Source organism: Helianthus annuus, chromosome 8 (assembly GCF_002127325.2).
Source record: "Helianthus annuus cultivar XRQ/B chromosome 8, HanXRQr2.0-SUNRISE, whole genome shotgun sequence".
Taxonomy (NCBI): domain Eukaryota; kingdom Viridiplantae; phylum Streptophyta; class Magnoliopsida; order Asterales; family Asteraceae; genus Helianthus; species Helianthus annuus.
In genome coordinates, this window is record NC_035440.2 from 37,574,926 (window position 1) to 37,647,014 (window position 72,089).

Consider the following 72,089-nt stretch of genomic DNA (forward strand, 5'->3'; position numbering starts at 1 on the left):
AATCTACTCAACCCGTACAATACACGAGGTTCTAAAAGATATAACTTTTTATTATTTAATATATAAAATTATATTTATTCAACCAATGTAATAAACGAGATTTTTAAATATATATTGTTTTATTATTTGGTATATAAAATTGCATTTATTCAACCCATGTAATAAACGAGATTTTAAAAGATATATTTTTTATTATTTGGTATATAAAATTGCATTTATTCAACCCGTGTAATACACGGGTTCTAACCTAGTAACATACTAAAACAACACATGTAAATTATATTATCACTTTTCTTTGTAGAGAATTATATCAGTACATTAAAAATAAAAGATGGATCCAAAAAAAGAAATGATTGTTTCTTAGGTCATCTGTAGTCTTAATGCCCCCTTTATGAGTTTATGGGCATTATGCGACACGTGTCGTACCACGTCACACAGGGGTTTTATGGGCGTTATATCACTAGAGCTCGTAGTCATAAAACCCCTACCTCATCATTATTTAATTAATTAATAACCCCTTCAATTATACATACACTAGTTTAAGTTCCTGTGTAATACACGGGTGGCTAAACAAAAAAAAAGTTATACTTTAATACGTAAATACTTTATTACATCCTGATGATATTGAGCTATAAGAGAGTAACTAAGTGCTTCTCTTTGACATCCTAAAGTTATGTATATTGATCCTAAACATAATTTTTCCATAGATATAAAATAAATAATGATCCAACCTCGAATTAGTGTTGAAAGCCTTTCACATTACATAAGCAATGATTCCCCTAAGAGTAGAAACAAAAAGGCCCCAACATTGTATCTAGTTGAAATATCCAATGATCGGAGTTGTGTTTGCGTGTCAACCCAACCTGACTCATCCCATACCATAAAAAATCAAGGAAGCCTATTTACAAAGAAAACCTCAAATTAGGCATGCAACTAAAGTAATTAATTCAATCTTTTGTTTTTCTAAACGGGGACGGCACCCCGTCAAAACTTTATTAATAAAATTAAAAAATAATAGTTACACCTAAAGAGCGTTGGGTCTTCCGAGACATACCCCAAGAACACCAACCTCAAAAACGCCTAAGGCCTTACAGAACGGGTTTTAACAAACCCCTACCCCAACCACTCTAACAAATAACAACTACTACTTCTAACTCTACTCGCGACCACACACAACCCAAGTATTACAAACATAAAACCTATTCAAAATCCAAACAAAAAATAAACGAAAACAACCAAAATCAAGACTAAATACAGTTCAAATAAAAAACATCAATCTTCAAAACTCTATCGGCTTTCATACGCATCAGCAACAAACTTCAAGCTTCTATCCATCATTCAAGTCAAACCCAAGTCTAATAACCTGCATTTACCACCAAACCCAGCAATACCTATCAGCAAATAAACATTCAATGTGAGTTTAATCCCAACTCCACAAATTTCATGCCAAAAACTAAAAAACTGGTTGAAACTTTAAGTGATTTCAACTTACCTCCATGAAAAGCGATGAATATGAGAGCTCGTTAACTCCCCTAAACAACCACCAATATGTGTAGCTCCATAAAATTACCTACAAAACGTGTAATGCTAACTGATGTTAGCATCTTTAATTGACAAAAAGCAAGAAAATTAAATTATAGCAAATAATCACTGTAAAAGATCACAAAGGGTCCGAGAATTCATGCTAACTAATGTTAGCATCTTTAATTGACCAAAAGAAAGAAAATTAAAACATAGCAAATAACCATTGTAAAAGATCCACCTTAGAGGATATCTTTCATTTTTTTTGTTAGTATTGTATTGCATTATGGCATAACTTTGTTATAACTAAATACAAAACTTGGAAATATTCTACAAAATGAATATTTTGATTTACCTCGAAATCTCCCAAAGTATAATCTACCTTCAGATTATGGAGGATGGTTGTTCCTTGATTATTTGCATTCTTTAGCATGTCCTCCTAAGGCTAAATAAGGAAAAGATCAAAAGGAAGATTAAAAAACTGAGTCGAAACTATACTATTAATGTTTTAATGCAACCAAAAATATAATTTGTCAATGCAATTGATTAACCACCGCTCTTCAAAGAGATCGGCTTGACGTATAATCAAATAAACGCGGCTAGAGAGTCGGACCAAACCTGATATAGTTATGTCATGTATGGTCATCCGCCTTCATTGGCGGCTCCGCTGCCAAAAAACGCCCAACACAAGGATCATAACAACAAATTGAAAAATATAAATTTCATAAAGTAAACCCACCATATCACTTAGCACTTGCCTATGAATTGACAACGTACCATTAAATCATTAATATCTGATCAAGTTTGCTGGCAATAAAAAAAATAGAGATAAGTTTATCAAATCATTCAAGTAACAAAAATGATTATTCTACGGCTACTCAGCTAGGTGTACTCTTATAGAGACTTTCAAATGGTTTCCTATTCGGTTAAAGGTTTTACCTGAAACCGTTAAACTAATTAGACATACAACGTAACTTAAGTCAACACTTTTGTAGGTAAACAGGTTAAAAATCTCACATCTAAAATGTACATCACAAAGACGTGCCACTCCTAACTCCAAAAGAGTTATTGAGTGTAAGTCTTCAGCCTGAAACAAAGAACACATGATAAATGTAAAGCATATAACCTGGATGTAAAGGTCGGTCACTCACCACCAACTAAGCGGTCAAAGACGTGCCACTCCTTTCAAATTCCAACTCGACATTTTGCCCCACGCTATCATCAAGTAAAGTCTCCAACTTCAGAAGCTAACTCGTCATTCTACTCCAAAGCACAATGCTTTACAATGATGAATGAGAGTGTAAGGTTCTTGGCTTCAAGTATATCATGTTACACCTTCATAAGTGAGATAAGAAAAATAACCACTCGACCCGCTTAAAAATCACATGCTTGGCCACCTCAGCACTCCTCTCAACAGATTCATTATCCTCGCTATATATTGAAGCCCATCCATGACCAACACCTTTGAATATCTTCACAAAGCTCTCAATCTAGCTTTTGTCAAAAACTATTTTATTCACTGAACTTTAAAACCCTAACCCTAAACAGAGAAAAATATAACCCTTCCTATCTTTTACCATAAATCATGGGACTTACTTCTTGATTTTCTAATTAAGGTTCCATGTTTGACTTCTTCTTGTGAGTGTAAGACCATGTGTAGTGGTGAACAAACATAATGCCCCTACCATGGGGCATTATCCGACACGTGGCATCCTAGTCAGCCTTGGGGCATTATAGCAAAAGTGGCGTAGTGGGGCATTATGCCAATAACCCCCATTAAATCATTAAAAAAAAAACCAAAGGTGATTGGCTGGTCAAATTATGAGAGGACATGCAAAAGGTGGGTTGGCCACATGCAATAGCAATCCAGCGTTATAATTAAAACGCCAATCAACTTTTTTTTCAAAAAAAAACCAAAATAACGCCCCATGTAATGGAGGGGTGGGCGTTTTCGAGCGTTATTTTTGAAAATTTTTTAAACAAAACGCCCCACTACACATGGTCTAACTGGTCAAGCTTGCCTTCTAATATGGCAGTTGGAACCTTAATTTCTGAAACAAAAGTTAAAGTTACAAAGTGACATTTTCAACCTATATAATTATGAATGGGTTGACAAAGTTTATGTTTAATCTCTAGCGAGTCAAACCAAATGATATATTTGTAAAAAAAAAAAAAAAACTATATCAAAATGGGTCAACGGGCAGAACAGCTCAGACCAAGTATACAATTCGCCCATTTGACCACATCTAGGAGAAACAAACCTTTAACATCGTTGTCTTTCAAGGGACCATAACAAAAGCCTTAATGTCATTATTTTTGCTAGTTTAATAGCCATCATCCCAATAATTACATATAAATTAGTTTTAAGTCTACTAAAAAAATCAAAATGTTAGAATTTTTTAAGACACTTATTCTACCAATAATAATGAGAACTTTTGCATAAAGTTCTAAGGATATTTACAATTTAATCAGCACTTAGCGGATACTTTTTTTCTTTTAAATGGCCAATTTCATCTTAAATTCGGTAATGGTTATTTAAAATATTATATAAAACCATAAAAAGAGTGATGATACTCACTATTGTTTGCTGAAATGCAAGGCATCATGCTTCATACAACTTGCATCAAGTTCATCACAAGGCTATTGGGCATCCACTTTATAATATCCCACAATACTTTCCATATCTTAACAATAGTGAAACTGTCAATTCAAATATATGCGTTGTTTTCATTTTTTTTTCAAAACTAATTTGTTTTTATCCTCCAAACTCATATAATATAAATAGGAAAACTTATTATCATAAACTATGAACTTTACCATGATGTTTATGTTACTAAAACAATTCCTATATGCAACAAATTTAGCCAAAAAAAACATTGCAATAGGTTTCATATTACAATAGTAATGCAATCCATATTTTTTTTGTTCTTAAACAGCAAAAAAATTTGAGGACACATAATGGATTGAGTTTTTGTTTATCTTAATAAATCAAGATTCAATGGTTGTTTCAGTCATCGAAATAGATAAGGTACCTGCACTAATTAGAGCGGAATCATTGCATCGAACGTCGGGCGTTGTTTACCAAGCAAACATGCTTGTGACCATGTTAATTTCAATGAACCTTGTATACCAAAGGATCAATTAGGTTCAGATAATAAAATACAATGTAAAAATGTTTATTCCATTCAAAGGTATAGTAAAATCATTTCATTTGGATCCATGGAATTATATTAAAGGAATGATTCATTCGATCAACGAATAGAAAACAAATTGAAATAAAAGCTCAAAAAGTTTACTGAGATATTTACCTAAACAATAATTGAAATCAATAAAAAAATAAGATCACCAATAAAACACCAAAATTATGTTTCCATATCTTATCAAATCACCAAATAGGGTTTATTTTTTTAAAACCTAAATGATGAACATATGTATGAATGAATGATAAATTAAAATCACGCAAAATCTCAAACACGATAAATTACTTCAGAAGAAATAAACGACAAATATTACGGATATATATGATCGAGAACATCAATAATGATCCGAGAGGATCGAGTTGAAAAATACCTGGTTAAGAAGCAGGTTCAAAGCAACCAGAATGCACTGCATTGAAAAAATTAGTAAAAAAAATAGACCAAAAAAACTTTAAAATGAAAATTTAAACATAATTAATGTCTTTTAAAACATCTGGTGGGCAAACTCTACGTACTAAAGTTTAAGAACTAACAAAAAACCAAGCAGAATCAAACTATTAATATCCAAATCCCTTTTTAGTCAGAATCAGTAAAAATTAGAACAAATAAGCCTAAAATGTCAACTTTAACATAACTGATGACTTTTGACACATACCTGGTGCTCCTGATGGGCAAATTCCTCAAGCTATAATTGAAGAACTTACAAAGAAACATAACGTAATCAAACTATCAAGCCTCACTACCTTTTCAAGTCAGAAATAAGTAAAAACAATAGATCAAATAAGCTTCAAAATGCCAACTTTAACATAACTGAAGACCTGGTGGGCAGACTCTTCATACTAAAATTAAAGAACTAACAAACAAAACTAAACATAATTAAACTATCAAGTTAATTCAAAATACATAAAACACAACCCAATAGCAATAGTATAAGGGTTTTCTTACACTCGAACGAAATAAACCTTGTAATAGACGAAAAAAAATTGAAATAAGAATCAAACCTAACCAAACCTGATGTTCATGAAGGTCCCCATTCAAAAGGTCAATGTGGACCATGAAAAACCCATCTGCTCTGCAACTTTTTTCTTCCCCAAGGTGGCATCTACATCCATGACAATTGCAATAGCAGCTTGCTGTAATAATATAGCATTAGTAAATTAGAGAATGACGGTAAACCAACAAAATAAGAACTTTTCAAATGTCAATGCAAAGTTTGAAGCCTTCATAATCATACATAATCTATACTACTTTATAATATGTTATAACGACTTCTTGTTGTCCAATTCTGTGAGCTCTGCACATTGCCTAACAAAAGTCATGAAATTAGTATGTAGTGACTATAAATGGAGATAAATATCATACACTCCCAAACCTGCAGATCATTCTGAGGATTCCAATCTGATTAAAAAATGATGACAATATCTGGTGTGCAAGATTGATACCTAAACCACCAGCTACAGTGGAAAGAAGAAAACAAAAATCACCAAACAAACATCATAACACACAAAAATCCACAATATATAATTATCATTTATAAACTCGACTACAACTGTACCTTTGGATCATTACCTGTTGACAAATTTCTTATGAAGAATACTAAAACTCAGTCACACTTGTTAGCGGATCAGTGAGGCATTACATCAAAGTATCAAACATGATGTATCTAGTTATAACCAATCATGTGTGACTCACAACAATTACCAAATACAAAAATTAACTGGTACCATGAATAATGGATATGGTGGTTACCTTAATAGTCAGGCGAGACGCGTTAGAAAGACATACTCTGTTGCTGATGCATTCTGCATATGCACAAACTGTCTGCAAGTGTACATGTTATATAATTATATTAGTAGAAAAAAAGGCAATTGGAAAACATAAGAATCATAAAACAAAGAGAATTTTAACAACTGCTCCACTTGATCATATGTAGCATTTCATCAAACACCTAGAAGACATCACATCAAATACAAAAATTAAAAAATAAACATATAATCTCATATTTTGTGTATCTTGAATTAGAAATTAACAAATAAATTATCAAATTGAACAAAAATATCCAATCAGAATTTCCCTTTCCTACAGATAATCCATAATCGTACAAAAATATCCAATCGTTCTTGTCTCCTGAAACCATACAAATTGAACAAAAAAAATTGGTAGGTGCTTAAATCAACAAAAATCAAAATCCTAACCCTAGTTTTTGCAATCAAATAAGAAGCAAGAGAGATGAACTCACGGGACTAATCCAACCCGCTCCTGAGGAATCCGTATTTATGCTTGAATCAACAAAAAAAATACAATTTGTATTTTCTTCAACAAAAATTAGTGTGTCTGATGAAAAATTTTACATCAGAAACCCTAAAATTAGTGTTTCTGATAAACATACCTGTTGAAATCAACTGTATATGGTACGATCAAAGAGTTTGAAACACCGATTGAAAGAAATGATCGATGATTGTAAGTCTGTAACGCCGGTTGAAAGAAACCATGACTCAAAAACAGATGAATAACAAACCACTTTTAGATAGAATGAAGAAAAGGAACCAATCTATCTTTAATAGATTAAGAATGGAAACGCTTCCATATTTTCGCAAAAGATCTTCCGGTAATTGATGAATTATTCAACTTTCCATATATAATTCAAGAAGCTTTTGAAAGAAGAATGAAGGAATTGATTGAGAATTGAGAGGAGAGGAAAATGCCGCCCAAATTCCTAATTCTCTGGCTAAAGAGAATAGCCACATCAAAGTCAAATAGTCAACCACTATTTTGCTTTAGTATAAGAGATAGATATGTATGTATATATATGTGTGAGTGGGGGGAGTTTGAAGATCCATAGAGCCGCGAAAGAGATAACGCCACCCACCAAACAAAGCCCCGTAGCGCCGCCCGTCGTGGTGTTCGGGGCGCTATGGGGCGCTATCCTTCAAAAAAATGCACAAATCACGCCCCACTATAGGAGACCTTAGGCTAAAGGGTGTGGGGGTCAAGGTTGGGACATGATACGCCACCTAAGAACATGAATAGAAGGCTACATCATCGCCTTGCTTGATCCACCATAGTTTGCATGGGTTAAACCATGGTCCTCCTTTCCATTTTTCAAGAAATCAATTTCTTTTTCTTTGACAAAGATAAATTAAAATAAATAAGAGGCTAGTGGTTTGGGTCATGACCACATTCTTAGGATAGTGATTTTGGATGGTGGATTAGAAGTGGGTGACATGACACTGACGTGAAGGGTCATGGTGGTCATGAGGGTCATCACCACACCCTATAGCCTTAGCATAGTTATATGGAATTTAATGCAATGTATATTATTTAGCTTATTATTTCAGTCTTTCTCTATAATTGGTTGGATCTCTATAAGACCGCCCGTAATGGGGCGTTTTTTTTTTTAAATTTCGCCAAACATGCCGGAAAACGTCCGGCCTCCGCCCCCTTGGGCGTTATTGGGCGGTATTCGCGAAAAAAGGGCCACCGGCGTTTTTTAAAAAACGCCTAAATTTTGCTTTAGGGGACAAGTTGAACGTTGGGCAACGGTAACTTTTTTTTATTTTTTTAAATCCAATATAATACACTGTAAAATACCCACTAGTTCATACACTTTTTTATAAAAAAAAACTCTCACACACATCAAACTTTGTCTCTACTACTTCTACAATTTTTAAAAATATGAACCCATTCCGACCCCCATTTGGTGTCCCTTGAAGACCCGTGAACCCGAACACAACCCAACCGCAACAACCCTTTAACCTTCAAGACATGGACCCGAACATGTTATCGTACGCGGCTTTCTTGAGTGGCGCTACTCCATTCGTGCAACCCACTTTCTGCTTTGGTCAAGCAGGCGGCTCGCAACCTTCACAAGTTGGTTCGGGCGTGGGTCGATGTTTCGGAGGACCCCGTTTTTTTTTTTTTTTTTTTAATTTCTAGTAGTGTTATTTTTTTTAATGAAGTAATTTTAGTTTTAAATTTAAAAAAATAAATAATTGTGTAATAATTGCATGAGCGTTATTGGGCATTATTCCCACTACGACATTTTTGCAATAACGCCCAATAATGTCCTCATACTGACTGGACTGCCACATGGCAGAAAACGCCCCATGATAGAGACATTATTTGACTAAACATGGTATAATTGGTTGGATGTTAGATGAATTTTTTTTAGATGATTCCGACAATTTTTAGAAAAAATACACTTTATACAACAACTTATGACGGTGAATTTTGAAATATCTTAAACTTTATGATGGTAAATCATGTTAAAAAAAAAGATTTTATAAACTTGAAAACAAAAACTCAAAAAAACTCCAAATTTATGCCGACATCAAATTCCTCCCTTCATTGTCTCCTTTTTGCGTTCGTTTCTTTCCCATTCATGTGTAATCCATTCGTGTGCACTCCTCCCTCCATTAATAACCTGCAAACACACACTCACTGTGTGTGAGAGAAAGAGAATTTCATCATCTTCATCTTCAACAATCCAAACTTCAAAACCATACAATTGCCATGGAACTCATCCCTCTCTCTCTCCTCCTCTCACTTTCTCTCTCTACAATCCTTTTCCTCCTCTTCCGCACCTCCACTGCCCGGCGGCGGAACATCCGTTCGCCGCCGGGCAGCATCGGGCTCCCGCTGATCGGCGAAACATTTCAACTCATCTCCGCGTACAAGACGGAGAACCCGGAGCCGTTCATTGACACACGCGTTGTGAAATACGGGACCGTTTTCACGACGCATGTGTTCGGGGAACGGACGGTGTTCTCCGCAGACGCGGAGACGAATCGGTTTATTTTGCAAAATGAAGGACGGTTGTTCGAGTCGAGTTATCCCGGTTCGATTGCGAATTTGGTTGGAAAACATTCGTTGTTGCTTATGAGAGGGAGTTTGCATAGAAGAATGCATTCGTTGACGATGAGTTTTGCTAATTCTACTATTATTAAGGATCATTTGTTGGTGGATATTGACCGGTTGGTTCGCCGGAATTTGGATAAGTGGACCGGTCGAATTCTTTTGATGGAGGAGGCTAAAAAGGTAATAAAGCAACAGATAGGGTGTGCATGGGTGGGTTTGGGTGGTTTTGAGTAAGTGGCTGAATCATAACTTCTTTGTTGGGGCTTTCTTTTCTGCTGGATACAAGTAGAGGGTTCAAATCATGTGTCTCATGGGTTAGCGGACTCTCTTGACCCCCTCTTGTTCTGCCATACTCAAACCAAACCAAAATTCGAAATTTTAGTTTTTGAGTTTACAAGTTTTATGGGGTTAGGGGGGGGGGGGAGGAGGAGGTTTCTGGCCTAGCTTTTATTTTTTGGCTTATTCTTATATTTTAAAGTAGCTTATAACTTATTTTTTATTATTTGAGAAACTCTTTTAAGTGTTTGGATTAGCTTATAGTTTATTTTGTATCATTTGCACAAATAAGCTTCTTCAAATAAGCTAAAAAAATCATATTCAAATAAGCTTCTTCAGATTAGCTTATATTTGCTAATAAGCATAAGCTTAAAAAGCTAAACCAAACACCAAGTTAACCTTAGTTTTTCTGGTTTTTGGTTGAGTTCGGTTTTTCGGTTGTATCATTTTGGTTTGAAATTTTTTAGGAAAAAAATGGCCCGAATTATTAAATTTGGGCGTAACTTTTTTTTATTAATAATTAAAAGACCGTCATACATTTTGCCTAAAATAAATAATCATACATTAGTCTTCAAAGGGATATTCATGTGGTTAATTGGCATACTACATAAATAAAATACTAGGTTAGACTAAATTTTAACATTGCATAAAAGAACTATTTTTGGTTACAAATTTTTTACATTGCATAAAGAGAAACTATTTTTGATATGAAATCTGACCCATAAATAGAAATTTCTAAGTTGAAAGTTTTCAAATTTACAGAGTTTTGCTATCACTCCGTAAATTCCTTCCAACCAGTAAGGTTACGAGTTAATATATGGGTTTGGGTGGGAGGTCTTAGATTCAGTCTCATAGAAGACAGAGGACTAAAAAAATTTACTGTAAAAAAAGTTACGAGTTAATGCATGTTATGGTATATTTATCTATAAAGGAATTGTGTTAAAAAATAATAATGAAACATTAATACGTTGACGTTTTATGGCATTCGGCCTAAAATAAATAATGATACATTAATACGTTGACGTTTAGGTTGTTGAGAATCTGAGTTACTACTTAAGGGTGTCCGGGGCGTACTCGGTAACCCCCTTCGGTGAGCGCCTTCCCCGATCGGGAACACCGCCGCCAACGTTGCGGGGACCCGAATCGGTGAGGGAGAACGGTGGTGGTTCAACGAGAGCGGTGAGGGAGAAAGGTGGTGGGCCCCATATTTCCAGCCAATCAAACCATTTTCTTTGTTTTTTTTTTTTTTTTTTTTTGAATAAAAAAATAAGGGGAGTTAAGAGGGGAGTGGCGCCATCAAATGGGGGTGTTAGGGGAGTTTAAGAGGGGAGTTGACGTGGCACACGGGGATTGGTTTGGCGTAAGAGAGTGCACTCACCTATTAGGTGTGCACCCCCTTCACCCTAACTCGGTCTTGAATAGCTGAGTTGACAAGTAGTCCGAGTTAGGAACAAAGGTACATTTTGATTGTGACATTGTCAGAGCTAATTTTCATGTGGGCTCTTTAGTCCAAAAGAATTATATTTATATATAAACTAATAATAATATATAAATATATTCCAAAGTGAAGATAAGGATTTAATTTTGTATATTGTTAATGTTTGTAACATCAATCAATGGCGTAGCTTTGTAGGGGCGGGAGGGGGCGGCCGACCCCCCGAACTTTTCGCTCGTTAGTGGAGAGTATCTAGTTTTCGTATAAATTTTTTTGGGTATATACGTTTTTGACCCCTCGGTTTTATAGAAATTTTTTGTATATACGTTTTCGACCCCACGGTCGGAAATCTCAAGCTTCGCCACTGACATCAATCAAGTATTATTTAAATGGTAACATAAGATGATGTGTTGTGTTTGGTCATGTGCCCAATCCCAATCTAGTTCCAACTACTTGATGTAAAGTAATGCAAGTGGGAATCATTGTGTTTATTCTATATTGCATGTGTAAATTCAAAAAAGTGGACAAAGTGGGAATAATCAAAGAAACATGTAATTATGTTTTAAATCAATCAATTATGAATCAAAATGTTTTTTTTTCTTTTGTATAGATAACATTTGAGTTAACGTTGAAGCAACTACTAAGCATTGAGCCGTGCGAGTGGTCGGAAAATCTAAGGAAAGAATACATGCTTGTTATTGAAGGCTTCTTTTGCATTCCTCTACCCTTTTTTTCTCTTACTTATCGGCGTGCGATTCAGGTACTCATTGTTTCATTTATGTTCAATTTAGTACAAAAATATGTCGTTATTCAACGAATGTGTTATGATATTGGGTGTTTTTGAAGGCACGGAAAAGGGTGACAGAGGCGTTGCACTTGGTGGTTAGAGAGCGGCGGGTGGAAAGGGAAAAGGGGGTGAAGAAGAACGACATGTTGGCGGCATTGTTTGATAGTGATTGTGATGATGACGAGATCGTGGATTTGTTGGTGTCTCTTTTGGTTGCGGGTTATGACACCACATCAACCACCATGACTCTTGCCGTTAAATTCCTCACAGACACACCTTCGGCTCTTGCTGAGCTTAAGGTTCGTATTCTATCCTATTTTATAATATACATGTTTAACTTGAACATAATAAATATGATTTTATTTTATTTATTAAAGTATTAATTGTTATATGTTCATTCACTTATGCTATAAGAGAGAAAATGCTTGTTCCTACATTGACCTATCGGGTACGTCTCGTTTGTTGGTTTAGGTGAATCTTTGTTGTTTCGGGCTCAGGTCATGCTATGAATATAAAAGAAACCGTTAAAAAGGGGTTAGGGGTTAGAGGTGGAGCACCAGTCGACGAAAGTTAGTAGGCTCCAGCAACCTTAGATAGGGCCTTTAGGAACATTTTCTGGTGATCGGCGACTAAAGGCATTAGGGTTCTGTTAGTCAGGGTCCATTGGAGGCCAATATGTTAATAGTTGGGACTGCCAATGGTGATTTTTGTAGTTGGGACTGGTGACGGTCAATTAACAATAATTGAGATTATTTAAATTCATTATTCCTTTATTAAAAGGGAGAAATAGGGGCAACTGTGAAGCCCAATATGTCAAATCCAAGCCGGCCCTGGCCCAGTTACCTCAACACTTTCTAATGTTCAAACAAATGGTCTGTCGACAGTCAAAGTCATACCAATAGTAACCATGACATCTGAACATTGGTCATAAGTTCTAAACTCATCATTAAGTATATGATTAACAAACTCAAAGGCCATTAACGATTTTGTTTGGTTTGTCATTGGTAGATAAATAGATACAAGAATTCCTTTTGACACCTAACGTGCAATATGTGACACAAAGTGTTCAGTCGATGCTCTATTCATCAAACACTTATTTCTGGATCTTATATGTATAGGAAGAACATGAAGAAATTAGAAAGAAAAAGGGCGCGTCGTTGGCTCTTGAATGGGATGATTACAAGTCTATGCCTTTCACACAATGCGTAAGTCGTTTTAATATATATTTTTTTTCTTTCTAAAAACATGTTTTGACAACAACATTAATTTACATTTTCTGATCTTTAAAATCTAATGGTTATATTTACATATAATGTAAAACAAATTTGTTAGGAATAAAAAATAAAAGAAAATGATATAAATAATATATGATCTTATTTTTTGCTGTTCTCGCAGGTTGTTAACGAGACACTGAGACTCTCTAACATAATTAGCGGTGTCTTTAGGAGAGCAATCACCGACGTCAAGATAAAAGGTACGGTTTGGATTTGTTGTATGCATTAAGTGTTCGGTTACCTGAAATTCAATCATTGATTTTTATTTGTTTTTATTTTTGTTTTAAGTAGATTATACAATTCCAAAAGGATCAAAAGTGTTTGCCTCGCTTCGAGCCGTTCATCTTGGTCAAGAAAATTTCGAGGATGCTCGTGTTTTTGACCCTTGGAGATGGCAGGTTTCAATTTCTCTGTGTTTATTCAAAAACATTAAATGTTTCATCTTATCTTGTTGTAAATGAATTTTCGGTTTTGTATGATTATGTAAACTAGAAAATATCGGATCCAGCAAACTTTATGCCTTTTGGGGGCGGACCAAGGCGATGCCCAGGCCACGAGCTAGCTAGGGTCGCTCTATCTGTTTTCCTTCATCATCTCATCACTCGTTTCAGGTAACTTAAGTACATAAAAAGTATTCATTATACAGGGTCACATTTAATATTTATTAAATTTTAAGTAGAAAACTGTGAGAACTGCATAATCATTTGTATGTAGTCCTGATCATACATAACATAAGAGAAAAAGGTGTGGATTAAACGATTTATCCAAATTACATAACCTTAACATGTACTTGTATTTATGTAATTTTCACAGTTCTCTACACATTATTAGTCTGGATCTTTTCTGTTTATGAATTGAACTATTAAAGCAACACTTAAAGTTGAATTTTTGTTTCAGTTGGATACCCGCAGAAGATGATAAGTTGGTATTTTTCCCGACGACAAGGACACAAAAGCGGTACCCTATCATCGTGCAAAATCGTAATGTAGTAGGGTAATGAAAAGAGTAAATACCCAAAAAAAAGAGAGAAGAAAAAAAAAAAGAACGGGTTATAATTTTGAAGATTAAAATGTGGCATACGTTTAGGGCGAGATAATTTGCAAGATTATATCAATAATCTTTTCTATTCTCGTGGATTAACATTTATGTATATTCTATACCTTAAAAAATAATACCGATTAATTAAAAATACATTGTTTCAAAATTAAAAAGGAAAAAAAGAAAACAAGAGGAGCCGATAAGCGCTACTAAATGCTCCAGTGAAGCCATGCAAGATGTCATAATAGACTGTTTTAATAAAAGTTGTTGAAGCAAGTCTTTTTTCTACCCTTTTACTGGCTATGTTAATTTTTATGGCTGACTAGTGGCAACGGCGGGTGGGTAGAACCGGTGGTGGTGACGGTGATGATATCAGTGTAGGTAAAGGTGGTGATGAAGGTGACGTCAAGAAGGTTGGGTCGTGGTGTGGTAGCGGCGGTTGGTACATGGTTGGGTGGCGATGGATGGTGTTAAGCTATTTAGACTCGTTCTAACTTCTAAGTTACTAAGTTTTGTACGAGGAGCCTGTTCTAACTAATTGTATCGAGTAATCTAAATCAATCAATTATTTTTTTATTATTTTCAATCCATTATTCTTTTTATTATTAATTTTCTTTTTAGAAAATCACTTTAAATTTATTTAATATTCATGAGCTTGCAAAGACGAGGGGTTAATGCAGAATTTTCAAATTCAGAGACCAAATTTTCTGGTTATATTTTAACTACTTTGTATGATTTTATATTGTGTCTCATTTTAGCCATTGGACATATTTAAATTGTATCCCAGATGACTAAGTATAACAATTTTTAAATATTATGCATTTCCATATTATAAATTTGCAACAAGTTGTTGCTTTATATTGTTGTAATATATGTATAAGGGGTTTTTCAAAAAAAAAAGTTGCATTTTTCACTTTTAACCCAAAAGGTTTTATGTTTTACATTTTAACCCCTTTTACTTTTTTACTTTTAACCCAAAGTTTTTCATCTTTTACAATTTAACCCCAACACTTTTATATTTTCAACTTCGATCCCCCATATTTTTCATCTTTCGCAAGTTTTTCGTTTTACGTTTCTTTTTATATTTTGCGAGTCAACACGTCGCAACGTGCGTGTGGGGTTCAACGTTTTTTCCCGTTTGACATGCCAATCGCAGTGCGTCTATTTTTCTCCGTTTGACAAGTTCGTCGTAACGCGCGGGTCCTAAAATTTAAAGGCTTTTAGAATGTTTTCGTGATTATTTTATGAATGTTTTGTAAATTTTGTTTGGATCCAAGTAATTTTATATCTTAAAAAACCTCATGAAAATCTACAACGAGCACGGCAAAACGAGTCGGATCAAATATAATATGTTTTCGTGATTATTTTATGAATGTTTTGTAAATTTTGTTGGATCCAAGTGGAGTCAAATTGTGGTTTCTTTTTTCCTTTTTTAAAAGCTCTAATTAATCTCTTTTCATTATACCTGTCAACTTTTGCGTTATACCCGTTACGTTTTCTATGTATGACTCGGGTCATATATAATACGTTATGATTTTACTCTATAATTTGATTTACTTTATGTTTTGATCCAATCGTAATGTTTATATAGGTTACATTGAGTTTAATCAAATACGTCAAAATGCGTGTTTTCATATGGTTAACGCATCACATAACGTTTGGACTAATCCATTCGATGTTTGCGAAGAATCCGCGCCGCAACGCGCGCGGGTCTTAACGCTAGTGTATATATCAATAACAACAAAGGTAGCAATGATCTATTGGCCTAGTTTACTATAAGTTGCAACATTAAGTTAGACTATTGACAGATATTAAGTCAGAACGTTTTAAAATATGAATAACGAATTTTAATAATCCTAACTATTAGCCGTTGCTCAACAACGGTTCCAATTTTAAAAGTAACCAATGGTGGTCTCACCTTTTCATATATTGTAAACTAATAGACCTTTACCAATAGAATCTTAATTTCTTTTTGTCCCCTTATCATTTTCGGTTTAATAAATGTCTATTAGTTTACAATATACGAAAAGGTGAGACCACCACTGGTTATTTTTTAAGTTGGGACCGTTGCTGACCAACGGCTAATAGTTAGGATTATTAAAATCCATTATTCGTTTAAAATATTAGCTTTTCCATAGAGCCAATAATTGTGTAATGTTCAAATAGTAATTTGAGTAGATTACAACCGGTGTCTTTTACGTTTGCATCAAATTACAACCGGTGTTCTTTAACTAAAGAAATTACAAGTTCTGTCCTTTATGTTACCGGTTTTTAACACATTTTGTCCTTTAGACCTAACCAAAAAACTAACTAGGTTATGGCTAAAAGACATAACATGCTAAAATATGGTAACATAAAGGACAGAGCCTGTAATTTCTTTAGTTAAAGGACCTCAGGTGTAATTTGATACGAACGTAAAGAAACCGGTTGTAATTTACTCTACTAATAAAGAATTATAGGAACACAAAATCCAAATTTTTGTCACAACCATGAAGTAAAACCTTTTTTAATTGGGTTATTTAATTTTATCACCCCTAACTATTGGCTATTGGCCGCTGTCACCTCTAACTATCACTTTGACATCCATCACCCTCAACTTAACACTTAGCGTGTTCTATCACCACATCGTAACTGATCACTAACTTTTGATGATGTTACTATACTTTTGCGGGTGTTATAGGGATCTTACGAAGGTTTTAGGGATCTTAGGACACCCCAAATGTATAGTAACATGATCAAAAGTTAGTAATCAGTTAACAACATGGTGACAGAACACATTAAGTGTTAAGTTGGGGGTGACGGGTGTCAAAGTGATAGTTGGGGGTGACAGCGGCCAATAACCAATAGTTAGGAATGATAAAATCCAATAACCCTTTTTAATTTAAAGAGAGGAATTGGGTAATAGGACATATTTAAATTGTATCCCAGATGACTAAGTATAACAATTTTTAAATATTATGCATTTATTATAAGTTGCAACATTAAGTTAGACTATTGACAGATATTAAGTCAGAACGTTTTAAAATATGAATAACGAATTTAATAATCCTAACTATTAGTCGTTGCTCAACAACGGTTCCAATTTTAAAAGTAACCAATGGTGGTCTCACCTTTTCATATATTGTAAACTAATAGACCTTTACCAATAGAATCTCAATTTCTTTTTGTCCCCTTATCATTTTCGGTTTAATAAATGTCTATTGGTTTACAATATACGAAAAGGTGAGACCACCACTGGTTATTTTTTAAGTTGGGACCGTTGCTGACCAACGGCTAATAGTTAGGATTATTAAAATCCATTATTCGTTTAAAATATTAGCTTTTCCATTGAGCCAATAATTGTGTAATGTTCAAATAGTAATTTGAGTAGATTACAACCGGTGTCTTTTACGTTTGCATCAAATTACAACCGGTGTTCTTTAACTAAAGAAATTACAAGTTCTGTCCTTTATGTTACCGGTTTTTAACACATTTTGTCCTTTAGACCTAACCAAAAAACTAACTAGGTTATGGCTAAAAGACATAACATGCTAAAATATGGTAATATAAAGGACAGAGCCTGTAATTTCTTTAGTTAAAGGACCTCAGGTGTAATTTGATACGAACGTAAAGAAACCGGTTGTAATTTACTCTACTAATAAAGAATTATAGGAACACAAAATCCAAATTTTTGTCACAACCATGAAGTAAAACCTTTTTTAATTGGGTTATTTAATTTTATCACCCCTAACTATTGGCTATTGGCCGCTGCCACCTCTAACTATCACTTTGACATCCATCACCCCCAACTTAACACTTAGCGTGTTCTATCACCACATCGTAACTGATCACTAACTTTTGATGATGTTACTATACTTTGCGGGTGTTATAGGGATCTTACGAAGGTTTTAGGGATCTTAGGACACCCCAAATGTATAGTAACATGATCAAAAGTTAGTAATCAGTTAACAACATGGTGACAGAACACATTAAGTGTTAAGTTGGGGGTGACGGGTGTCAAAGTGATAGTTGGGGGTGACAGCGGCCAATAACCAATAGTTAGGAATGATAAAATCCAATAACCCTTTTTAATTTAAAGAGAGGAATTGGGTAATAGGACATATTTAAATTGTATCCCAGATGACTAAGTATAACAATTTTTAAATATTATGCATTTATTATAAGTTGCAACATTAAGTTAGACTATTGACAGATATTAAGTCAGAACGTTTTAAAATATGAATAACGAATTTAATAATCCTAACTATTAGTCGTTGCTCAACAACGGTTCCAATTTTAAAAGTAACCAATGGTGGTCTCACCTTTTCATATATTGTAAACTAATAGACCTTTACCAATAGAATCTCAATTTCTTTTTGTCCCCTTATCATTTTCGGTTTAATAAATGTCTATTGGTTTACAATATACGAAAAGGTGAGACCACCACTGGTTATTTTTTAAGTTGGGACCGTTGCTGACCAACGGCTAATAGTTAGGATTATTAAAATCCATTATTCGTTTAAAATATTAGCTTTTCCATTGAGCCAATAACTGTGTAATGTTCAAATAGTAATTTGAGTAGATTACAACCGGTGTCTTTTACGTTTGCATCAAATTACAACCGGTGTTCTTTAACTAAAGAAATTACAAGTTCTGTCCTTTATGTTACCGGTTTTTAACACATTTTGTCCTTTAGACCTAACCAAAAAACTAACTAGGTTATGGCTAAAAGACATAACATGCTAAAATATGGTAATATAAAGGACAGAGCCTGTAATTTCTTTAGTTAAAGGACCTCAGGTGTAATTTGATACGAACGTAAAGAAACCGGTTGTAATTTACTCTACTAATAAAGAATTATAGGAACACAAAATCCAAATTTTTGTCACAACCATGAAGTAAAACCTTTTTTAATTGGGTTATTTAATTTTATCACCCCTAACTATTGGCTATTGGCCGCTGCCACCTCTAACTATCACTTTGACATCCATCACCCCCAACTTAACACTTAGCGTGTTCTATCACCACATCGTAACTGATCACTAACTTTTGATGATGTTACTATACTTTGCGGGTGTTATAGGGATCTTACGAAGGTTTTAGGGATCTTAGGACACCCCAAATGTATAGTAACATGATCAAAAGTTAGTAATCAGTTAACAACATGGTGACAGAACACATTAAGTGTTAAGTTGGGGGTGACGGGTGTCAAAGTGATAGTTGGGGGTGACAGCGGCCAATAACCAATAGTTAGGAATGATAAAATCCAATAACCCTTTTTAATTTAAAGAGAGGAATTGGGTAATAGGACATATTTAAATTGTATCCCAGATGACTAAGTATAACAATTTTTAAATATTATGCATTTATTATAAGTTGCAACATTAAGTTAGACTATTGACAGATATTAAGTCAGAACGTTTTAAAATATGAATAACGAATTTAATAATCCTAACTATTAGTCGTTGCTCAACAACGGTTCCAATTTTAAAAGTAACCAATGGTGGTCTCACCTTTTCATATATTGTAAACTAATAGACCTTTACCAATAGAATCTCAATTTCTTTTTGTCCCCTTATCATTTTCGGTTTAATAAATGTCTATTGGTTTACAATATACGAAAAGGTGAGACCACCACTGGTTATTTTTTAAGTTGGGACCGTTGCTGACCAACGGCTAATAGTTAGGATTATTAAAATCCATTATTCGTTTAAAATATTAGCTTTTCCATAGAGCCAATAACTGTGTAATGTTCAAATAGTAATTTGAGTAGATTACAACCGGTGTCTTTTACATTTGCATCAAATTACAACCGGTGTTCTTTAACTAAAGAAATTACAGGCTCTATCCTTTATGTTACTGGTTTTTAACACATTTTGTCCTTTAGACCTAACCAAAAAACTAACTAGGTTATGGCTAAAAGACATAACATGCTAAAATCTGGTAACATAAAGGACAGAGCCTGTAATTTCTTTAGTTAAAGGACCTCAAGTGTAATTTGATACGAACGTAAAGAAACCCGTTGTAATTTACTCTACTAATAAAGAATTATAGGAACACAAAATCCAAATTTTTGTCACAACCATGAAGTTAGTCACCGGTTTGGGGCTACGTTTTATGGTCTCCCATTAATTACAAAAGATTCACTGATATTTGGGACTTCAAAATGATAAAGCCAAGGCTAGTGATCCCGATTATGTTAAATATACAAAGAGAACAAAAAAGTTACTATTCTTACACAACCTTTAAAAAGTTACGAGTTTCATCAAAATTTCAAATCACATTTAATTGAACATATTCCATGTGCATAATTGCATGAAACAAACATAAAAACTAAAAAAATGCCAAAATTAAAACCCGCAACATTTGTATCGTTGCCGGTACAAATGTTAAGGGTTTTGATTTAGCTTCAAAGGCTGGGGATTTGCTTTGGGTTTGGTAAATCTAGGATGAGGGTCACAATTAAGGGTGTACAAATCAGTTTTTAACTGAACTGGGTTTTTTCATCAAAAACAAAAACCGTTTTTTTTAAACCGGTTTTAAAAATCAAGCATACTAATCGGTCTACAAACCGCTGGTTCGGTTCGGGTTGAAACCGGTTTTTAAAAGTACCGGTAAAAAAAACCGATTTTGGGTTTTTTTCCCGATTTTGGTCCTAAAACCGGTTTTTTTACATCTCTAGTCAAAATGAAGCAGGAGTATATCAATAAGCATAAAGTTTGAATTTTGTCAATAGAATTAACTCAACTGAGTTCTCATGTCAAATCAAAATCAACAAAACATGTATATGTTGATTCCACAATCACTTAATATGTTTAATCGGGATCTTTTTGACTGATGAAGTAATAAACTAAAAACACAATGGAAAGTAAAACCAAAAACACAATCGATGACAACAGATAAAATACACCATTACACTCTCTCAAAAAACCTCAACTTTTTATATAACTCTTTAACACTCTCTCACAAAAATCTCTAACTTTCACCTTATTACAATGCCAGTTATTATATGGATCCTAGAAGAAGACATCATGTTATGCGAATCGTGGGTCGCGGTGGTGAACAACCAAGGGCCTCCGTTACACAGGTCTTTGTTTTGGGAACGAGTTTATCAAGAATTTTGTACGCGCCGAGATGAGGCTATCCGATCAAAGGATGCAATTTATTCACGTTTTCGGATGATTCATCTTGATTGTACGAGATTTGAAGGGATTCACAACGGCGTGGACAATGACGATGGTGAACTAAATGAATTCGACATCATCCAAGTCGCTCCCGTCGAGTTCCCCAACGTGTAAGGGCATGACTTTAATTTTTTTATGTTATGTAATGTCTTTAATTTTTAGTATACCTGGGTGGGTCGGGTTGCGGGTTAAAACGGGTCCGGGTCGGAATGGGTCATCTCCGTCTACGTTTGGTTTCCTCAACGAAGAACCATCAGCCATTATCTGCCTTTTTCCTTTGGTTTTCTGGTTGATTTTGAGAAAGAGAGAGAGAGGGAGAGAGAGAGAGACAGGGGAGGGTGAGAGTTTTGAATTGATTCATGCGCTCAGGTTTCAAGTACTGCGCTCAAGTTTCAAGTACTGGAGTGAAAGATTTGTTGGAATTTGTGGATCAACAGAAATAACTGAATACAACCGGTCAAATCACGCACTATATAAAGTGTAAACTTATCGTGTGTTGTAGTTTGGAAAGATGACCGAATAGAGATCTGAATCAAGATTTACGTCTGATGTCCAAGTTTGATCACATTTTGACTGAAATAACTGAGAACCTGATCCTTGTTTTGCTTCAAGGATTTACGTCTGATGTCCAAGTTTGATCACATTTGACTTTGTTCTTCGTTTTTTGGATCGTTCTAATAGATTAAAGAGAATAAACCATTTTTTACCCTAAGAATACGGCCCGTATACTATTATACGGCCCGTACACACCATGTGAAAACAATTTACCCGATCATTTTTTACCCTTTAAATACGGGCCGTATACTATTATACAGCCGTATACAACATGTGAAAAAAAAAATAACCGATCGTATACAATGTATACGATGATTGTATACGGGCCGTATAATATTATACGGCCCGTATACTATGGGTAAAAATTGGTAAAAAATGGTTTATTCTCTTTAATCTATTAGAACGATCCCTGTAATCATCAACCGGCTTTGGCTTTGAATGCGTATAGAACACTCGTAATCCTCAACCGGCTTTGAAACCGGACGGAATCTACGAATAAACAGTTGGAATTTGTGGATTTCGGTTGGTTCAGAAACTTAACAAGAGAAGCAACTAACACAAAGTATCTCGATATGGTTGGTGTAAAAGCTCACATTTTACTACGTTGACCATGTTTTTTGACAAATCATCAGCTTCCTGAATCTGAATCTGAAAGTTAACTAGACCCCTCAAGTTGTCTTTCATAACAACTAAGCGTCTGGAGAAGAGTATGTTGAAATAGGAGAGTTGATGCAATTTTCCAAGCATTTTATCGTGTGTTGTAATTTTAATGAAGCAACGAAGATTGAATATGCAAACCGCATCCGTCTTCTGTTATGATTCGAAACATTCCGAATAACTAGCAGAAGAACCCGACACGTCTTCTGCTAGTTACTCTTTTCTTCGATTTCAACGAGGTAACTTTCCTTATCTCCCGAACCGGTGATTTCTTATCCATACTATTCTTCATAGCCATATTCCCACTCACAAGTTGCTGATCTTTGGGTGGTGATTTACTCCCGAACAAACCATGCCCACCTTGACCAGAATAGATAAGCGTATCACTCGATCCACTTACATTCGAATAACGCTGAGAATCCACAACGCTTATGGCCAGATTCTTTCCTTCAATCTTGGGAAAACCAATGCCTGCTTGTTTTATTATCACGAAAGTACTGAATAACCGAGATAACAACTCCGATATTTATCACCAACTCATCTTTAGTAGTGTTTGTTTGAGAACCTGATTCAGATACACAACGGTCTCTTTGCTTCGTCCACTAGAACTATTTGTGTATGCATTCTTTTGGTAGTTAACAACGCTAATTAGAAAAAAAAAATCTGTAAAATTAATCATATCGATTGCTATAACAGGATGGATGTGACACACACAGATAGATAAGCTGTCACAGTTGTCAAGACTGTTTGTCGGGTTTCCAATGCTCACACAGGGTGATAAACAACGCTGATACGAACACATGTGTTTCGAAATAGGCTTTGTTCTTGGTTTAATGAAGTTACACGTAACATCTAGTTATATTCAGATTTAAACAATGCACGCCTCAACTGAGATAACGGACATCCATCAAGCTTAAAAAGAAAACTTGTGTTTCCCATAGTCGCAAAAGATTGCGGTTTGTATTTCGCATAGCCACCATTTCCGTAGTAAAAAACCGTTGCGGTTTGTATTTCGCATAGCCACCGTTTCCGTAGTAAAAAACGGTTGTGGTTTGCACATTCAATCTTCAATACTTCATTAAAATACCACTAGTAGAAGAACCCGACACGTCTTCATGTTACGGAGAATGTTCTAGAAATTGAAGGAAAAGGAAAAGATTTGTTGAAATCGAATTTGACAACTATGACAGCATATTAAAAGTAGCAATCACCTCCAATCATTTCCTGGTCAAATCACACACTATAAAGTTTAAAGTTATCGTGTGTTGTAGTTTGGAAAGATGACCGAAAAGAGATTTGAATAACAAACTGTGGAGAACTTGTTTGTGTCGGGTTCTTCTGCTAGTTACTCGATCAACAGACTGATCGGTAACGTTACTCTACTTATGTGCCGATTTAAGCGGCGTGTTCCGATCAATGTTGTTAAAGGTGATGAAGAGTTTAGAAACCCTAGAATGATGGTGTTTTTACAGGAAAAAACGTGATACTTGAAAAAACATCCTTATATACGGCCCATATACATTTGGTAACATCAAAAAGACAAAAACGTCCCAAAATAAATCCATTGAGCCGTATACGTTTTACAAGTCGTATAAACATGTATACGGCTCGTATAACTATATACGGGCCGTATATAGTAAAATCAAAAAAACATTCTCTGCGCATTTTCCTATTAAAAAACATTCTATACGAGCCGTATATTTGTATGTGGCCCGTATACTCTAGGAGATGTGAAAATAAGATATAGGAGGTGTGGGAACAAGGAGAGCCTTCTTTTAAGGCCAATATCCTTATTTTTTCAATTTCTTTTAACACTACACACCCAAACCCTAATTTTTAAACAAGTTTCAGCTGCCACACGTTTTTCTATCCAAAATCGTAGCCTGCAACCCAAGCATTCAAACAGCCATAAACCTGTGGTTGTGCAACGGCGTGTAGTTTTGTGGCGGCGGCGATGGATGGTGGTGGCTATGGTGGGTGGTGGCATTGGTTGACGATAGTTGTCGTGGCGGTGAATGTTGGTGCTGGTTACGGTGCCGGTGGTGGTGAGAGCTACTTACATGGTCGGATAATGGTGGCGTCAAGGTAGATTTTTCAATTAAGAGGAATAGTGCTTGACAATCCATTTTGACCCTATCCCTAGTTTTATCCCTAGTTTTAACTTCACCCATTCTGACTCATTCCTGGCTATACATCAACCTATTCTGACCCGTTTTAAAAATCTATCAGTTTCATTCCAACCCATTCTAACCCTTATCTCAAAATTTCCCCATCCAGATTGACCTAGGAGGTCATCTTAAAAGACCTATGTAGACCAAAAATTAGGCATCTGGGTTAGTTTTGCGAGGCCTAATTTTTAAGTTATGTAATGTCATTAATTTTAAGTTAATGATTAATTATTATTAATTTATTTTTATTTAAATTTAATAAATTTTATATTTTATATAATTTTTAAATATAAATTAATAATAAAAAAATGTGTCACGTGTCGGATAACGTCACATTTTCACACAGGCTCATTCTATACGCACCCCCCTATTACTTTCTACACCCCCCCTTGTGAGAGGAAAACTGTCGGTCCCACGCAGGCCCCACCTGTAAGTATGTGAGAGGAGGGGGGGGGGGTGTAGAAAGTAATAGGGGGGGGTGTGTATAGTAGCACCCTTTCACACATTCTTTTTCCACCACGCCACTTTTCTGACGTCGTTGACTTGACTTTCCACATGTGAGATAACGCTCAAGCTTCAAGTCCTTAATTTTGTCATTTATTTCTGATATTTTCATTTTACAATTTACCTTATTTTACAAGTTACAAAAGCATTTGAAAAAAAAAAAAAATTAGAATAGACAAACAAAAAGACGAAAACCCTACCTTGCAAATTACAGAGCATTCTGAAATTTTCATGGGTGTTCACGGTTGAAGCTTTCGTAACTCATCAATGACCTCGGTTAAAACAATACCCAAAACTATACATACAAATTCTTGCACCCAAAATAATCTTCTTTCTTGCTATTCACGTTTCATTGTTGCCTGTTAGCACCCACCCACCATGCGATCCATTTGGGGTTCAAAATTGAAGCTGGCCTTTGCTGCCACCGCCGTTGGCGGCGGCGTTGGTGCCGCTAAAATTGCAAACTCCGACGACCCTGCCACCGCCCTCAAGCTCTGTACCACCGTCCCTGTTCGCCTCTTTCGCCTCTCGGTCACCGCTGCTGCTATTGCTTTTGGTACATTTACTTCATTTATCTTCATGTTTTTGTTTTGGAGTTAATATTTTTTTTCTATTCAAGTTGTGTGCTTGATTGAGATTTGCTGAATCTTTATTTATTTATAAGGGTCTAAGATAATTGATCAAGATTATGTTGAGTTTTTAAGATAAGATTACTGCATGTTTCTTGATTTTTAAGACATCTTGAGTTTTTAATTTGACTAATCAAGATGTCTGAATAGCACTTTTAAATTGAATAATTTCGTTTGTATACGAAATTAGTAGTCAGATAAATTAGAGTTTGTTCAACAAGGATGAGATGTTCTTTTATGTGAAATCGAAGTGTTTATTTCATTGGTTAAAACAGACCATATGATGTTCTTTATATAGGCGTGGAACCATCATCGTAGTCTTGACCGAGTGTTTACTCCACACCTCTTAGGGGCTGTTTGGCAACTTCTGAATAGGTAAGTGTTGAACCAGTAAGAGGTCTGAACCATTAAGAGCTAATATAATGCTTAACCGTTCGGAGGCAAATGTCTGACCAATTCGGATAAGATGTCTTAACCACAGTTATTAAAGGCGTTAGGCGCACTCAAGGCGCATAGGCCTCGCCTGGGGCCTAGGCGTAAGGCGCAAAAAAAGCGCGGGACTGAGAAAAAAAAAGCGTACCACAAAAAAAAACTTCAAAATATTTTTATATAATAGAAAATTAATACTATTATTCAAATAAAATAAACTAAAGCTATTATATAACATTAAAAATCGTCTATTTAGTACCAAAAGTTATAAAATGCTAGTTTATTAGTGTAGAAAAGTAGTTTCGTTAGATAAAAGTAGAAATCTAGCTAGAATCTTGCCATAATTTAGAGAATTTGGCCGAAAACTCTCAAGAATCTAGGAATTTCGCCAGAATTTGCGCATGAACCATCGCCTGGAGAATTAAAGCGCAATTGCCTTGACTTAAGGCGCAATTGCCTCGCCTAGCTAGGAAATTGGGCCTAGGCACAAGAGACGATGGCTTTTAACAACTATGGTCTTAACCATTCAGACTCAGTATAATGTTTAACCATTCAGAGGCAAATATCTGAATCATTCAGACATCTGCTCGCGAAACAAACAGTCTGAACCATTAAGTGCTGAACCAGTATGAAGTCTTAACCATTAAGAGCCTCATAAAAGCTAAACAAACAGCCCCTTAGATTAGTCAATGTTTTTGCATTTGGTTCTAAGTAAATCCGGTTATACTAAAACGATATTCATGTCACTAAAATCACCAACACTAGCTTTTCGATCCAATGTAGATGACCAAAAGTAATCTTTTAATCATCTAGATTACGAGTATTCACTAATGGGATTGCCGGAAGATAGTGACGAGAGGGCAAAAGTTGAGCATGAAGTTCACACCAGAAGTGCACGTAGGCTTGAAGACCTATGTTTCAAAAACGGTGGAATTTATATCAAGCTTGGTCAACATGTCGGTCAACTGGTATAACCCCGTCCTTTCCATTAATTACCCGTAACTGAATTTTCTGAAACTTAGTTTTGATATCAAGATCCAACTGATAGTTATTGATTTTTCGTGTAGGACTACTTGGTACCACTAGAATACGCAAAAACAATGAGGGAGTCAATGTTGAATAGATGCCCAACTTCTACATATCATCAAGTGTGTCATGTTGTGAAGAAAGAGCTCGGTGGGACCCCCGAAGAGGTATATTAACATTAATCATATCATTTTCCATTTCTTTATTTTTAATTTTATATTTTGTCATTTATCTATACTTTTGGTTCTCAGATATTTGATGAGTTTGATCCTGTTCCAATTGCAAGTGCCTCACTTGCACAAGTTCATGTTGCTCGTACTCACGAGGGACAAAAAGTTGCTGTGAAGGTTTTTAACTTAAAACAATTCTCCAAAGATTTATTTTTTTTTCTTTTTGTTTATACGTAGAAGAGCTGCGTTAGTTTATATTAATCTTGAATTCATCATTTGATGTTTTTGTTGTCGTTTCAGGTACAACATACACACATGACAGATACTGCAGCTGCTGATTTTGCCACTGTGGAATTCATTGTGAACACTTTGCACCGTTTCTTCCCGTCTTTTGATTACAGGTTTATATCTTTTTTCGAGGGATTTTTGAATCATAAAAGTTAAGAGGTTAAATATGAAAGGTGATTTCAAGACTTACATTTTATGTTCTACGATCAAAAGTTTTGGTTTTGACGTAGGTGGTTAGTAGATGAAGTACGAGAAACATCACCGAAGGTTAGATTTGAACTTTTTTAGAGTAAAATGCCATTTTTGTCCCTTAGGTTTGGTCACTTTTGCGACTTTCATCCAAAGGTTTGTTTTTCCGCATCTGGGTCCTCGTGGCTTCAAAATCTTGCCATTTTCCTCCCTGAGATTTGGCAATTTATTGCGACTTTTGTCCCTCGAGGTTTGGCCCACAGGGACGAAAATGGCAAGATTTTGAAACCACGAGGACCCAGATGTGGAAAAACAAACCTTTGGATGAAAGCCGCAAAAGTGGCCAAACCTCAGGGACGAAAATGGAATTTTACTCTTTTATTAATAAGTCATAACGATGGTTGCCAGGAGCTCGATTTCTTGATTGAAGCCGGCAACAATGTAAAATGTATGGATAACTTTAGAAGGTTATCTCCTCATATCGCAGACTACGTGTACGCCCCTACAATATATTGGAGTCTAAGTACTTCAAAATTATTGACCATGGAGTTTATAGAAGGTCCGCAAGTCAATGATTTAAAGGGCATAAAAAAACTTGGAATTCGACCACATGACATTTCAAAATTAGTAAGCACGTCTCAAATATCTTTTCAATAATTAAATTTGAGTTTCATGCGGATTAATTGTTGAAGGTTTATTAGAGTTTGGTTTGACTCAATGTAGGTTAGTCAAACTTTTGCTGAAATGATGTTCAAACATGGATTTGTGCACTGTGATCCACATGCTGCTAATTTGTTAGTTCGTGTTTTGCCTTCAGATAGAAGTAGCTTTTTTGGTAAGCCATTTTGTTTCTTAGAATAATAATCTTAATATTTTTGAGCAAAATGCCATTTTTGTCCCTGAGGTTTGGCTACTTTTGCGACTTTCTCCAAAGGTTTGTTTTTCCGCATCTGGATTCAAAAGGTTTGAAATCTTGCTATTTTCATCCGACTTGTTAACTTCATCCATTTTTTAACGTTAAGTCATGGGCATTTTCGTCTTTTGAGACGATTTTTTTGTGATCGTTAAAGGGTTTGGAGAAAGTCAATAGAGGTGGATCTTTATTACTTATAGTGTTTCTATTAATAAAAAATGTCTAAAAAGACGGAAATGCCCCTCATTTAACTGAGAAAAATGGATGGAGTTAACGAGCAGGATGGAAATGGCAAGATTTCAAACCTTTGGATCCAAATGGGGAAAAACAAACCTTTGGGCGGAAGTCGCAAAAGTAGCCAAACCTCAGGGACGAAAATGGCCTTTTACTCGTATTTCTTAATAAAGTGAATTGGGAGGTCATAACTCATAAGTGTGTCAATACACTTTCAACCTGTTTCATTTTTAGTCAAATTTTGGATATTTTACAAATTTGACCCATTAAAGAAAAACATAACCCGAACCAACCCAGTTTTGGGTAACTGGTCGAAGTTGTCTTTTATAATATATCCCATCAAATATTTTTTGTACTTGTATTATTCTTTTATAACATTAATCATGTTAATTTGGGTTTAATATGGCTTTTTTTTTTCTGTGTAAAGGAAAACGTAAGCCACAATTGGTACTCCTTGACCATGGTCTCTACAAAGAACTTGACACTTACACGAGGACCAACTATGCTGCACTCTGGAAGGTGAATTTTTAACTTCTTGATTTTTTTTTTAATTTTCTTATTGGCATATATTTTAGCATTAGAGTAAAATGCCATTTTCAATCCTGAGGTTTGGCCAGTTTTGGGACTTTCGTCCAAAGGTTTGTTTTTTCACATCCGGATCCAAAAGGTTTGAAATTCTCATTTTCATCCAGCTCGTTAACTCCATCTATTTTCTCCGTTAAGTCAGGGGTATTTCTGTCTTTTTTTGTTAACTTAAAAGGGTTTTCGCATTATGCTAACTGCTAAATGCTTGTACATAAAGTGAAAAAGGCCGAATTTCCCTTTAAGTTAACAAAAAAAATCGAAAATGGTGAAAAATGGATGGAGTTAATGAGCTAGATGAAAATGGCAAGATTTCAAACCTTTTGGATCCAGATGCGAAAAAACAAACCTTTGGACGAAAGTCGCAAAACTGGCCAAACCTCATGGACGATAATGGCAATTTACTCATATGAAAAATATGTGACATTTTTACAGGCTTTAGTATTGGCTGATGTGAAAGGAATTAAGGAAAATTGCATGAAATTTGGTGCCGGAGAAGATTTGTATACGTTTTTTACAAGCATTCTTACTATGAAACCATGGGAGAGAGTTATTGATCCGGCTGTTGATCATTTGGCCATAAACGATCAATCAGATCTTCAGGTGAACTTTTCTTGTTGAAACATTCTGAAAGTCCATAGGTACTATTGGCCCATTTACTTATTAAGGCAAAAGATCAAATACAAATAATCTTAACATACTAAACATACAAATTGAAGGAAAACTCAAAAAGACAAGGTGGCATTTTTGTAATTACCACCAACTATCAAAGTTACTATACAAATGTGAACTCAACCAAAAATACCTAAAAAACACAATTTTTTTTTAAATATTTTTTTTATAAAAAAATCGCTACATTTTGTTAGCAAAAAAAAAAAATTATTTTTTTTGCTGCTACTAAAAGTAGCGATTTTTTAATAAAAAATGTTAAACAAAAAAATTAATTTTGTGTTTTTTTTTTTTAGATTTTTTTGGGGGGTTTAGTTTTTAGCATTTTAGCTTGGGGGGGGGGGGGGTTAGGTTTTTTAGGTATATTTGTAGAGTAACTTTGATAGTTATTGATAATTACAAAAATGCCACCTTGTCTTTTTGAGTTTTCCTTCAATTTGTATGTTTAGTATGTTAAGATTATTTGTACAAGAACTTTCCCCTACTTATTAATGGGGGTTGTGGTATATATATATTTTGTTTTGCAGATATACGGTCCTGAATATTTTTCTCAAGTCACAGAGCTTCTGCGTAGACTACCCCGTGTCATACTTTTAATGATGAAAACAAACGATTGCTTACGTTCGGTCAACAACGCATTGGTACATCTTTTTTCAAATCTCCACAAAATTCTTACTTGTTTATGATGTTTTTAACTTGTTTCAAATATCATCTTTTTTTCTTCGACAGTTGCAAAGGCCTTCTCTGGAGTCGTTCTTGATTATCGGTAGAGTTTCATCTGAGGCAGTTATCGAGGAGAAACAGTTACATGCCAAAACATTATTTAGCCGGATAAGTGTATGGTTTGAAGAGATCTCATTAGAAGCTCGGTTTATCTTAATGCGAATGGCCTTGTGGGCCCTACAATTCAAGAAATCTTTGAGCTTGTGAAGGCATACTTATACACCTAGACCAAGATAAAAGCATCTTTTACTATTGCAAATAACTGAGGTTTTGTTCTTTAATTCCTGCTATTTTTGGGAGACGGTAGGATTTTTTCGGCAGATTAGTACATAAAATGAGATCTTACTACTTGTACTTTTTGGACATAATTGAAGGGGAAAACCCCATTATTTGAGACACATATTGATCTCTCTTTAGTGAAAGATACAAGATATAAGAGTGGGCTAGGAAACATGTGTGGTTGTTTGTTATGTATTTATGTGTGATAAAATAGGCATACAAAGTTGATTGTTTTGTAGTATGTATTGACTTCCATGGTTGAATTTTGGAGTAGTATTGTTTTTACCGGAACCCGACCCGAGTTAACCTGAACCCGATTAAGATGGAACCCAAACAACCCGAACCTGATTAAGATTAAACCCAAAACCCAAAGGTAGTATCCGGTTTGGTCATTGGGTTAAGAAAAGGTTAAATATGTTAACTTGATTAACCTGAGTTTACATAAAAAAAGCCAATTATACATATACATACATAATCAAATAAAAGTCTGATTTTTACCCCATATGTTTTGTTTTAGTTGTGAACATGATGTTTTGTTTCGTTGTTTGTATATAGTATGTATGTGTTGGTTTTCGCTTGGCTGATACGATTTGACGTTTTCTTTTTAGTTTAATACGATTGGTTGATCTAGGTTTGGATTTGTGTTTATTTTATTTAACGTGTTTGTAGTTAATATATAATGTGTGTACTTTTTTTTTTGAACTGCCAAAGGATTCCATTAAAAACCACAGGGTCTAGCAGTAACTAGAACCCAAATTAGGAGAAAAAAAAAACAGATATATGGTGTAGATTGAGAAGACCAAAAAGAATCACCAATAACATAGCCAGAAGACCAAAAACATGAATACCAGACAAAACAGATAAATAACTAACCCGTAGCAAGGAACTCAAAACCCATACCAAACTCACGCATACTTGCCATCGCCAGGACATTACAACAAGAACACACCGACGACCATACCGCCTTTGCATACAAACACGAGACCGCAAGATGGTCCAAGTCTTCATTGTCAATACCACAAATAGAACATAGGAGGGGAATGAAATGCCTCTTAACCCAAAGAGAAGTAAACATTGCTATTTTCCCTTCCATCGCTCTCCATGCGAAGTAACGGACACTAAGCGACACCAAGTTATTAGTTTTGCTAAGAAAGAGTTAACACATGGATCATTTTACTAGCATGAAGAGTATGAAAGATGTCCGTCCAGATACACTCTGTCCGGTTGAAATGAGTATCTCGAGCATTAAACGTTTCCTCATTCTTCGCATTCCAAATCTCCCACGTTGCAACTTGCAAGACCGCCTAGATAACTTTCTTCCAAAGATTCCCGTGCTGATACAAAGCCACCCAAAAACTTCTTGAACAGAAAAGACTTGACTCGGCATAGGAAGCTTTAACCAAATAAAGTGTGTCCACCAAAACAGCTTCGCAAAAAAGCATTCCCACATAATGTGGTGTACTGTTTTGACACCGGTACCGCATCTTGGACAATCAATATTCTCCAGCACCACCCCCTACCTACATGCCCCAACCTAGAAGGCATTCGATTCAGACAAGCGCTCCAATAAAAAAAATATTTATTTTGGAAAGGATCCAACTATTCAATTGAGGCCACTGGATGTTACTTGGAGTAGCCGAGTCATGAATAAAAACCCTTAAACTAACCACCGAAAATTGTTCCATCTCGCGCCCCTGATCGATGTCGAAAGGTCGGTCAAAAACAAGTTTAAAAATTGGTCCTAAGTACCTTTACTAGCAATGGTAAGTAGGGTCGTCTCCACAGGGAATATGTGGTTAGTGTTGATTGTAGAAACCTAGATTAACTAAAAACTAAGAAAAACTATTGCTTTGATTAAGTTTTGAGATTTTTGATCGAGTATTATTGAGAAAGTTACCAATTTTAAAGAAAAACAACCACCTCCGGATTTCTGCTTCAATGATTCACCCAAACCCGTTTAATTAGATAGATACCAAAAGGTCTTGTTAATGGTTTAATTTGATTGATAATCAAAGACAAGTTTTTAATAATAACTTATGCAATTTAACTACCAAATCATAAGTGCCAAGAACCCACCCGATAATCAAACTACTCACGATGCAAGAAAACCGAATGCGAATGGTAAAAGATGAATAATTGTAACACGAACAATTCTTTTAAACAAAACTAAACCACAAGTATTCTTCAAGTTATGAAAAACAATCCAAAGAACTAAATAAACAAGGCTTGAGTTTCACATACATGAACCATCCACCCGGAGGTGGTCACAAAAGAATCTAGCTTTTCATCATCATGATTTGATCTTCTTGGTTGTCTTGGATGTTTGATTGCATGAAAGATTGATGAAAATTGAGTTTGAGAACTTGAATTTTCGTCCTTGGTAAGCTAAGGGGCTGTTTGGTAGCCTCTTAATGACCATTCAGATGCTATCTCTTAATGGTTTAAAACCTCTGAATGAATAAGAGGTAACCTCAAGTCTGAATGGTTAAGAGGTAACCTCTAAATGGTAAATCATCACATGTCACATTCTTCTACCTTCTCATTGGTAAAATTCTTAATAGTTTCATTAAGATGTAGCCTCTTAATGACCATTCAGAGGCTACCAAACAGCCCCTAAAAGCGATTAGGGTTCAAGGTTTTTGCGTTTGGGGTTGAAGATATATTTAAATAGGGTGAAATCTTGAATTTTTGTATGCTTATCTAATGTCAGGCGCAAGGTTGCGCCCCCGGGCACAAGGTTGCGCCCCTGACTGATGTCATCTGTATTGCGTCAGAACTGACATCAGGTTGCGCCAGACTGGTTTCTTTCCCTTTTTCGCATTTTTCAACTCCAAACTTATGTTTAAGCTTCCAACCTTCATAATGTTTCCCGAAAACCTCCCGTTTAGCTTCAAAAGCCATCCGTTAAGCTCTGGGTACTTACAAATCAAAACATACTCAAAGTAACCATGTTTTATGATAATAAACACTTAAAACCTTATATTTACACATGTTAAAACAATGTTATTTACCCTTCTATCACACTTGCAAACCCAAAACATCTTTTTTATTAGTAAAGGAGACCCCATAAGCAATTGTTCCAAAACTCTTAGCTGGTTGAGCTCAAAACCCGGGCTTCAAAACACACGCATTCGCCTGTAACCATGATTGTAAAAATCCCGATTAGGTGCCGATAATCCCCGATTAGTCCCCGATTAATCAAATTAATCCCCATGAACTTTGATTAATCCCCGATTAATCGCTAGTCTCCACCCCGCCGCCCGACTAGCGATTAGTACAACACTGCCTGTAACTAATGCAACTTTCTTTTGCAAGAACTAAGATTTGTACCACTCATCTCTAGTAAATGCAATGTGTGATGTATTTATTTTTATTTACGTTTCAATAAAAATTTTGTTTAAAATCGAACGAGTCAAATATATTTGGTTTTTTTTTACCGTGGTTAAATGAACCGATATGATCTGAAGAACATTGGTACTGTATTAGTGTTTTTATAGTTTCCACGACACTTCAGTATAAATTACATTAAAAACAAAGATGTATTTGCGGTAGAGTATTTTTTTAGTATCGCAAGCTATACCGAGCGTCGGTACCGTGACGAAACGAATCAATAAAATCATACGGTATTTTTTTATCATTATTTAAGATCTATGTAAAACATATGTCGATTGCTATTTCAAGTGACGGTATCATATGAGTATTGTAATAAATTGAACGGATAGCTAGCGAAAACCCTAGCGTAACATAGGGGAATCCCACCAAGTTAAATACATTGTATTTAAAAAAAATAAATATATATTTGAATGAATTAAATAGCTTGTTTGTTTAACAATGAGAGTAAGTGCGATCCTAACTTTAAAAAGGAGCACCCACCACAACCAAAGCATGCGATTATAGATAGTATTACGCCCATCATCACCTGTCTGTCTTCATCCACCGTTAAGAAGAGAAGAAGAAAAAAAAAACCTATATATATTTAAGTTGGATCAGCTGGCGGAATCTTGTAGAGTTAGCGATGGTGGGACCAGAAAGGCCACAGATAGTATTGTTTGGATCATCGATAGTTCAGCTGAGTTTCAGCAATGATGGCTGGGGTGCCATTCTCGCAGATGTCTATGCTCGTAAGGTATTTATTTCTACTTTCTTCTTCAGTTACTTACTGTCATCATGTTCGGTTTTTTGTTTATTGCTAAGTAATTGCATTATTTGGTGTGTTTTCTAGAGTGAATAATTGATTTCAACTTTCAAGGGAGAGATGAATGAACAGGGGTAGTTTGGTCAAATCACACAAATATTAACACAAGCAATGGATTTATTTAGTGCTATTATCTAACTAATCTAGTAATTAAACTTATGTGTCATGCCGGTTGATTAGGCGGTTATTACGGTTGTAAATTGTAATCATACTGGTTCAACTAGAGGGACATGCTCCTTAGAAAAGTATTAATACCATTACCCTCAATTGTAAACTTATTTAGTTAATGCAATTTCTGTCTATTCTCTTACTGAATATTTCCTTCGAATTTGTATTTTCATTCGACTGGTTGATCCTGATACCCTATAATTGACTCTTTTTAAATTTATAGCATGACTTTGAAAATTTTTATGTTCAGTAGTTATATGTATAAACCATATATGTTGTTATTAACTACAGGCGGATATAGTGTTGCGAGGGTATAACGGATGGAATTCCACACGCGCTGTCAAAGTCCTCGATCAAATTTTCCCAAAGGTTAGTTACCCTTCAACAGCCACTTGAAACTTGTATCTTTCTGTTTAATCTGTTTTAATCATTTTTTATTTGCTGGGAAAATGGGATTTATGACATGATTGATTTTTCTGGTATATATAGATACAACACAAGCTAAGCTAATGGAATAATATATTCTGATTTATTCTTACAAGTGTCTATTCAAGTATACATTTCTTGTTTTATTATCATGTAGGATGCTGCTAGCCAGCCTTCACTGATCATCGTTTACTTTGGCGGTAATGATTCAATGGAACCTCACCCGTCTGGTTTAGGCCCCCATGTCCCTCTTCCTGAATATATCGAAAACATGAGAAAAATTGCTACTCATCTCCAGGTACCATCTTCAAACACAACTTGAAGTCGTATAATCAACTTTTTATGTTAGAATATACAAACACATTTCTGGATCTCGTTATATGATTATTTAACCTAGCTTAAGAGACTTTTCTCCCATTTCACAAAATGTTTCCTTTTTTCATAAAAAAAAGTTCTTCTGCTCATTTTGTGATTCATCTATTGATTACTTAAATAGGTAAAAGATCAAATAAAAATAAAATAAACGTACGAACTGTACGAATTGAAAGAAAAGTCAAAAAGTGGCGGTGGCAATATGGTAATTATCAGCAATTTCAAAAGTACTGTACTGGGGAAAAGCAAAAAGTGGCGGTGGCAATCTGGTAATTATCAAAAACTTCAAAATTACTCTAGTAGGGTAATTTTGAGCATCTGTAGGGTAATTTTGAGCATCAATAGGGTAATTTTGAGCATCTGTAGAGTAATTTTGAGAAATGTAGGGTAATTATCAAATTACTATAGTAGAGTAATTTTGACTTCAGTAGGGTAATTTTGGGAAATGTCTTGTAGAGTAATTTTGTTAGCATTTAGTTATGGGGTTTAGCTTTATGGTTTAGTTTTTAGCTTTTAGTTTGGGTTGGGGGGGGGGGGTTAGGTTTTTTTAGGTTTTTGGGGGTGGGGTGGGGGGGGGGGGGGTTAGGTTTTTTAGGTTTTTGGGGGTGGGGGGGGGGTTAGGTTTTTTTAGGTTTTTGGGGGGTGGGGGGGGGGTTAGTGTAATTTTGATAATTACCCTACACAACCAAAATTACTCTACTTGAGCTTTTACAAAATTACCCTACAGAAGTTCAAAATTACTCTACTAGAGTAATTTCGAAGTTGCTGATAATTACCAAAATGCCACCGCCACTTTTTTGACTTTCTTTCACTTCGTACGTTTCGTACGATAATTTTATTTTCACAAGAACTTAACTCTACTTAAATAATCACAATTTCTGTAACACACCACGTTTCGTTATTTGATAATTAGGACTTCATATAACGAAAGAAAAAAAATCTAAACATCATCTTATATAACGACTCGTTATCTTACAACTGATTTATGGTATGATTCTTCAGTATCACATAATTACTTTCAAAGAGACACATCCAAACACACCCTTAACATTGACATCAATTTGAAAACCAGGGTCTTTCAGACACGACACGCTTAATTTTCCTCGGTTGCCCACCCGTGGATGAGGTCGGACTTCGCGAGAACACAAGGTACTTTCATCAATATTTTTTTTATTTTTTTTATTTTTTTTATTTAAGCATTATAATCTAATTAAAACTAATGGTGTACTGTCATGTACAAACAGCTCAATCTTAAGGGAACATGTTCGAACAAATGAGTTATGCCGGATATATTCAGAAGCTTGCATAGAGTTGTGCAATGAGATGGGGATAAAAGTTATTGATCTTTGGACAGCGTTTCGAAAACAAGATGATTGGTTAACTTACTTTACGTAAGCGTTCTTACATACCATGTATTTTATTCCATTATTATTTTAATTAATGTAAATAAATATTATACGACCATATTTTGAAATGTTTAAATCTTAACTGTTTTATCTAAAAGTTTACATTTAACCTTTCGACATTATTACTGATGTAGAAAGTTTACCTTTTGCAATACAATCGGGGTAACTTTCAACGCGTTTTTGCAGGGATGGGGTTCATTTATCAGGTTCAGGAAGCAAGATAGTTGCTGAGGAGATACTAAAGGTGCTTAAAGAAGCCGACTGGAAACCAAGTCTACACTGGAAATCTATGCCTACTGAATTTTCAGAAGACTCGCCTTATGATTTAGTCTATTCAGATGGCAAAACGACGCTAAACCCGTCTGATTGGACCTTTCACCGAGAAATCCAATGGGACTAAAAACATGATGGATATCATAGGTTCAAAACATGCGCATCCGACTGTAACAAATGTAACACTTTATTTTGCAATAACTAAGATTTGTAGCAGTGACCTTAATTATATGCAACATGTCCCATTGTCAATCAAATTCCTTTTTTACATGCATGCATCATGAATGATGTTTCATAGTTACTAGATTCATGGCTACCACTGCTAAAAAGGATCAATTTAATCTGTCTCATGGCCCAACCCACTACCATGCCCCACTTTATCTTGGCCCAATTTCTTTCTTTGATCAACATCTTCTTGGCCCAAAATGAATAATATTGGTTGGTATGAGACCTAAATGTTACAAAAGTTATCTTATCTAACATCCCTATCATGTTTCTGTAGGACCCGTATGCCCAAACCCTGGGCGGCTTATAGCTCGGTGATTATGGAAATGAGGGAAAGACTCCTGACCGAATGGTCTCGAGTTCGATTCCTGATCCACCCGGGTTTTACCGGCTTTGCATTGTCGTGCCCTCGGGCGGGTGCAAGGTCGGGTTTTCCCTGGAACTGGTGGCATGGTGGGCTAGGGGCTCCGTGCGTGCATGTTGGGCTGCCGTGGGCTACCTTTCGGCCAATGGATGCCGCCTACGGAGTACCCGGCGATTCTTATGTTGGACGTTCAAAAAAAAGGACCCGTATGCCCAAGAAACAACATATGACAACATTTTGCCTCTGACATATGGTCCCTAAAGGGTCACACATCGAGCAACGTTAATTAGTCAAGTATGCGTGTTAAATGTGTCAACACGACTAAAGATCTTTTGCATAAATTATTAAGTCAAATAATTATTACAATGTTTACAAAACATTAATTGTGTTATGAATGCACCATGATGTGGTGACTCTCCACATATGTAACCACCATCTCTTCATGTCCTTTGTATTAATGTAAGAACACTATATATAGAGTTCTTTGTATTGCATGTTGATATTTCAATGAAAAAGAATTCATATTCACTTATACTCTATAGTCTTGTTCTCTCATGTTTAGTATAGTTGTATATGGATTGCTAATAGATCTTCATATCCATGATTTGGTTTTTCTTTCATCCATTCAGGTAACAATACACAAAGCTCATATTTCTACTTAGTAATTGTTTTATTATTTTAGACATCTTTAATAATGTTATCGTATCCATGAAAAGTGAAATTAAGAGTAGAAACAATTGACCTGCAGCCTTTTATTGTTTTGTCCTCATTTTATTGTTTTTGTATATAATCATAACTAGAAAATTTGGATTCAGTTTTGTGAATATTTTGATGACATGAAAGTAACTGAGGAGAAAATGACTGAAAAATAAATTATATTTGATTTGTTTTCAAAAAATAAATAAATAACAACGTCTACAGCCTTTGAAGATTATTTTTTTTTCATGCAATTGCTTACGTTCTTCATTAGCATCAAATAAAAAATGTGTGACTTCTACTTTATAAAATCGGACTCTTTCATGCCATTTACTACATTTTAGATTTGTAGTATTTCAGATTTCCCCCAATATCATCATTAAGTCATCATGACTCGTGACCTCATTATTTTTTTATGTATATTTTTTTTCTTTTGGTTGTTCTTATATGGGCTCGATGAAAATCTTGCCTAGGTTAACTAGTAATAATATATTATTCTTCCATTATAAATGTATGAAAGTTTAAATGTTATATATATGGTATTTACATTTGCTAGTAACGGGTCAATATGATCATCAACATGCACATAAATTATTTGTTTGTATTAAGAATTATTTTGACATTTTAATTTCAACTAAGAAATTGTATTTAAGATGATGAGCCTAATAAACTTTGCTTGAAAACAAGTTAATTTGCATATATCTAATTAATATTTGCCGAAGAAACCTGATTTTCTATGTATTTAATCGGCCACATACTTTACCGGTTGAAATCTCGTTAGAATTGATAATTTGATATACATAATCTAGAATTATGCTTTTGTGTTTGGCCGATTGCTTTCTAAAACCACCAAAGAAATTGAAGGGGGGTTAAGAAGAAACGAGATGGTAACTAATTACTATAATTCAATTTTTAAATTAGCCATAAAGAGCTATAAAGGAATCATTTAAATTAGCCATAAAGAGCTATAAAGAAATCATTTAAAGTGGCAGTTAACATTCCCTATTAGTTTATATCATTAATAAAAAGTTTGTTAGCAATTTAGATAAGTTTTACATCTTTGCCACTTCATTATATTCTTTCAACACTTTTATATATTATTTTCATTTACGTTTTTCATCATAACACATGTTTTAAAGGTAAAATAACTTTTGCATGTATGATTAGTTACATTAAGCATCAATCATCTTTATTATTATTATGATTATTCATTCTGATATTCAAAAAGTAAAAGTGTGACACTTTGTTGCCTTTCTAGTTCATAAAGTAATAGCTTATAATAATATTAAATTCTACATATAGTGACAAACTCTTGAGTAGAGTTATTTATGTCACTTGTTTAATTTTCTATTAATATAATAAACTTTTCATGTTGTGTATTGATGTCTTTTATGACAATTGATTAAAGATTTTATGGCAAAATTAAGTACTTTTCATGAGGTGTATTGATGTCTTTTATGACAATTGATTAGAGATTTTATGGCAAAATTAAGTACTTTTCATGTGGTGTATTGATGTTTTTTATGACAACTGATTAGAGATTTTATGGCAAAATTAAGTACTTTTCATATGGTGTATTGATGTCTTTTATGACAATTGATCAGAGATTTTATGGCAAAATTAAGTAGTTTTCATGTGGTGTATTGATGTCTTTTATAACAATTGATTAGAGATTTTATGGCAAAATTAAGTCTCTAATTATGTTAGACTTTTCACCACCCATGACTCTTGCATACTTAGTAGGCTATGTGCCTCTTTTGATGTGGCTAGTTGAGGTTATGTGATGAAAAGATTATTTATATTGGTTGAATAAAACAATTTTCATTTATCAAACCTCAAATATGCTTATAAAGTAGTAATATTAATAATATATATATATATAAGGTTTGAAACAACCAGAATGAAGGTTGTGTGGCTCTAAGCCATTCCTTAAGGTAAATGCAATGATAGATTAGTGAAAGGTCGAGGTCATGTACATAACAAAAGCAATTGTAATGATAGCACTATGAAAGTTGTGTGGTTATAATCCATTCCCTAAAAGGGAACGTGATGATATAATGATCGTTATAAAGGTCATGATCATGGTAAAAGATGAGGGAAATCTTTTTCTTATGTTTGTTCTCTTGTTCATAAGTAAACTACTATGATGTTAGTTACTTAAACTGATAGATAATAATTCATTTGAGTTAGTGTTGATGCTCATTTATACTGAATTTCACATGAATCCTAAATCAATGTTGAGAACCCGAAGTTCTCCCAAATGTATACAAAGTCCCGTTTGTTTTAATAATGATTTTTCAAGTTCAACCCAAACTTTAGTTCATCGCACTTGGCGTTTTTGGCTAACATATAGCCTAGTGATGGAAAACCTTATGAATAGTACATGTTTTCCCTCTAAACAAAGGCTAAAACTATAATATTTCACGTGGTAGAGACGCTATTGATACTATTTCACGTGTTAATAGCATATTAAATGCTCCAGAAGAGCATCGATAGTTTACACGCTGATATCGAATTTTGTAATTCATAATGCATCATATTCTAGTGTACACCGAAGAAATTTATTAAGTTTCCACTATGTTTGAATGAAAAGTCATCACCTTGGAATGGTGTAAAAGAAAATGTACCAAATATCTAAAATATATCATATAGTAAATATGGCCAAGAAGACTATATTAGAAGTTACTAGAAATGATACTAATTTTCCACAATATTCCATTAAATCAAATACGGTGAGTAATCAAAAGTTACTAGAATATTTATACGTTCACCACATGGCATGACCAAATAGGTCATCAAGATTATCAAACATGCTAACCGGTACCTTAGCACCTCTAAGTAATCTAAAAACATTGCTCCCAAAATGCCTTATCATATGTCTAGTTAGTTTTTTTTGTGGCAAAAAAAAAAAAAAAAAAAAATTTGCCATTCCAAACAATAAACTCCTACAAACAATCCCTCTTATATGGGACCATTGAAATGTACAGTTGTGTGGATTATGGCATTCATACATGGTTACATGTGAGTTTTTAGCTACCCGTATGTAGCATATGCCCAACACTATGGAACGTTGTTTTTTTTTGACATGGTCTAACACGGTTCTTTGACAACCCAAATTGTAGGGACCATTGTTGGGCACAATGTGAAATATAGTGAGAGGCATACGTAGTCGAGACGGAATTCGTCGATTGATTATATCAATTCAAAACCAACTGCTTATCACAAATACTCCCCATTACAACTGGTCTCCTGAAGAGAACCAAGTTTCCATTTTTTATATATATTTTGTTGTGCAGCCTATGTACCAATAGCACCACCATAACATATAAAATGGGATATGTACATCGTATTCCCAGTCTTAGGGGGAGACAAGAAAATGAAAGACTGGTAACAAAAAAAAATGCATCATCTTATATATCGACCCCTGAAGTAGTCAATGCAAATCTAAAGTCCAAAAGAAAGAGCATGTATTTGCAAATAATAACAAATGAAATACAAGATGCATTCACTAACACAAATAAGGTGACAAAGTCACATCTACCAGCTTAAACTTATCTGCTCGAATGGAAGTACTCAAAAAATGATTATCATATTAATAAATTGTGAGAGATAAATCGGTTCCAAAAAGATAAAACCCACAAAACACAAAAAAAGCATAGTAACGCAGTTGGTGTAACCCAAAAAAGGTGGCACATAAAACACCATAAGTGGTTACATACAAAACCCTAGAAGTGGTTGCATACTAAACCTTAAAGAAGGTTGTTGTCAAAACCCCAAAAGAGGCTAATGGAGTTCTAAAAGAAACTCTAGTACCAAACAAATATGAGATCGCGATGAATTATGTACAAAATAAGTACAATATGGAACCGTAATGAAACACGTGTAAAATGATATATTTGATTATGCTATAGCAATAGATGTAATCGATGAAAAAAAAGGATTACGTATATAGAAAGTGTGCAAGAGTGTACACACACAAATAGCCAAAATGGCTACATGACTTAAGGTTGAACTAAATTTGCCCGACAAACTAAACGTTTTCGAACCAGTGGTTCGAACACCCATAGACATCAAACCAGTAGGTTATAAATAGGTGTCTTTAAATAAAAGGAAACGTAAATAATAAGTTTTTGCGATGTAAGGCACACATTTTAACATAAAGATTTTTCCCAAATCCCAGCAGTTGATTACGAGGAAACGTATACCCCTGTAGTGGATGCGATAATCTTTAAATGTTTAAGCGGCCTCGCAATCTCAGAATGACTTCAGATAAAACAACTTATGGATGTCATCACCGTATACATGTACGAGACAATTGCAAATGACATCTGTATGAAAACCCCCTGAAGGCTTAAAAATGTTCAAAGCGTTATGAATCAATAACCCCATAGGTGTTATATACATGTGTTGGATCTGAGTTTGATTTTGATTGTATTTTGTGTTTGTAATTAAAGTGAAAATGGATGAGTGTGCAGCGGAATTTAAGATGGAAACAAACTTTGCATACAATCAAACGAGAGTAATACTCTGATCAAACATCTTTACACAATGAATCGGAAGATTGAATTTATTTCAGTAACGATTACAATGATTGATGAATGAATGCAAACTCCCCCTCAGCCAGAGCTCAGTTGTTTGTTCGTGCAAAGAAGACGATTGTGCAAAAGAGCTAATAGAACAGTACAAAGTACTGAACTATTTATAGGCACTTGCAAACTACTGAGCATCTTAGCTGACGTCACCATGAAAGTGACATCTAACCTCCTAACAAACTCTAACCTCTGATCTATACAAACACTGCTGTGTTAACTACTGCTATTACATTATAAAACAAAGCAGACTATTGATCAGCTGCTGCAACCTTCTACTGCTGTGAACCCAACAGTACTTGTCCGGATCAGCAGAGCTTGACTTAAGGCAGTAGATTGAATCAGCAGGGCTTTAGTCTTTCATCAGGTCTTTACTTGAGCAGCAGTTGTAGGTCAGCATTTAGCAAGATCAGCAGATAGGAGGTCAGTAGTTGTTGAAATCACTTTCAAGGGGAGAGATTTGTATGTAAACATCTGCTTATTTAGGATCCACTGCTCTGATCCAGTTTTGGCTTTAATTAGCTGTTCCTCTGATAGGGTTCAATCCCAACAATCTCCCCCTGGAACAGATAATGCCAAAACTCTTCATTATTGTGGACATTTATTGCCTCATCAACAGTTCCCTTATTTGACCTTTAAACTATAGTTCAAAGTTAAGGGCATCTGTGTCTTCATCATCCCTGCTAAGTGGAAGATCAAGGAGATCCTGCAAATCTTCAAGACTCAGGCCAAGAGCTTGTTCCCTTGATATTTTCTCCACTTCTCCACCAGACCTGAGCAAGGTCAATACGCAGGTCTGCTTGTCAGTTTCCCACTTTTGTATTTTTGAGCCTGGTGGGTTTCTTGGGAGATGTTTATTTGCAGAGGTATTTGGTGAGGCTGGCCTGTTCATAACTGGCTGAGCAGTATGTGCAGATTTTTCCAGTTCAAATTCTTCTTTCAACATTACCAACGTGCCTGTTTGTACAATGGCTCTTCCAGTAAGAATTTCTTGAACTGTTTCAGCTCCCAACTGTTTGTGTGTCCTTCTTTTGTAGATGGCTGCACCAGTTGGAGCAGTGGTTCTCCTGTTTTGCAGCTTTGATGGTCTTTTTGAAACCTCTGCTTCAGGATAGTCAGGCTTTTGAGGAACTTTTGGATCTTTCTTTCTTAATTCCTCCAACCTTTTGTAGGTTGTCCTGACCACATCTTCTTTCCATCTAGCAATTTGTCTTTTGTTTCCATATTCAGCAGCAACCAGTTCTTCTCTCATTCTTTTCAGTTCCACCTGTATGTCAGGTGCATTCTTTCTAAACTTTGCCCAGTCAGGAGGAGTGTGAGTGACTTTCCTTTTTATCATGTCTTGAATTCTTGCTGCTTCAGTTTCAAGCTCAGGAACAGTCCACTCTTTGTACATGTATCTCTCTCCTTTGTACTTCTTGTGAGCCATTATGCTTTCAATGTAGTCTTTCTTCAAAGTTTCAGCTGCTCTTTCTGAAATTTGTTGACTGACATTTTTTGCAAATCGTTCTAGGGAGCTGACTTGTGTGAGCAGATATTGATAGTGTCTAGAAATTTCTCTGTCAGATTTCCCTTGTGTGTTTCTCTTTGAGATATCCTCCGCTTGCCTGGCCTTGATCTTCAAATATTCATCAACATTTTTAGGCCAGGGATATCCTTTTATTGATGGCAACCTCCTTTTGGCAGGGTCATCCTCATAGTAAAAAGATTTTATTTCTTCTCTGACAGCTTCAAGTTCAAGAGGAAATTGAACACCTGCAGGAGGTAAGGGCTTGTGCATTTGAACTGAAGAGATAGCAACTGGTTTTGGTATTGTGACAAGAGCTAAAGATTTTGAAGATATTTGAGGTGGTGAAGTGTCATCATCTTTGAGAATTAGCCTTCTCTTCTTTGTTTGAGGAGGGGCTGATGATGTTTTGGATGGAACAGTGGTGGTGGTTGTAGTGGCAGTGATTTGTGATAGACAAATAGTTGTTGAAACAACTGGTGTTCCAACCACTGTTGTCTTTACAGCAGATGTTGTAACAACTGCTGTCTTCTGCCTTTTGGCAGGAGGTGATTTTGTTTTTGGTGGTGATGGTGGTAAGGCAGTGGATGTGGTGTGTGTTGAAGTGGGAGCAGATGTTGAAACCACTGAAGCACCAACAGTAGTAGGTACAACAGAAGTTACAACAGCTGTTTTATGTGGTGGTTTTGAAACAGACTTTGAACGTCTGCTTGGAATGGATTTGGGTAGCCTTACTATTTTTGTAGGCTTCTTCTTTTCATCAACAAGATTTTCATTATCTTTTGACCCTGAAGTACCCTGATCCGGATAATCCACCCTGGCTTTCCTTTTGGCCTCTCTATCTCTTTTTACACTTGCAACTGCTTCTGCAAGTGCATTTGTGGTCACATCTATTTTCTTGCTTCCATCTGGCAAAGGGATCTGTTTGGTCCTATTTGCATTTTCTGGTGCAAGGTAGATACCATCCTCTATTCCCTTCTTTTTCCACTCCTGAATTTTGTCCCCTTTTTTGGCATTATCTGGGGGAAGTTGATCAATGAAGAGAACTGATGGAGGAGCAGTGCCAGTGGTGTGCAGGATCTGAGTTTTGAGAGCCTTTAGATTAGCCTGAGTGTTTTTGAACCTTGACTCCATTGCATTTCTCAGCTGTTGGACATGTTTTTCATGTTGCTGATCTGCTAATTGTGCTTAATGATGGAGAAAAGGTTGAAATAGATTCCAGAGCTCATTTGTAGCAGATGCCTGTTGTGGAGCAGGTGCTTGAGGTGGAACAGCAGTGGATTGCATCTTTTGAGTTTTCAACACCTGCTGTAACATGTTTTTAAGATCTGCAACAGATGTATCCAACTTTTCAATTCGTTCCGTCAAATCCTGATATTTTAAATCATCACCCAATTTAATGGGATCATCTGATTTCCCACAAACAGTGGTTTTATCAGTGGTAGAGGTAGGGAGTTTACTCCAAATATTAACCACTGATGCCCCTTTTTCTTGGTACTGGGGTCTTCTTCCTTCAACACTTGACAACCTTTTGATGTTGCCAATAGGATAAATAAATCTACTGGTGGTTGGCAGAGATGCTATGAAAGGAATTGCCTCCAAGGAAGTCTTATTGATGTAACCACTGTCCAACTGTAAACCAGTGGGTTCAACAGTTGTAGTGGCTGCTTCACTTGGATTACCACCAAGAGTTACTTGTAACTCAAGGGGTGTAACCTCCTCAGGTTGTGTTGGTGGGTTAGCAAGGAATGATACATCAGGCTCAGTCAGTTGTTGAGGTATATTCTCATTAACAGGTGATTGAGAAGGACTGAGTAATGCCTGGTTCAAATCGATTGCATCAAACAAAAGTTGCGTTTTTTGGTGGAATTGTGGATGTGAAGTTGGGTGTAGAAAGAGGATTTGCCCCGGACATTGGGCTGTGGATGAGTGTTTCCAGAGCATCATAATGTGGTGGCCCTTTGTGTACAACCTGTTCTTTTTGTGAAGAAGCAGGAGGAGTTTTGGTTATGGGTTGAGATATTTGTACCAACTGCTGTGAGGAAGTAGCAGCAGCGGTTTCTTGTGACATTTGTGTTGTCACAGGCAGTAGCTCTGGTATCTCATCCTCCAGAGTTGCCGTTTTGATTGGTTTGGGGGGTTTTTGATTTTTCTTTTTGTTTGGCTTTTTGGGATTGGTAGGTGTGGGTTTCAAAACAGTTGGTCTGCTGCTTTGATCACCTAGAGCAGTGGGCTCAGCAGCAGATACCTGAGGAGCAGTGGTAGCTGCTAAATTCTGCTCAGGCACCTCTGCTTGTGTTTTGCAAGGTGCTAACATTCTTGAAAAAGTTTCAGATGTTAGGCTGTTTATTTGTGTACACTCACCTTGATTTATTACAGCTAAATCATCCTTACTGAATTTCTTTTCAAAATAGTAACTTAGAAACCTTGGAAACAGTAAGAATGACTTTGTTTCAACATTATTAACCAAATCTTTAAAAATTTCCCGAGAGTAGTTAAAATTTTCTTCTTGAAGAATTGCATACCCCAGATTTTGAATCTTTAAAGGGATTTCATTGAAAGAAGTGGTTTTGTTTGAAACACATAGTAGGAGGGTATGAAATAAAAATCTGGTTGCAGAAGGAAAATAACCTTTTTGTAAGGTAAGTCTCTTCATCATCGTGGCTTCATACCCTCTTTCAATGAAGTCAGTTTGTAACTCGTTTTTGGTGAAAGAGGTTTTACCTTTTTGATCATCGAGTTGAAAGACCTCTGAAATGGATTGTGGCGTGATTTGGACTTCTTTACCCTTTATAGAAGAGTGTATGGAGGTTGCAGTGTCTCCTTGTTTTTCAAGGGTTGCATTCTTCCAGAACTCCCTTTGGGTATCCAAATAGATTGGTGCATTGGCGGTGAACAAAGTTTTGTACTTTGATTTTGCCATGATGTTAATGGTGGAATCGAAAACATCAGTGGTACCTGGTTTTGTGAGAAGACCCAGGAGATTGTGAGATGATTTATATGGGATTTCAGTGGAGATTGCCTTTTGAGAGGCTGTTTTCGACGATGATTTGGATGTGGGTTTTGCAGACTTCGATTTTGTCATTTTGAGTAGAATGATCGAAGAAATTTGTGAAAGATGAGATGAAAAACTGTTTTGAGAAGAGAATTTTTGAAGAATTCAATTCGACAGTAAAACCCTGTTTTGGTGGTGAGTGGGGGATTTTATAGAGAAGAAAGTGAATGCTGACGTGGCAGCCGTTACAAAAGGTTTGACCACTATGTACTGCCCACGTGACAACCCCTAGTGAAAATGAAGGACAGTACTTTGATGAAAGTGAGAGATGAAGGCAGTGGTAAGGAAGCAGTGGACGATTTTCACTATCAGTGGATAAGACACTGCTTTTGAACAACAGAGTTTATCAAAGGAAGGAGAGAACAGGGTTGACTTTCAGCAGTGGACAGACTTTTGAAGTAGAGCAGACTTTTGAACAATCAGTGGTTATGGCAGACTTTTAAGGATTTTAATGAAAATTTTATTTTTAGCTATTTTTAAGGATGGATTTTTGATTTTCTGAAAACATTTTGTTGCTTTTATTCACAGAAAAACAAGATGTTGCTTGTTATTCCATGTTCAGCATCCCAATCCTAGAGACCAAGCTTTCAAAAGTGGCTGTGTCAAGTTCTTTTGTGAGCACATCTGCCAGCTGGTCTTTAGTTGGGACATGATGTAGAGAAATCAAACCCTTTTCATAGCAATCCCTCACAAAGTGATGTCTGATGTCGATGTGTTTGGTGGTAGAATGGGAAACTGGATTTTTGATGATATTTTCTGCTGCCTGGCTGTCCAACATGAGTGGTGTTTCTAAGGCAGTGATACCAAAATCCAGTAACTGATTTTGAAGCCACAGGAGTTGGGCTGTACAGCTTGCAGCAGCAATGTATTCAGCCTCAGCAGTGGATGTTGAAACTGCTGCTTGCTTTTTGCTTTGCCAAGAAACTAAGCAATCACCTAGAAACTGGCACCCTCCTGAAGTGGACTTCCTTGTGGTGTGACATCCAGCAAAGTCACTGTCTGAAAAACCTGAAAGCTTGATATTCCCATTAGCTGGATACCAGATACCAAGTGTGGGAGCACTTTTTATGTATCTGAAGATCCTTTTTACAGCAATGAGATTTGATTCTCTGGGAGCTGATTGACTTCTTGCACAGACACATGTTGCAAACATGATGTCTGGTCTAGATGCAGTTAGGTACAATAAAGACCCAATCATGCTTCTATAGAGTGTTTGGTCAATCAGCTCATCTTTTTCATCAGACATGACCAGCTTATTTGTTACCATGGGTGTGCTGCATGGTTTACAATCATTCATATCAAATTTGGTCAAAAGTTCTTTAGCATATTTGCTTTGATGAATGAAAGTTCCATTTTGCATTTGCTGTACTTGGAGACCAAGAAAGCATTGCAGCTCACCCATTACACTCATTTCAAACTCAGCTGTCATGAGTTCTCTAAACTCTTCACACATTTTGTTACATGTGCTTCCAAAAATAATGTCATCCACATAAATTTGGACAATCATTAAATCCTTCCCTCTCCATTTAAGAAACAGTGTTTTACCAATGGTACCTCTTTTGAAACCATTTGAGAGTAGGAAGTTGGAAAGAGTTTCATACCAGGCCCTTGGTGCTTGTTTCAGGCCATACAAGGCTTTGTTTAGCCTGTAGACATGATCAGGATAAAATGGATCCTCAAAACCTGGAGGTTGACATACATACACCTCTTCTTGAATTGTACCATAGAGGAAAGCACTTTTGATATCCATTTGAAACACCTTCATGTTGTGGTTGACAGCAAAGGCCAGGAACAGTCTAATGGCTTCCAATCTTGCAACAGGGGCGAATGTTTCATCATAATCAATCCCCTCTTCCTGTCTGTAACCTTGAACCACAAGCCTGGCTTTATTCTTGACAACAATGCCCTTTTCATCAGTTTTGTTCTTGAAGACCCACTTTGTGCCAATGGGACTGACCTCTTCTGGCAGTGGTACAAGCTCCCATACTTGTTGTCTTTTAAACTGTTGGAGCTCCTCTTGCATGGCTTCTACCCAGCTGTTGTCTTTCAGTGCCTCTTGGTACTTGACTGGCTGATGGAGTGATAGAAAACCAGCAAAAAGACAAATGTTTTGGGTTTGGCTTCTTGTGAGCACCCCTTCATTGATGTTGCCAATGATTTGATCAGGTGGATAAGATCTCAAGAAGATTAAATCTCCTTGGTATGGTATGATGGCATTTGTTGGTGAAGGCTGCAAATGTGTATCATCTGAGCTAACCACTGCTGGTGACTTTGATGATCCAGCAGTGGCTTTAAAAGGTGGTGGAATAGGAGGTAATGAAGTGGACAACTGCTGACTTTTATCCACTGTTTGAGGACTTTTGTCAGCAGTGTTTGAGGATGTGGAAGCAGTGGTGGATGGGCTACTTTGGTCAACAACTGTTGAGGTAGCAGTGGTTGAGCTTTGACAACTGTTTTGAACAGCTGGTGCTTTTCCCTTTGTGGCAGACCTTTGAGGGATGATGATTTCATACCCATAGTCTGGTGTTGTATCCTCTGATGGACCTGCACTGTTAGTCTTGACAGCAGTATTTTTAAAAGTAAATTTTTCAAGATCAAACAGATCTGCAGGATTTGCTGGGATTTTCATTGATGAAAGTTCATTGAACTTTACATTCAAAGTCTCCTCCACTGCCTTGGTCCGTGTATTGAACACTTTGTATGCCTTGGCAGTGGTTGAGTATCCCAGATGATAACCACAATCAATTTTGGCTGCAAATTTTGAAATGGAATCTTTTAGGTTCAAAATAAAGCAGGGGCAGCCAAACACCTTGAAATATGAGATCAGTGGTTTGATTTTATACAAAATTTCATAAGCAGTCTTTTTGTGCCTGGGGTTTATTAAAACTCTGTTCTAGACATAGCAGGCAGTGTTTACTGCCTCAGCCCAGAAAGTTAATGGCAAACCTGAATCTGCAAGCATAGTTCTGGAAGCCTCAATCAAAGTTCTGTTCTTTCTTTCAACAACACCATTTTGCTCTGGTGTTCTAGGGATGCTGTACTGCCTTACAATCCCTTTCTTCACACAGAAGGCATCCAACTCCTTATTTTTAAATTCTGTGCCATTGTCACTCCTGAAGCTTTTCACTGGAAGGTCAAATTGCTTTTCAACCTGTGTCACAAAGTCTTGCAAAATGCCTGCAGTCTCATCTTTGGAGTGTAAAAAGAAAGTCCATGTAAACCTAGAAAAGTCATCAACAATAACCAAACAATATCTTTTCTTCTTGAGGCTCATGACTTGAACTGGGCCAAACAAATCCATGTGTAGCATTTGCAAACACTGGGTTGTTTTGGACTCTTCAATGGACTTGTAAGAACTTTTATGCTGTTTTCCTTTTAAACAGGAAATGCAATGTTCAGGACATGAAAACAATTTTTGTGGTAGGCCTCTCACCAAACCATTTTTTGAAATTTCACTGATTGTCTTAAGATTTGTGTGCCCCAGCCTTCTGTGCCAAAGTTTTGTCTCTTTGTTAGAGGCAGCTGAGAACAGACAGACATTAGCTCTAGGACACTCTTTTGACATATCAACAACATAAACATTGCCACTTCTTTGAGCAACAAGTTTAGTTTGACCAGTTTTGATTATTGCTTCAATCTTTTTGACCATTTCTGGTCCAACAATCCTACAACAATCTTTTGTGAAGAATGACCCAAACCCTTTCTCACTCATCTGTGATACACTCAGAAGGTTGAATTTTAGATTGTCTACTAGATTGACGTTTTCAAATTTTACATTTCCAGATTGCACTGTACCAGACCCTAGAACTTTCCCTTTACTATTATTCCCAAAGGATATATCACCCCCTCCATGGATTTTAAAGTCTTTGAGGAGGGCTTTACATCCTGTCATGTGCCTGGAGCCTCCATTATCTACATACCGAAGACTATCAAAGCATGCAGAAGCTCCCTGCACATGAAGTAAAAGTATTTGTTCATTAAGGGCTCCAAAGCCAACAAGGCTTTGGATGGGTATTCAGCAGTGTCTGGTATGGATGCAGAGTGATGGACAGTGGTTAGGTCAGGGGTTTGGACAGTTTTAGTACTGTTTCTTGCTAACCACTGTTGAGGGTCTTGATCAATCACCTGCTGATAACCAAAAGGATGCCTATTCACTTTAGGTTTAGAGGGCCTTTTGTAGGCCTCATAAACGTGTGGAATCCTTTGGTAAGACTGTTTTTCCTTGCCTTTTCTGAACTGATTGGCAGGGGTGCATCAGTAACCTGAACATCTCTTTTGACAGATGTTTGGTTCAGCTATTTTGTGACAGCTGTTTGAACTGGTACAAACAGTGGTTGTTTCTTGGTGAATTTGACAGATGATGATGATGATGGACTCAAGGATGTTTTAGCAAGGTACTCATTCTTTTTCACATCAAAGTTTTTGAGATACACACATGCTTGAGTTTTGTGGTTTGTTTTACCACAGACAATGCTACTCTCAGCTGGAACTATGACACTTGTTCTGTTTATATCATAAGCCTTTAAGTGGAAACAATCTTTTGTTAGATGATTCCTTTTCTCACAGAATTCACAAAACAAGTTATCAATTTTTTCTTTCTTCTTTCTTTTTTCAGACTCCTTTGTAGCAGAGGTTTTAACCACTGCTGGGATGTCTTTGAGAGGTATGACTTTAGCTTTTGGAGCTTTAACACCATCAGTTGATGTAAAGTCCATTGGCTTGAAATTTTCAAGAATATCACACTCATCTGACCATTTTGGTTTAAACTGATGATTTTCAAGTTCCTCAAAAGTAGAGGATCCCATTGGTCTGTCAAGTGTGATTTTGTTACCAAGTTTGTCAGTAATTTTCACTTCTTGGCCATTCTTGTTTGTGGGGATGAACTCAGTGGTTACATCAGTGGTTGAAACAGATTTTTCAAAAGCAGTGTTTTCATCATCATGTTTTCTATAACCAACCCCAAATTTCACATTGCTTTTTATCTGTTTTTCAAGCATAACCTCATACCCTTTGCATGATTCCACCCATCTCTCACATGTGATCTGGGTGGACTCTAACTCCTTTTTGCAAACTTGGTATTTTTCTACCAAAGTTTGGAGTTGGGTTTTGGTTATGCTCTGCTCTTCTTTCAAGCTGCTAATCTCTTTATCCTTTTCAGTCAATTTGTTTTAAGTTCTTTTAGAGATCTTTCAAATTTGACTTCATCAGTTAAGATTTTATCCCGAAGGTTTTCGTTCACCTCTTTGATGTTAGCAAAAGCAATAATGCAATTGTCAGAACACAGTTTTTCAAGAACTTGAGGTGTTACCTAAGCAGCAGCCATCATTGCACAATCACATTGAGGATTTTCTTCATCTTCAGCTCTTTCTTCTTTCTCACCTGCTTTTTCTTCTCTCTTTTCTTCCTTGTTCTCTTCTGACCATGGGTCTGTCAGTGGTTCAATCAGGGTACCTGAACTTTCTCCCAACAGTACTTCATTAGCCACAGCAGTAACCACTGCTTCAGTCACCTCATCCACTGTTTCAGAACCCAGCTGTTCCTCTTCAGATTCAACACCCTCCTGTATTGACTCTAATGCCATCAAACAAAATTCATCATGAGAAGAAACATTGGAAGCATAGAGTGGAAAATTTTCATCACTAAGGTCTTCAGGCATACTGCTCCAGTCAACAAACCCTTGAGTGAAAAAACTTTGTTGATCTGGTTGTACTGCTGCTGGAGCAGTGGTTTGAGGTGCAGGTTGCACTTGTGCCTGAGGGACAGGGGTTTGAACATATTGGATCTGTGGAACAGTGGTTTGGACATAGTGCACTGGCACAGGGGCAGCAGCATAGTGAGCAGTGTTCACTTGAGCTGCTGGGGCATATTGGGCATAGTGCACAGTGCCTTGATTTTGAGGTCTAGGATTTGAGCTAGGATGAGTGATTATGGGACCAATAGTTTGACTCCTACACTCCCTAGCGAAGTGTCCCAACCTATTACACTTGTAGCACTTGATTTTCGATTTATCCAACCCAACCCTTAGATTCCCATGCAAGCCTGGGAACTTTCGCCCTGTTCTTTTGTAAAATTTGCTAGTTCTAACACTTAGCAAGGCCAGTTGATGCAGGATGTCCATTTCCTCTAAATCAGTGGGGTCAAAATGCTGTAGATCATTGAGTTCAAAGCTTAGATTGTCTGACATCTGGTTTTCGTTTGCAGTGAATGCATAACTTGTAGAGTGAGGATCAGGGTTGTTAAAATTTGCACCAGCAGTTATGTCAATGAAGTGATCATAACCCTGATCCTTACCACTACTCCCAGATTCTTCTTGACCCAAAAGAGCAGTGTTACCGAATGTATAATCATCAACGGTTTTTCCTGACTCTTGTAACTTCCTTTTCTGGTTCAACTCCCTTTCGTAGGTCAGGAGTCGACCGTGAAGTTGGGTCAAGGTCAGATCCTTGAACTCAGGTGAATTGCGGGTGACAAAAGCTATGGTGTCCCATTTTTCTGGCAGTGACCTGAGGAACCTGCTATTTTGAGTTGAGTTTGTAAAAGTGGTTTTAACAAGCCTCAGTTCACTGATGAGACAACTGAAACGCTCAAATCGTTGCGTCAGTGATTCACCTTTAACATGACAAAATGTTTCATACTGTTGGTTCAGGATTTCCCTATTGTTTTCTATGACTTCTTCGGTTCCCCCAAACTGTTCCTTAAGCGCGTCCCATAACTCTTTGGCACTGTTACAGTGTAACAGTCCAGCATATATTTCATTAGGCAGCGCTGATGCTATGATACTAAATGCTTTAGCATCTAGTTCGATTTTTTGAAAATCAGTTTCGGTATAATTTTCAACTGGTTTTGGAACGTTCTTTTTAGCATCTTCAGCGCTTGGCACTGTAGGAACATGGGGACCAAAGACGACAGACCTCAAACAACCTGCGCTTTGTTGAGCGAGGATGTGACCCATCTTCCTCTGCCAGATGTTGTACTCATTTCTTTTTAGCATAGGTGGTTTAAAAAGCGAGCCGATGTTGTTTTTATCATCCTGAGATTGTGACGTCATTCTTGTTGTTTTACAGACACTGAGAAATCAACTTTAATGGTGATTAATCCTTGCTCTGTTTTTCAACAAACGAACAAACGATCAGTATCAACTGTTATGAGCTGAACTTTTTACGTCAAAATGATTGTTAAATCAAATTTAACTGACCTCGCTCTGATACCAATTGTTGGATCTGAGTTTGATTTTGATTGTATTTTGTGTTTGTAATTAAAGTGAAAATGGATGAGTGTGCAGCGGAATTTAAGATGGAAACAAACTTTGCATACAATCAAACGAGAGTAATACTTTGATCAAACATCTTTACACAATGAATCGGAAGATTGAATTTATTTCAATAACGATTACAATGATTGATGAATGAATGCAAACTCCCCCTCAGCCAAAGCTCAGTTGTTTGTTCGTGCAAAGAAGACGATTGTGCAAAAGAGCTAATAGAACAGTACAAAGTACTGAACTATTTATAGGCACTTGCAAACTACTGAGCATCTTAGCTGACGTCACCATGAAAGTGACATCTAACCTCCTAACAAACTCTAACCATTGATCTATACAAACATTGCTGTGTTAACTACTGCTATTACATTATAAAACAAAGCAGACTATTGATCAGCTGCTGCAACCTTCTACTGCTGTGAACCCAGCAGTACTTGTCCGGATCAGCAGAGCTTGACTCAAGGCAGTAGATTGAATCAGCAGGGCTTTAGTCTTTCATCAGGTCTTTACTTGAGCAGCAGTTGTAGGTCAGCATTTAGCAAGATCAGCAGATAGGAGGTCAGTAGTTGTTGAAATCACTTTCAAGGGGAGAGATTTGTATGTAAACACTGCTTATTTAGGATCCACTGCTCTGATCCAGTTTTGGCTTTAATTATCTGTTCCTCTGATAGGGTTCAATCCCAACAACATGAATCTTAAAGGAAACTACTCGTATGTGGTACAGTCGACTATACTCTGAAAAGAGAGGTATAATTTTGATAAAATGAGCTACATCTATTTAACAAGATTTCACTCTTACAGAGTTACAGTGATAATGTAAACATCATCGAGAGGGAACTCTCAAACTAAAGAGGAAAATTTTGAATGACCTTTACAAAGTGTAGTTATTCTCGACCTGTAGTTCGAGTATATATGTACTATTTTTGCTCATCAATCTGACTACATCTAGAAGATGTTATATAGAAGAAGCTCATTCGTTGAGTACATGAACGATTGTCTGATCGCTTGACATAGAAAAAATATTCTTATCAACCCCAAGAAAGGGATGTTGAACTACTTAGTCAAGAAGTACCATACTTAATTGCGATCAGAGCATTGACGTATCTTGCAAACAAGACGACATCTGATATTACGTTCTGGATAGATGTATTGGTAAGATTACAATTCTAATCTCAAATGTTGCACTCTTTTTCCCTTCACTAAGTTTTTCCCATTGGGTTTTCTTAGTAAGGTTTTTAATGAGGCAACATATCTGATCCAAAAGTATCCGGGGGAGAAAATACGCGCTGCACTCTTTTTTTCCTTAGCTATGGTTTTATCTCACTGGGTTTTCCTATCAAGGTTTTTAACGAGGCAACATCACCTAGCGTATTAAAAGAATAGTAGACTATTATATTTCATCATGTGGATAGTTAAGGGGGAGTGTTATGAATGCACCATGATGTGGTGACTCTCCATATATGTAACCACCATCTCTTCATGTCCTTTGTATTAATGTAAGAACACTATATATAGAGTTCTTTGTATTGCATGTTGATATCTCAATAAAAAAAGAATTCATATTCACTTATTCTTTATAGTCTTGTTCTCTCATGTTTAGTATAGTTGTATATGGATTGCTAATAGACCATTCTTTTACAACAAATTGTTATTATTTGGTGAAATAATATTAATACCATTAACTAGGTATTAAAATGTTATATTAAGTAAACGTTTTAGGTTTTTTTTTTGAACGGCGTACGGTTAGGATGTCGCTAACCATGTTAGTAGTTAGTATTTCCAAGTTAGTATTAAAACCCCCTTGCCTGGATTTGAACCCAGAACTTCCAAGAGAAGCAAAACTTCCCAACTTAAACGTTTTAGTTGATTAAAGTTTTCCATGTTTAATTTTACCAAAACCATCCGAACAACATCGATCACCGGTACGGTATAAAATCGGTTTAGTTTTTTTTTAAAATAAAATGGCAACGGTCTAGTTTTTTTTGTGGTATCATAAGCTAATAAGCTATCGGTCGGTATACTGGTGGTGAGGATGATGTCGGTTCGAGGTGAAGCGGTGTAGCAGAGGTTGAGCGGTGGTGGGGTTATCGGATGTCTTTCTCTCCCTTGAGGAAAAAGCGACAATGTGATAAGGATGTGAGGTTATAGGAAAAGAACGGGACACACGGCTTCCAAAGAAAGCTTACAAAGAAAACTCAGTTTACAACAACTATAAGCTTGAAACGTACAAGTAAAGTAAGCAACCTTATCTTGCAAATTGATAGGTATATAAATAAATATAAATGCTTGTACTACTAAGTTTGGCAAAAGTAGCTGGTGGCTGGTAGCTATAAGCTGGAAGCTGGTGGCTGGAAGCTGGTAGCTTTAGCTGGTAGCTAGTAGCTGTAGCTTTTTAGATATACTTGGTGTTTGGTAGAGTAGCTGGAGCTCTTAATAAAATGTATAAAATGACCAAAATAGACATAACTGAAAATTTAGAAAGTTGGTGCATTAAAAAGTTCCTTATTTTTAGAGGTTAAAATAGTCATTTTTTCCCTAAAAGCTTGTAGCTCATTCTAAACGCTACTAGTAGTAGCGTTCAACCAAAAGCTTCAAGCTCCTAACCTAAAAGTTTAAAGCTCCTTTAACCAAACAAGACTTTTTATTGAGTAGTAGCTTTTTATTAAAAGCTTAAAGCTAGAAGCTCCTAAAAGCTCCATGCCAAACATACCCTTAATAGTTAGCAAAGTCTCCGTGATCAATTCTTTTTAACTATCTACAAGATCAGATCAAAGCACTAGTTGTATCACAAAAGGATATTTGCCGCAAACGACTAGTCGACTATTTTTTTTAACGGCTAACAGAATCAATCCCGAGCACTCTCGGGGCACCCACTGGACAAATGGAGTACTCCGAGAGTAACCCGAGTCCACCACCAATTCCGGGGAAAACCCGGTAACGCACCCGCCCGTAGGCACGACAGTAGAATTACCTGTAAAACCCATTTGGCTCAAGGATCCAACCCAGGTTTCCCTGGGTCTCCTATCATTGCCCACCAGTGCCTCACTCTGCACCAAGTGGGAGTCGAACTTGTATCTCTCAAGAGAAATACAAGCCCTCCACCACTTGATCTAAAGATCATTGGTAGACTAGTCGACTATTACTACGGCTTTTTCTTTCATCTTCAACTTTTGGAGAGGTTTTTTATTTTTATTTTAGGCCCAATAACCTTCATCTGTAAAACTAAACCGGAATCAAACCATTACAAATGATTTGATTTGATTTGCTTTTAATTTATAGCGGTTCGGGCTATGATGACGGTACGTTTATCCCACCAATAAATTAGTCACATGCTAACTCTTATAATGAGGATAGAAGCTCTACGTAAAAAACATGTTACATGTCAATGACAGAACTATAAGAAAAATTTTGGGTTATCTCAATTTTTTTATCGTACATTCACACAATGCAAATAAAAAAAAAATCAATAATAAACCAACGTTCGTTTCAATATCCAATTAGCCAAAGGAATATGACGATTTTTTTTTCTGGTTTCCACCATTAGATAAGCAATGTCATATATTCTGTTCAATTTGCAAATCTATCATCTTCTCCGACGTCGGAACAAGAACTTTTAAATTGGGGTCCATAAATAGAATTGTTTTAGCTCAAGTCGTATGTTATTCGTATAATAATTGATTGGTTTCCGCAGTGTTGGATCGCCGATAATTTCATCATTAGATAATTTAGTTTCCTATCAACATCTTCTATTATTTTTTTTCTTTAGAATATTTTTAACGGCTTTTTTCATTAGAGTTTAACCTATTTAATGAAGTCTCTACACTTAGTTTGAGATTTTCAAAATAGTTTTCTTAAAAGCTTTCCACACATACAACACAAAAATTGAAAAAACATTTATATAGGATTATTTATACATATACAACACAAAAATTTACTAAACAATTATATAAATTATTTAAATACATAATCGGATATGTTATATCTAAAATTATTTATAATATAAAACGAAAATAAGTAAACATTCTTACCCACGTCGATAAGACGTAATTATTTATCAAAATAACAAATCAAAATATTAAAAAAAATGAAATATACTTACTCCGTAATGAAATTACATATTTACATATGGTGAAAAATTCCAGATGATGTGTAGCTCTTTATTTAGGCTACATGGTATGGGGATGGTCCTCTCTTAGAAGATGATCCGCCATCTAGGTGCCACATCATCATTCTCTTGATCATCATTCTCTTGAGGATGGTCCATCCCACAAAATCAATGGAAATGGGAGGATGATCTTACCCGACCACTTTATTTTTTTTTTAAATCTTCCATTTTTTTTTAACATTTAACAAATAAAATAGGAAAATACTTTCATTAATACTAAAAAACAATACATAAACTTAAAAAAAAATCAACATAAAAAATCCTAATAAACTAAAAAAAAACATAAACTTATAAAAATCAACCACTTTGATGCTTCTTCATGATGTCGTTTTGCAATTTTATCAAAGTCGAACGTTTCGGTTCGGGATAACTATCAACATCCATCGTCAATATTTCCCACTCCTTGATCCAAACCATATCATCGGACAATCATATCCTTTCTCCCGCCACGCGTGACTTTTCTTCGATCGCCCGCTCCTTCGCCCTCGCCTTTTAGGCCGTGACCTCGGCGTACGTTTTAAATTGCATCATAAACTCCTCCATCTTCGGATCGACCTTTTACCTTTCTTTCTTTGACGCCGCCTCCTTCTTTGATTTGTCCCGGCCCGGGGGACGTTCCGCTTCCTTAACGGCGTATTCTTCTTCATTGAACTCGGCGTCATCGTTTAAGTTTACGTGACATCTCGCGTCCGATCCGCCGCCACTATAACTACCGGATTCCGATATCCTTTGCCGCTTCGACATCTCCACCTCGTTCGGAACCGGCGCCCATTTTTGGGCCGTTTGCATATTTTCCCACGCCCGAACGTGTGCGAACGTGGTACCATGGTTCGACTTGTAAACATCCAACGCCTTTTTGAACACATCCTCGTCGCTCATCCCGCTACGACGCCCACTTGAATATATTTTATTATATTCTTCGGAAAACCTATTGACGAACCCGCTCATTTTTTGCCACTTAGAAGACACCGAGTCAATATCTCGATACGGCCCTTGGTCCATTAGCACAAGAAACTTCGCCAAAACCGCCTTCCAAAACCCCTCACCCGTTTGATTGTTACCTATATTGAACAACATTATATGTTACAAAAAATTAAAAAAATAATACTACAAAATATATACTTAAAAAAATGCAAGTTATTTTCCGTATCTTTAATCGGGTGTGTGGACGTGCCTATGTAAACCTTCGCTAAGGCTTCTTCCTTGAGTTGCGTCCATGGTTTCGGCTTTGGTTTAGATGGTTGGCTTTGCTCACCCACAACTTGCTTGCCTTTTCAGATACGACAACGAATGGCGGCAGCTCGTGACCGTCAGAAAAGCTACGCTGATAAGTGAAGGAAACCACTCGAGTTCCAGGTTTGGGATCAAGTCCTACTTAAAGTCTCACCTTGGAAAGGTGTAGTTCGTTTTGGTAAACGAGGCAAACTCAACCCGCGATATGTCGGACCTTTCGAAATCACTGAGAAAATTGGAAAAGTGGCCTATAGAATGAACCTACCCGAAGAACTCAGCGGAGTTCACAACGTATTCCACATGTAGAATCTGAAGAAGTGTCTATTAGATGAGACCCTCATAGTTCCCCTCAAGGAACTCACCATCGACGATCAGCTGCGATTCGTCGAGGAACTAGTAGAGATTACTGACCGAGATGTTAAGGTTCTCAAGCGTACCAGAATACCTCTTGTTCGAGTTCGTTGGAACTCCTGTCGTGGCCCAGAGTTTACCTGGGAACGAGAAGACCGAATGAAACACAAGTATCCCCAGTTGTTCGAGAAAAGTGCAACCACTACTGAGGCTGAAGCTACTATGGAATTTCGGGACGAAATTCCAAACCAACGGGGGGATGATGTGACACCACAGGAAAACCAGGAAACCACACAAACTAACTAGCTTCCTCAGTAACTACGTGCTAAATTTTGGGACGAAATTTCTTTCAAGTTGGGGATGATGTGACAACCCGAGTTTTCAAGGTCTTTCCTCGACACGTTATTTGTTTCACGGTTGTGTGTGCTTAGCTTGTTTGCTTTGTAATCGTACACGTTGTTATATGTTGAGATATTGTGTTACTGTTTGTTGAGTGATAGAAATTTGTTAACTATTTGAGATTATAATCCCGCAATCGACGAAACATGGTAGTTTCACCACCCATACTTCTCGACGAAACACCACCCTTACACTAACACCTTTACCCGACGAAACTTGTGAAGTTTCGTCGCCTCCACCTATGTTTCGTCGTCACTGAGAAGGGCTCATGGCCCAGACAAGGCCCAACCATGTTTCGCATATATATATTTACGTATACTGCACAAAGATTTATTTAGCGAACCCTAGTATCTCTTTCTCCTCTCTATCACCGACAGCAACCATTCACTCACACAAAGCCCTTCCCCTCTCTCCGTTTTGAGTATTGTCAAACCTTCGACTCTCCGGTGAGTGCGACAACGCTTGCTCTAATATGTATTGTTTGTTTAGGTGTTATATAAATTGTTAATGTCAATCATGATTATGTATGTAAACTATTGGAATATTCTATTGGTGATATAGATATAGAAATCATCTACAATGTAGATTAAAAACATCGATCTGGTCATACATGAAATAATCTGATACGGAATTCTGAAACCTGATAGTGTTAGTGATGATCTTGTTGTATGTTGATGATCAAAGAGTTTCACATTATTAGGGAATGATGATAATTGTATGATATAACTGATGATTGGAATGATTTGGGTAATGATTTCAAATTGATCGTATTGTTATGATAGTAGCAGTAACATGATTAGGGTTGGGTGAAACTGTTAACACTTAGGCGAAACATGGGAGGGTTTCGTCACTCCCATTGTAACAACCCGCACCTTCGTGCGTTGTTACTACTCGATACACTCGTTACGCCTAGCACCGGAGATTCGGATCATAATGTAACTATATCAATTATATCGCTAAATCGAAGTATAATCGAATGATTACGCATATTCTATCATTAGTACAAACCTATTTTGCAAAACACTCACGATGATGTCGAGTAAAGGCCTAATCTACCCTTCTCGATAAGCGTGAGGTGTCAAAACGTAAGTAATCAACGCTAACAAGGACTATCGGGTGAGTGCTATGACTCCAGCCGTCATGACGATGATAGCAATACGAGTAAGTAGTGCCCCGGTAATCATTGTGGCACATCACATCGAAGAACGCACTCGAAGGCACGCGTAACTCGATCAACGCACTGAATATTGGATACATAAATACGTATATACGGCCCTTTTGTGATTAATAATAATAAATAATTTAATAATTATATAAATATATGAAAATATGGTTCAAACCATCGAAATCGCACCAAAAACGGGATCAAAAGGCTTCCGAACGGATCAATTCGATCAGACTAGTCCAATTGGTCAGACCGGCCCAATCAGATAGGCCAGTCCGATCGGATGGACCAGCCGATCGGATGGACCAGCCGATCGGATGGGCCAGCCGATCGACTGGGCCAGCCGATCGACTGGGCCAACCGATCGACTGGGCCAACCGATCGACTGGGCCAGCCGATCGACTGGGCCAGCCGATCGACTGGGCCAGCCGATCCAACTGCAGTTTTGCCTTCCTTTCCCCTTCCTTGCCTATAAATACCCCTCCATTCACTCCCAAACACTTGTGTTGCTGCTCCTAACCGAACAAGACGCTCCAGCCCTCAAATCTCTCGATTTCTTCCGATTCTTGTAAGTTTTCAACCCGAATCTTGTACTTTCTTGATCCAAATGCAATCCTTCATCTTTCTATCTTTCAAATCCCAATTTTCAACCGTGAAATCAACGGATTTGGGCTGTTCTAAGGTGATGTCACCACAAAGTTCTTCAAAGGTGATGTCATCCCATGAAGGACAACTCAGATTCGGATGATTTACATACGATTTTTCATGAATCTCAACCAAATCAGTGTTTTCCTATTAAGATGGTCATGGATCTGAGATGTTCTGACTGATTTCATCACAAGTTCTTATGAACTTCAAAGTGTTAACCTCATATCATCAAGAACAACTTAGATCTAGGGCATTTCCTAAGTAAAATCAAGGTTTTTACATCAGATCCATACATAAAAATGGTAAAACCAGAACTTAGACCGACCTCCTGCACATTTCTTAGTGTCGTGTTGGTCTAGGATCTGATTTCTAGTGATAAAATCATCGATTTCGGGTTAAACACGGAAAAACCGACAAAAAACGACCAGTTCTGACGAACGGGGTGATTCCCGGCCGTTAAAACAGGTCGGAATTGACGGGATTTCAGTTGCTTAACACCTCATCGTAACGTCCTAACCCAAAACGCCGAAAAACGCTCGAAAAATCATCGAAAACAGCCGAACAGGATGGCCAATCGAGTGGCCCAATCGATCGAACAGCTAGTCGATCGAACAGCTAGTCGATCGAACAGCTAGTCGATCGAACAGCTAGTCGATCGAGCAGCTAGTCGATCGGACAGCTAGTCGATCGAACAGCTAGTCGATCGAACAGCTAGTCGATCGAACAGCTAGTCGATCGAACAGCCATTCGATCGATCAGGCTGTCCGATCGATCAGGACCAAGTCCAACCGATCGACCAGGCCCACTCGATCGAGTGGCCTGTTCGACTGGGCCAGCCCAATTTCACCATTTTGTCCAATTTTAACCCAATTTCGCCCGATTTCACGCGAATCGATACCGTTTAACGCATAGTAATCTATCACTCACATAAATTGTCTGAAATCAGGACATTCTCCGGCACCGATTCCGCAAACCTAACCGAAAACGCGCTGTGAGTATACTTGACCCCTTTTATCGAATTTTGGGTGTAACATACGTTCCATAAAAACCAAACTTATCAAACGAATGATTTAATTGGACTATTTATCACTTGCGAATAACTGTTTGCATAGATATACGTGATGCTAGTACATGTATGCTAGGACTTATACTCGTGACGTCCCACCAAGACTAGTATAGTACTATTTCGCCCGACGGGGTCTAGTTATGCCATCAAGAGTCGAGCATCGAGGACTTAGCTGGTAGTATCAGTTTTGTGAGTATATATGTTGTGTATTACGTTTATGCATGTGGAAATTCGCAGCACTTTCAATCTATCACACTATCACATATCAAACCTGTATACTCGCCAATACTTTTGTATTGACAAAGTTTTAACGTATGTTGCAGGTTTAGCCGAAGTATACATCAAATCAAGCTAGGAAGTCTAGAAACTCATCTAAAATCTAGGTTGTCGGATTTGAATTGTTCGAGAGGACAAGAAATCTGTGATGACTTACGTGATTGTATTGTTTGTTAGTATGGGATGACAAATGTAATAAATATTATCGCAATATAGTTGTTATGGATTCTCTTGAGCAATCTGATTCGCCTAGTGCCGCGCCCCGATGATTCCGCCATCGGTTGGGGTGTGACAGATTGGTATCAGAGCCATAACTATAGGGAATTAGGCAAAGTTTGAGACTCGACCTAGTCCGGGTCGATGTCTTAGAAAAATTGACCTAGTCTATAGTCTAAGTACCTACAGGCCGACTCTTACGAACTCGTTAGGGTTTGTTTGGGCCAACTTGCTACCCTCGATCCAATTTGTTGAAAGTTACAACTATTGTGTGAACACCGCATACTACAGCTTCACACAAAGAGCCTTTCCTAAGGCTAGAATGTTACTTAGCCTTTCCTAAGGCCGACACAATACACATGCTTTCAAAACTACTCGTACAATAAAACCGAGTGATCTAGTCGAGACCAGGTGTGAAAACCAAGAACTCTCGATAAGGTCGCTCACTCAGCGTATCTTCCTAGCACGAGAACTCTTCGTCGAGCCAGGAGTGACATCCGCATCTCGACAAAAGGTCTCCATTTCAAAATTCTAGTGGAACTCTCGAATTTAATTCGATGAGCGCCACCACCAATGGGAACGAAGTTGTTAAGCCAGGGGTGAAACCCATACCTTAATCAACTGTTCCACTCTATAAAATGGTTTACAAAAGCTCTCACCAAGGACACGACCATAACAACGACTCAGGCTGCGCGAAGACTAGAGAGACGAATGTTAGGAGCTGCATCCCAGTGGAAGCGTGAGTCTTCTAGGTCAACGCGTATGCCCGAACTTGTTGGGTATAGTCGGGTTACTTGGGTAGTCAACGCCTAAACACCCAAGGCATTCTATCTAAACTATTACGTTTATGGTATCAAATACGTTTATGTGTTTTCAAATTTAAACCTTACGATTTACCGATTTCTCGATTTATCGGATTTAAGATCCTAGATTTACAAGAACGCACAACTCGCACAGCCATCGCAATCTAAAACAAAGACCGAATGATCGCAACAAAACAAACGTCTAAGTACTCGAGTTCGCTTACGCTATTCCTCTCATCGCGTCCTCGCGAATTCTGAATCAATATCTATGTGTAACCTACAGCTATACCTATACGTACTATATACAAAACGAATCAATTATGTGAGAGTTTAGGAACCTAGAATTTTCCTATGTGGCTCCTATGTGTTTAATTAAATTCTATACCGAGTTTTGATCGAATCAAATCGCATCAAAAGTTCAGAAATCATTATGATCGAATCTCATTCCGAATCCTTCTGTCTAGATGCCTTCCAACAACTCGATCTCGAGACGAGTAGCTAGGAGAAGAGCCCAACGACGCGCCGATAAGAGGATTGCCTCAATTGTGACCAAGGAAGTGGTCAAGCTCATTCCTCAAATTGTCGCGCAAGTGCACTCTCAAAGCCACTCTCGAGCCCCGGAAGACGTCAAGACGGAATCTGCATTCCTCTACAAACACTTCAAAGCCTGTGATCCGATGCCTTTCACGGGTGAAGGAGATGTTTCTCAATTACTCCAGTGGTTCGATGCCATCGAGGTTACCCTTCGTCAGAGTGGGTGCCCCGAGGACCTTCAAACTACTTGCGCCACCGGAGTATTCCAATCCCGAGCACTCGATTGGTGGACCGCCGAACGCAACAAACGTGGGATCTCCGCAGCTTACGCCCTCTCATGGGGTGAGCTGAAGGAACTCATGAAGGAAGAATATTGTCCCCCTCACGAAGTCCAGAAGCTAGAGAACGAATTTTGGGAAATCAAGCAAACCGAAGGTGACAATGCGAGCTATACAGCAAGGTTCAAACAGCTTAGCATGATCTGCCCAAGTCAAGTCGACACTCCAAAGAAAGCTATCGCGAAGTATATTCGTGGCTTACCAGAGTGTGTGGGTGATTTTGTCGAAGCTGCAAAACCTACTACCATCGAAGAAGCCTACCGTCTAGCCGCAGAGCTCAACAGCAAACGAGTCGTGGACGGATTCTTCTCCAAGAAGCCTGTCAAACGAGCTCATCAAGCAATCATCATCAACTCGTCCGACGATTCCTCTGGAGAATCGGTCGATGGATCATCTGACAGCTCCTCGGAGGATTCTTCTAAGAATTACTCCGACAATGCCTCCGCTAAATCGTCAGGCGAATCCGAAGACGACGCCGCATCAACTCAGGAAGCCCAACCGAGCCGCAAACGAAAGATCGTGAGCCCAGACTCTTCAACAACTGGACTGCCGCAACCCGAACCTCTCCGATCAGTTCCAGTTCAGTCAAAGCGAGCTTACAATGGATCTCATCCCCTGTGTTTCACATGCACGTATCATCACCCGCTAGAAGCAAAATGTCGCTATTGCGCAAATTGCAACTGGTATGGGCATTATACGTCGCAGTGTCGTACAGGACCGTGACCTGGAAGGAAGTCATCAGCAACCGCCGTCTCCGCAAGTATCCACAACAACGTTATTTTGATCCTAATGTTGTTGTAATAATCCGACTTATCGCTATCATTTCTGGAACTTATTTCATATATCATCGTGTGTGGATTCTATTTCTCTTACAATCGAGCACTATCTAGACGCTAGCACTATGTACTATATCATGTATTTTATCCCTATAACACTCTTAGAACGAGGTACGGTATACGTGCAAGGGACAACTAATCACGGGTGCACACGGGATTATCTTGGTCAGTGCACGGAGATCGTAGTGAAGTTCTAATGGTGCCATAACGTTTAAAAGCACGGTCAAGGCCGTGTCAACAAAGTGTGACACCAAAGCACGGGGCATAAGTAGTAGGGGTGACGCGGGGGTACGCTTTACCATACTACCGAAACTTCGTGAAGAAAGTGCCATGTGGAGTTGGACGTTATTAGACCTATTATACTATTATGGTTAATTTGACACTCTACCATCAATCACAAGGCGTAACAAAACTAAACCGCATCACTGCGAGGCTTCTCGTAAGTCCGCGTACACAAATTGCCACATCGATGAACTTAGGTAAGTTCACCCCGAAGAGCAATTGGAGCAACGCGAGACTGGTCGTAAAGTCTAGAACGCAACTTAATCGCAGTTTTGCCGGATCAATCTCGCAATCAAATCATTCGATAAGTGGCTCGAAATCGCAATCGCATCATGTGTTTGTCTAGAAATCTCTAACGCTAGTTATTGTCAATTGTGTGAACCTCTATCAGCTGGTGTGGATCGCCTATTGTGGATTCGCTAGACGAGTATCGACAATCACTCGCCGCCTTCCACTATTAACGCGCCTCGCACCTAATCCACCAACTCGATACTCTTATCATGGTTCGCTATTACTTATCAATGCACGCATTCTACGTGTCATGTTAGCGCACAAGACCTCGCTTCACGAGACGAAACTAACAAGGTTGAAACATGGTGATGTTTTGACCATATTAGTTGACTTTGTGGAAAAAGGCCGTGTGGGCTAGCCTTAGTACTATTCGTGGTGTAATCAGTTCAATCAATCGTCTATCACTCGCAACGCAACAATCGTCGCTTATCAATCTGTTGAAATCTATTGTCTATCGATGTTCGAATGTTACTTGGAAGTCATCGCAGGTGGTGTAATGTTAGGGTGCATGACATTGCTTCACAAGATAAAACTAATATGAAAACATGGTGTTTGTCATATTAGCAAGTCTTGTGGAAACGTGCCATGCGAACTTCGTGTGGAATCAAATCGAAATCTCATTTACCCGAATCAAAATCGTGTCATTCGTTGCCCAACCAAGCATACCATATCAGCGTTGTGCGGCCGGACTACTCGCACCCGCTGCCTACGCTTGGTTTGCATCCAACTTATTTCTATTCAAAACTCGGTCTAGCACCTCATCGCTAGGATCAAGGGAATCGAAATTCTATCTGTGTCTTATCGGCACGCATGACACTGCCTCATGAAACAGAGTTAATATGGGTAAAGCATGGTGGATACGCCGCTGGTACTTCCTATATATAAGTGTTTTAACCATATTAACGAACTTTTGTGGGAAGGTGCCACGTGGGGCCCGATGTAAGTTATTTTTCCATAGTATTAAGGAAAACCTATTTTTATAAAATTTTTACTAAAACCGTTGGACAAATGAAATTCCTTACAACATGGAGAAAACATTGAATCAGTTTGGCTCCGTGCCCAATGAAAATTTCATAAGTCCAATTCTTTTCTTAAAAACCTTTGCAATGACCGACAGGAATCTTCCCGAGAACGAGGGTTCGGCAGTCGAGTTCCGCTCGAACTCACGTGGTAGGAAAGTTTTCTTAAAACTTATTTTGCCACCTGATTCTTTTAAAATGTAAAACTCAAAACCTGTTATCAAATAACAAAACCCTCCACATAGCGCTGGTGTGGACATCAAAACGGTCGACACCACGCCATGGGGAGATTTTTCTTAATTAACTTCGGAAATTAATCGAGTATTGGTAAGTTTAAAACGCTATAAAATTGCTTTTTGTATGTGTTATCACTTCTAAGTAATCGAATCGTATGCTCTCTCTATTTTCACTCGCCAAATCGTAATCGATCGCTCGTTGTCTAGACGCTATTAATCCCTTCCATCAATCGCATCAACTCTTACGACCCTACTATTGGATTAATTTCGGGACGAAATTTCCTAAAGGAGGGGATACTGTAACAACCCGCACCTTCGTGCGTTGTTACTACTCGATACACTCGTTACGCCTAGCACCGGAGATTCGGATCATAATGTAACTATATCAATTATATCGCTAAATCGAAGTATAATCGAATGATTACGCATATTCAATCATTAGTACAAACCTATTTTGCAAAACACTCACGATGATGTCGAGTAAAGGCCTAATCTACCCTTCTCGATAAGCGTGAGGTGTCAAAACGTAAGTAATCAACGCTAACAAGGACTATCGGGTGAGTGCTATGACTCCAGCCGTCATGACGATGATAGCAATACGAGTAAGTAGTGCCCCGGTAATCATTGTGGCACATCACATCGAAGAACGCACTCGAAGGCACGCGTAACTCGATCAACGCACTGAATATTGGATACATAAATACGTATATACGGCCCTTTTGTGATTAATAATAATAAATAATTTAATAATTATATAAATATATGAAAATATGGTTCAAACCATCGAAATCGCACCAAAAACGGGATCAAAAGGCTTCCGAATGGATCAATTCGATCAGACTAGTCCAATTGGTCAGACCGGCCCAATCAGATAGGCCAGTCCGATCGGATGGACCAGCCGATCGGATGGACCAGCCGATCGGATGGGCCAGCCGATCGACTGGGCCAGCCGATCGACTGGGCCAGCCGATCGACTGGGCCAACCGATCGACTGGGCCAACCGATCGACTGGGCCAGCCGATCGACTGGGCCAACCGATCGACTGGGCCAGCCGATCGACTGGGCCAGCCGATCCAACTGCAGTTTTGCCTTCCTTTCCCCTTCCTTGCCTATAAATACCCCTCCATTCACTCCCAAACACTTGTGTTGCTGCTCCTAACCGACCAAGACGCTCCAGCCCTCAAATCTCTCGATTTCTTCCGATTCTTGTAAGTTTTCAACCCGAATCTTGTACTTTCTTGATCCAAATGCAATCCTTCATCTTTCTATCTTTCAAATCCCAATTTTCAACCGTGAAATCAACGGATTTGGGCTGTTCTAAGGTGATGTCACCACAAAGTTCTTCAAAGGTGATGTCATCCCATGAAGGACAACTCAGATTCGGATGATTTACATACGATTTTTCATGAATCTCAACCAAATCAGTGTTTTCCTATTAAGATGGTCATGGATCTGAGATGTTCTGACTGATTTCATCACAAGTTCTTATGAACTTCAAAGTGTTAACCTCATATCATCAAGAACAACTTAGATCTAGGGCATTTCCTAAGTAAAATCAAGGTTTTTACATCAGATCCATACATAAAAATGGTAAAACCAGAACTTAGACCGACCTCCTGCACATTTCTTAGTGTCGTGTTGGTCTAGGATCTGATTTCTAGTGATAAAATCATCGATTTCGGGTTAAACACGGAAAAACCGACAAAAACGACCAGTTCTGACGAACGGGGTGATTCCCGGCCGTTAAAACAGGTCGGAATTGACGGGATTTCAGTTGCTTAACACCTCATCGTAACGTCCTAACCCAAAACGCCGAAAAACGCTCGAAAAATCATCGAAAACAGCCGAACAGGATGGCCAATCGAGTGGCCCAATCGATCGAACAGCTAGTCGATCGAACAGCTAGTCGATCGAACAGCTAGTCGATCGAACAGCTAGTCGATCGAGCAGCTAGTCGATCGGACAGCTAGTCGATCGAACAGCTAGTCGATCGAACAGCTAGTCGATCGAACAGCTAGTCGATCGAACAGCCATTCGATCGATCAGGCTGTCCGATCGATCAGGACCAAGTCCAACCGATCGACCAGGCCCACTCGATCGAGTGGCCTGTTCGACTGGGCCAGCCCAATTT

General features: G+C 37.2%; 3 protein-coding genes across 5 annotated transcripts; all 3 read left to right on the forward strand.

The window, feature by feature from the left end:
* Positions 1 to 9,061: 9,061 nt before the first annotated feature.
* Positions 9,062 to 14,538, forward strand: LOC110872702 (cytochrome P450 90A1). Its single transcript, XM_022121565.2, has 8 exons — positions 9,062 to 9,755; positions 11,897 to 12,046; positions 12,133 to 12,372; positions 13,192 to 13,278; positions 13,469 to 13,547; positions 13,639 to 13,745; positions 13,840 to 13,958; positions 14,245 to 14,538. Exons 1-8 carry the CDS (start codon positions 9,231 to 9,233, stop codon positions 14,342 to 14,344), a joined length of 1,407 nt encoding a protein of 468 aa, XP_021977257.1. The 5' UTR covers positions 9,062 to 9,230; the 3' UTR covers positions 14,345 to 14,538.
* An 11,065-nt stretch (positions 14,539 to 25,603) lies between these two features.
* LOC110872701 (putative ABC1 protein At2g40090) lies at positions 25,604 to 31,694 on the forward strand. 3 transcript variants are annotated; one of them, XM_022121563.2, is made up of 12 exons: positions 25,604 to 25,988; positions 27,304 to 27,458; positions 27,558 to 27,683; positions 27,768 to 27,863; positions 27,987 to 28,087; positions 28,205 to 28,241; positions 28,572 to 28,790; positions 28,887 to 28,998; positions 29,738 to 29,829; positions 30,328 to 30,495; positions 31,089 to 31,202; positions 31,291 to 31,694. In XM_022121563.2, the coding sequence occupies exons 1-12, from the start codon at positions 25,811 to 25,813 to the stop codon at positions 31,489 to 31,491; spliced, it is 1,599 nt and encodes a 532-aa protein (XP_021977255.1). In that variant the 5' UTR covers positions 25,604 to 25,810; the 3' UTR covers positions 31,492 to 31,694. The 3 variants fall into 3 exon arrangements, with proteins under 3 accessions (XP_021977255.1, XP_035832530.1, XP_021977256.1); XM_022121564.2 differs by having other exon boundaries at positions 25,850 to 25,988; positions 27,274 to 27,458; positions 31,291 to 31,682; XM_035976637.1 differs by lacking the exon at positions 27,768 to 27,863 and having other exon boundaries at positions 31,291 to 31,682.
* Positions 31,695 to 35,430: 3,736 nt separating this feature from the next.
* On the forward strand, positions 35,431 to 38,681 carry LOC110872700 (GDSL esterase/lipase CPRD49). The gene is made up of 6 exons (XM_022121562.2): positions 35,431 to 35,689; positions 36,218 to 36,295; positions 36,510 to 36,650; positions 37,797 to 37,873; positions 37,969 to 38,115; positions 38,317 to 38,681. The coding sequence occupies exons 1-6, from the start codon at positions 35,579 to 35,581 to the stop codon at positions 38,528 to 38,530; spliced, it is 768 nt and encodes a 255-aa protein (XP_021977254.1). The 5' UTR covers positions 35,431 to 35,578; the 3' UTR covers positions 38,531 to 38,681.
* Positions 38,682 to 72,089: the final 33,408 nt, after the last annotated feature.

Coding starts and splice junctions, on each gene's coding strand:
- LOC110872702 (XM_022121565.2), top strand. CDS start 9,231: ATGGAACTCATCCCTCTCTCTCTCCTCCTCTCACTTTCTCTCTCTACA. Junction 13,548..13,638: donor CACCGACGTCAAGATAAAAG/GTACGGTTTGGA, acceptor TGTTTTAAGTAG/ATTATACAATTCCAAAAGGA. Junction 13,959..14,244: donor CATCTCATCACTCGTTTCAG/GTAACTTAAGTA, acceptor TTTTTGTTTCAG/TTGGATACCCGCAGAAGATG.
- LOC110872701 (XM_022121563.2), top strand. CDS start 25,811: ATGCGATCCATTTGGGGTTCAAAATTGAAGCTGGCCTTTGCTGCCACC. Junction 25,989..27,303: donor CGCTGCTGCTATTGCTTTTG/GTACATTTACTT, acceptor TTAATCATCTAG/ATTACGAGTATTCACTAATG. Junction 29,830..30,327: donor ACTATGCTGCACTCTGGAAG/GTGAATTTTTAA, acceptor ACATTTTTACAG/GCTTTAGTATTGGCTGATGT.
- LOC110872700 (XM_022121562.2), top strand. CDS start 35,579: ATGGTGGGACCAGAAAGGCCACAGATAGTATTGTTTGGATCATCGATA. Junction 35,690..36,217: donor CAGATGTCTATGCTCGTAAG/GTATTTATTTCT, acceptor TATTAACTACAG/GCGGATATAGTGTTGCGAGG. Junction 36,651..37,796: donor AAATTGCTACTCATCTCCAG/GTACCATCTTCA, acceptor TTTGAAAACCAG/GGTCTTTCAGACACGACACG.